This window comes from Rutilus rutilus, assembly GCF_951802725.1.
Source record: "Rutilus rutilus genome assembly, chromosome: 12".
Classification (NCBI taxonomy): Eukaryota; Metazoa; Chordata; class Actinopteri; order Cypriniformes; family Leuciscidae; genus Rutilus; species Rutilus rutilus.
Genome location: NC_140217.1, coordinates 29,121,442 through 29,180,259, shown reverse-complemented (window position 1 = coordinate 29,180,259; position 58,818 = coordinate 29,121,442). Strand labels below are relative to the sequence as shown.

General features: G+C 36.9%; 5 protein-coding genes across 13 annotated transcripts; all 5 read right to left on the bottom strand.

The window, feature by feature from the left end:
- Positions 1 to 369: 369 nt before the first annotated feature.
- traf3ip2l (TRAF3 interacting protein 2-like) lies at positions 370 to 7,509 on the bottom strand. Of its 8 annotated transcripts, none has more exons than XM_084426155.1 (10): positions 7,393 to 7,509; positions 6,379 to 6,468; positions 5,261 to 5,913; positions 3,947 to 3,989; positions 3,743 to 3,810; positions 2,986 to 3,083; positions 2,813 to 2,881; positions 1,525 to 1,638; positions 1,369 to 1,443; positions 370 to 786 (listed from the first exon to the last, which is right to left on the bottom strand). In XM_084426155.1, the coding sequence occupies exons 2-10, from the start codon at positions 6,408 to 6,410 to the stop codon at positions 640 to 642; spliced, it is 1,299 nt and encodes a 432-aa protein (XP_084282281.1). In that variant the 5' UTR covers positions 6,411 to 6,468; positions 7,393 to 7,509; the 3' UTR covers positions 370 to 639. The 8 variants fall into 8 exon arrangements, with proteins under 8 accessions (XP_084282281.1, XP_084282280.1, XP_084282277.1 ...); XM_084426154.1 differs by having other exon boundaries at positions 7,281 to 7,458; XM_084426151.1 differs by having other exon boundaries at positions 5,261 to 5,940; positions 7,281 to 7,457.
- Positions 7,510 to 7,947: 438 nt separating this feature from the next.
- Positions 7,948 to 28,341, bottom strand: chd1l (chromodomain helicase DNA binding protein 1-like). The gene is made up of 25 exons (XM_084426792.1): positions 28,102 to 28,341; positions 27,440 to 27,552; positions 27,223 to 27,329; positions 26,649 to 26,763; positions 26,509 to 26,540; positions 25,950 to 26,031; positions 25,641 to 25,803; positions 23,990 to 24,145; positions 23,807 to 23,899; positions 23,619 to 23,715; positions 18,954 to 19,027; positions 18,409 to 18,519; positions 17,231 to 17,345; positions 16,838 to 16,991; positions 16,514 to 16,685; positions 16,275 to 16,420; positions 15,502 to 15,665; positions 15,182 to 15,384; positions 14,994 to 15,092; positions 12,566 to 12,636; positions 12,356 to 12,470; positions 11,711 to 11,819; positions 11,243 to 11,509; positions 11,000 to 11,081; positions 7,948 to 8,740 (listed from the first exon to the last, which is right to left on the bottom strand). Exons 1-25 carry the CDS (start codon positions 28,193 to 28,195, stop codon positions 8,618 to 8,620), a joined length of 3,057 nt encoding a protein of 1,018 aa, XP_084282918.1. The 5' UTR covers positions 28,196 to 28,341; the 3' UTR covers positions 7,948 to 8,617.
- A 133-nt stretch (positions 28,342 to 28,474) lies between these two features.
- On the bottom strand, positions 28,475 to 30,997 carry sft2d2a (SFT2 domain containing 2a). The gene is made up of 8 exons (XM_084426844.1): positions 30,815 to 30,997; positions 30,533 to 30,622; positions 30,144 to 30,229; positions 29,948 to 30,029; positions 29,412 to 29,447; positions 29,255 to 29,313; positions 29,102 to 29,131; positions 28,475 to 28,871 (listed from the first exon to the last, which is right to left on the bottom strand). The coding sequence occupies exons 1-8, from the start codon at positions 30,878 to 30,880 to the stop codon at positions 28,820 to 28,822; spliced, it is 501 nt and encodes a 166-aa protein (XP_084282970.1). The 5' UTR covers positions 30,881 to 30,997; the 3' UTR covers positions 28,475 to 28,819.
- A 353-nt stretch (positions 30,998 to 31,350) lies between these two features.
- Positions 31,351 to 39,537, bottom strand: tmem45a (transmembrane protein 45a). The gene is made up of 6 exons (XM_084426708.1): positions 39,256 to 39,537; positions 36,029 to 36,230; positions 34,301 to 34,513; positions 33,957 to 34,141; positions 33,065 to 33,207; positions 31,351 to 32,394 (listed from the first exon to the last, which is right to left on the bottom strand). Exons 2-6 carry the CDS (start codon positions 36,222 to 36,224, stop codon positions 32,298 to 32,300), a joined length of 834 nt encoding a protein of 277 aa, XP_084282834.1. The 5' UTR covers positions 36,225 to 36,230; positions 39,256 to 39,537; the 3' UTR covers positions 31,351 to 32,297.
- A 626-nt stretch (positions 39,538 to 40,163) lies between these two features.
- lnp1 (leukemia NUP98 fusion partner 1) lies at positions 40,164 to 52,741 on the bottom strand. Of its 2 annotated transcripts, none has more exons than XM_084426547.1 (4): positions 52,257 to 52,741; positions 46,745 to 46,981; positions 42,290 to 42,388; positions 40,164 to 41,957 (listed from the first exon to the last, which is right to left on the bottom strand). In XM_084426547.1, exons 1-4 carry the CDS (start codon positions 52,404 to 52,406, stop codon positions 41,805 to 41,807), a joined length of 639 nt encoding a protein of 212 aa, XP_084282673.1. In that variant the 5' UTR covers positions 52,407 to 52,741; the 3' UTR covers positions 40,164 to 41,804. The 2 variants fall into 2 exon arrangements, with proteins under 2 accessions (XP_084282673.1, XP_084282674.1); XM_084426548.1 differs by having other exon boundaries at positions 46,757 to 46,981; positions 52,257 to 52,735.
- Between the last annotated feature and the right edge of the window lie 6,077 nt (positions 52,742 to 58,818).

Here is a 58,818-nt window from a genome sequence, read left to right as displayed (position 1 = left end):
CTTTAAAAGTTCCTGGTCTGCTACGGTGAGTCAAGGTTAAAAATGTTCTTACATAGCTATTATTACAGAAAAATGTTCACTGTTTAGGAATTTTCAAAATTCAGACATTTCAATAAGAATCCACAAGGTCAGGCACATTGTGTGAGGGCGAAAGATTTCCCTACGCAGATTTCGCAACGGATTTGCGGCATTGACCAATAGAAAGCTGCTTAGTTTGAAAGTAAATTCTGTGTGAGTTTTGCTTCATACATCTCTACACTGTTAACAATGGTAAAATTTTGGCAAAACATCACACAGTTTATAACAAATTTTTAAACTTAAAAGATGGATATATACAGACACACACACACACACACACACACACATATATATATAAACACACTTTTATTTTAGAATCGATTATTCACGATTAATCGATTTGACAACACTAGTAGGGATCTGATTTATTCAACAGTCATGAGTGGTGAAATATTAATTAAATGACAGGAGTTTCATTCAAATATTACAAACTATGACATAAGCTTCAGGGGTTTTAACATACTAAACAATCATCTAGCAGTTCAGAGGTGCAAATAAACTTAAAATGGATCACAGGCCTGCCCATAACTGACATATAATGGGTCTAGGAAACCTCATCAACTAAATGGGGATGGAGACAATAGTGGGCAGCTCTCCAATGGGCGGAGGGTTGTACTTCTCAACACGCATGAGTCGACGAAGAATGTCATCTCGGTCCCTGGGCCAGGTGAAGATTTGCGTGCTTTGAAGCCATGAAGGGACATGGCACTGAAAAGCAGACAAAAATGTTGTAAACTAACGCAGAGGCATCATTACATCTGAACTGGAATTAAGAGGAATATATTGGAGTAATCCTTTAGGTGTTACCAGAGCATTGTACAAACAACCACAGATGTCTATTGCTGTTATCATAGTTCATCACAAATGAGGATTTTGGCTCTTTGAGCGAGTACTTGTTTAAACAAAAATATCATTTTCATTTAAGGGATAGTTTAGTTTTCAATTCTGAAGTTGTTCCAAACCTGTATGAATTTATTTCTTCTGCTGAACACAAATCAAATATATTTTGAAGAACATGGTTAACCAAACAGTTGATGGGCCCTATTGACTAACATATTAGGAAAAAAATACCATAGTAAATACTAAAAATACCAAGTCAATGGGGTCCATCAACTGTTTGGTTACTGACATTCTTCAAAATATCTTCTTCTGTGTTCAGCAGAAGAAAGGTTCATTCATACAGGTATGGAAAACTTGAGGGAGAGTAAATGATGAATGTTTTTTTATTTTTGGGTGAACTATGGGTTTTAAATAAGTTTAATCAGTTGCTGAAAAGATAGACAGTTTTACCTTCTTGGCACCAGGAAACAAAATGGGGATGAATCTATAATTCCTGGCCCCATTCTGAATGAATTCGTTTTGTAACTAAAAGACAAAAAGTTTTTAAGTCAATTGACAAGAAAAATAAGGAAAAAGCTATTTCCACTAATTATTTGTAAGCTGTACCTGCTTGTGTATGTAGACAGTGTTGAGCGTTTCATCGTTTTCCATGTAAAACGAGGCATTGGTCACAATCTCGTGGTACTTTGGACTAATGACTATGATGATCAGATAGTCTTTCTGTGCAATTTAAAAAAACAAACACAAAATAAGACAACTTTATGGACAGAAAGTAGCAATTAGGCCTACTTCACATAATAATTAAAAAAGTTTGTTCGCTCTGTAAATGCTGAAACTAGAAAAGCAGGGTTTATCGTTCAGAAATATGTCCTCCCCCTCTTGAGGTCTGAATTAAATGAATTAGAACTACTTGTTTCAGGGTTACATGTTTTTTTATTAGATGGTCTAAAAATGCATAAAATTAAAAGTTTTGCTGGATTTGTTAGTGCTAAGTTTGTCCATGCCATTCAGATTAATGCAAAATAAGAATACCTGGGCATCATAAAACTACTTACTTGTAGACATTCATTTTAAAGGGAAAATTTAATTGTAAGGTCAACTATGTGTCAGGGATCAATCCTTGGCATTTGTACGGTTTATAAGGTTAAACAGTGACGTTTAATCAGACATATCACATCAATGATACCATTTTTTGAGATTTGTAAGAACTGAAGACATCCTCATCAAAGGAGAGCACCCACCAATAGGCTAAATGTGTTGACCATAAACAGCGATAGTTCTCCCACTGCTTGCAATTCAATAGTAAGCATTGCTTTATAAATGCAACCATTGAACAAGTTCTCCTAGCTTAAGAGGTTACATACGTCTCATGTCCTTGATGATGCATTAGAATTTGGTTATTTAAGAAGCCAAAATGTCATAGATAGACCTTCACAAATGACCTATGGCCTATTCAGAAATGAATAGATACAAAAGAATGATCACAGATGAAAATGTATGTATACAGAGTAGAAGCACTACAGTCATCCACAGATGATTTAGGCTAATGAGTGATAAAAACCATCTTGAGGTCATATTTAACACATCACTATGCAAAAATGTCTTATGGTGTCTTTTTCTCGTGTTTTATATACAAATTTATATTTAAACGTCAATTATTGTGAAATATGATGCTATTAATCTATATTGTGAAATATGATCTCTTTCCAATAAACCTGCTCCTGAATGGCCTGTAAAAACAAAAATGGTTTGGTTGCTTTACAGTTTTCGGTCTTACAATATGACCCTGTAGGTGATTCTTGGCCAAAATAAGCTGCAGTGTGGTCTAGAACTTATGCTGTGCAAGTCAAACTATAAAAAACACACTCTCTGAAATACTAGGGGGTCTACTTACTTCGCTGATGTATCTTTCCATGAAGTCAATCTTGCTTATGCTCTTGAACTGTTGTTCAAACATGTCAATCTGTGCAAAAAGAACAAATGGACTGAACAAGATCTCTGACAGACCCAGTATCAGGTGACAAGCATGGCTGCAAGGCAGTGTTTGGCACAGGTTGCATGTCTTACGTGAGTGTAGAAGCCATTGTGTCTCAGTAAGGCAACAAAGTTGATGATCTCTTTGACATGTTTTTCACTGTCTGCTTCATAAGTAACAAACACCTTCCCTGCAATAATGAAGAGTGAAAAATAACATTTAATAGATCCTTCCAGAATTATAATTCAAGATATTATATTATATTTAGTGCTGTCAAATTGATTAATCGTGATTAATTGCATGGAACCTAAAAGTTTTTGTTTATATAATATATATATATATATGTGTGTGTGTGTGTATATATATATATATATATATATATATATACACACACACACATACATACATACATACAAACATATTTGTGTATACACACACACATATATACACACATAATTACATATAAACAAAAAAATGTTTTGTTAGATGCAATTCATCGATTTATTAATTACACGTTAGGGCTGCACGATTATGACAAAAATCATAATTGTAGATTATTCCTTTGAAGATTGGTTTATTTTGCGATAACAGCCGGCTGGATGTACATTATCCTTTACATATTATTATATTATATTATTAGTCCTTTTGGGAAATTAATTTTTTTAATTAATTTGATTTAAAGTTCCATTAACTAAATGTAATTTACATATAGCATCTTTAACACAATCACCTTATAATCAGGTGACTCTGAAGAAGAACAGATATGATCAAGTTTAAACTACTGGCACACACATCTTATTTAAATTCCACATTCTTTCAGTGTTGCTCAACATCAGTGTGTACACTCACTTTGCTCCAGGGACAGAGGCGCTGTGCTTGGAGTTTGTTTAGCTCGAGGATGAGGAGAGGTGTGGCCACTGCGAGAGATCAAGAGAATTGCATAAAGACCTCAGAAAACTGAGCTGAATTCATCATTGAAAACCAGCAACCTGTAAAATCACCTACAATCAATACAAGACCCACATTAATTGTCCCACCACTATTATACATTACCTATGAGTGAACTCTGAGGCTGATTGTCTGCTGTTTTCAAGGCCTGTTGGAGATGAAATGACGAAGTGAGTGAGACATTAATCTGCATAGACTGTAAAAATGCTTTATCAGGTAACCTAACAAATAGGTTTTATTGAAACCAAAATATTATTTAATATGATTAGATCCGCCTGATAAATTGAGTTACTTGTCAGTCAGATCAAGTAAAAAAAAAACTTTTATTATGAATATTTGCCCATTTATAACATGCTTTTCCATCATTTGATGAATTTCTGCTGGCATGATCAATACAAATGTACACAAACATCTCATTTTATTAATAGTACGTTTACCACCTGCAGTAATAGCTCAGTGTTAACTGTGCCAGACAAATATTTAAAATGAAGCAATAAGTTTGAAACATAAAATAGAAATAATCACTTTTTTTTTTTAAATGGCCTAATCAACAGACTTTAAAATGTTTATTTTAATTAATATCTTAAAGTAGTTAAATAAAACTACTTTTACATGGAAAAAATAAATAAACTGACATTAATTTGTGATTAAAATGTGGTTAAATAAAACAATAAAATAGTAAATTAAAAGTAATTTTCAAATCCACATTGTAAACTACATTTCAAAAAGACATTTATCAGCTGCTTTTCTTTATCCATTTGTCAATTAAGATGAAAAAAAAAAAAGCCATTGTTCAGTTCACTCGTCTGTGCAACCAATCAGCTTTAGAAAAGTTAGACTTTCAGCTTTTAGGCATGTCAGATGGACTATCACTGAACAGTAGGATATATTATACATTTATTAAAGTGGGAAGTTTATATATGTGTCGACTGTAATGCAATGGAAGATGTTGCAAACACAGCCAGTCAGCCACTTCAGAAATTATGCATTTAAACAAAAAGGGCTACAATTACTTAATTTAAATATGGTTCAGCTACAGTATTTCAGTACATTCAACATTTGTCTAAACTATATTGATGATTGGTGCTCAGTGAATAAAATGTAGGTGTGAAATGACATACCATAGTCATATTTAACCTTCTGACAGTAAAGTAAGTTGGGTGAAATGGAAACTTGTTGCTCAACTAAATTGCATAAATTTGATTTGGCACAGACTGGATTTGCCGTAGGCTTGATAACGATCCCTGATAAAGATGGCGTATGATTAAGAAGTCATTTTAAAGACAATGGGCTTGTTTTAAAAGCTGGTATTATTCATCACTGTTTATGGTCTTGATTGACAATTTTCCAAGTTTCATGTAAAAAAAAAAACTAAACAAATCACTTATGACTCAATTTTTACAAAGAACTGAGACTTACGTGAAGGCCAACAGGGCATCTGGTAATGTGGTCTGTAATGACAGCCATGATCCATTTGATACACATCCACAGGGTGCTGACTACAGCAGGGCGGCCCACGGGACGCGCAGGGTTGCGCGGGCATGCAGTAGCTGTGAGGCGGGAACGCAGTTGGGATAGAGTGCAGTGAACGTGGCTGTTCTAGGCTCCCCTCTCCCAGACTGTGCCTGTCTGGAGAGCAAGAGTAGCAGGAATCACCAGGATAACTGGAGTAATTTCCAGACACCAAGCAAGAGGGAAGGTTGCCACTAGGGTATCCCACTGAACTTCTGCCCACTGAACTCGAGTGGAGCAGGTCTCCGTTGTGTGGCTCTAGGGTGCTCAGACATGCTTCCGTCTGACTGGGATAGGGCGTCTGGGGACTGTAGCCGGAGGGTAGACCTAGCGGGGGCTGGTAAGGTCTGTAGCTGGACTGTGTGGATCTGTAGTTGGTCTTTCTGTCTCGGCAGATATCCGTGAAGTCAGCCTGTGCGCTCAAAGACTCATTCTCAGACATGCAACAGTCAGCGTGGAAGAGCTGGGAATCGGTGGAGTCTGAGTCACAGATGCCGTCCTCAGTAATGATTTTATCCATAGTCTCGTCGTTCTCTTCTGGAAAGTTGAGGGATTGTAAACTGTAGTGGTCAAATGGAGAAAGATTCCTAGTTAATGAGAAAGAAAACGTAAGACCTGAAAAATTCCGATAAAGAGTAGGCCCTACTTGAAAAGAAATGGAAAATCAACATTTGAAGAGTGACAAGACACAATGACACTACAATAGATTGAGAATATTGCTGTAGCTTGCAGACTTTTTAATATTTATTCAAACAGCAATGTTTCAATCAAACAACCTTCTTCATGCATTTTGAAAACCTAACAACTGGTTCCCAGATGCCAGAAGGTGGCTGCCAGACAAGAATGTTTGAATAAACAGGTCACAAAAATAAAGACAGCCCAGTGCCAGTGTGAGCTGTCGGTTTATGTTAATATTGCACACCATATTTTATATTATGTTTATAAATTCTTAATCTACTAGCCATAAGTAAAAATAAGTAGGCTATCTTGATAAAGTTTGTGTCATTATGGGAGGTATATTTTACCTATATTGTAAGCAGTGCTGAGCAGGCATCATCCTTGTGCCTAATACAAAAGAGCTGCAGCCATTTCATATCCCCAGTCAGCACAAAAATCTGTAATGTGGTTAATAAGATATGAATACAGGAAGCCTTGACTGCAAGATCACCCTGTGAAATAAAGTTGTATTTGAGAAAATGAACAACCTTTGGCTACTGCAACACAGCAACCCACAATTATGCCAAGGGTTTCTCTCTCTCTCTCTCTCTCTGCTACTGTATGACATTTCAATGCACATTACATAAACAGCGGAAAACACCTCAATATGCAGTGGAAACCAACATGAGACATGGGAAATCACAAGTAAGACCATCAACCTCAAGCACAAATGGGGCAGAGAGGATACCAATACAATAACTTCCATTACCGCTACACTTAAATACACAAAATACTGTAGTTATTACCGAAAATATGTAGTACAGTATCAAAATACTGTAATTATCAAAATACATTAAACGGGATCTGCGAGCAGACGCTTATTTTATTTAAAAAAAATAATAAAAATTGTAACAATAAGAATTATGTTTAACTTACTGTAAAACAAAAAGAAAATTAAAAAAAAGTAGTAGGCTATTTTGGAAATTCTCGTTGTGTTCCGCTTTCCGTGTTCACGCTTTTAAACTGTCACTGCCGCGGGCTTCATAACATGCATTACTCAGGTGAACATTGTACAAGAAACGCATATTAAGTTTTTCATATTTCTAGCTTCGTAACGTAACGTTAGTAGGCTACTATAAAAGTAACACCTTCCAAAATGAAAACTTAGAAAAGATTAACAGCTTAAATACTTAAAAAACGTATAAAACTCAGACTCTGGTCTTATACGACTCTTTCAAGTTTACCTATTCGACATGAAACACGTCCATACCTGTAAACTGACCAGCAGATTTGGTGGCGTGAATGATTTAATTCCGATCAGTCTCTAATCGCTAGACATTACAGACCGCACGAGCTATAACACTCGAAGAAAAGATACATACTGCCTGCAAGTTTCTGAACAGTGAACACCTGCCTGCTTTCACACCACAAACTCCCCCCACTTCCCAGAAAGCACATCCTCCTCGTAGCTGCCTGGTAGCTGCTTATCTGCCATCATCAAAAATCGTTCTTATGAGCCGATTCTTTTTAAAGATTCTGACGAACCGATTCGCACAGTGTTTGTAAATCACTTGACCGTAAACTAAGGTTGACTTAGAGAGCAAAACTGTGAAATGGGAACTAAATTGCAAGGATACTGACAATAAGTAATATGATTAATAATAATTGAATAATATATTAGTTAATATTATTGGCTACATATTGTTAATTTTGAACAACAACACATCACAGCACATTTCTGAGTGACATCTTTGAACAAACAGTAAGGACTAAATGAACAAGAGTTCTACTAAAATAACTATAAGCATGGGCGTTTTTTTTATTATTATTATTATTTTTTTTTAATGAATAACTTTTTTAAATGATTTACTCTAGGACTATATTATTATATATTAGTGGTTTAAAACAAAAAGGATAAACAACTCACAGCAGTATTTTGGGGGTTACTTTTTATTGCTAAAAATGGCCAATGAGAATCACTTTCCAGAAACATAAGTACATTATCATAGACATCTGTGGTTTTTAGAGCTATACATTTCTGAGTAAAACCGACATCCGAGATCTGACTCTGAACTAACAGCTTTTACACCTTTATCTGTGACTTTGCTTTATAAACAGTATGTAAAGTAGATTTGCTGTATTGGTGTCTTTTTGCAATTTTATTAATTTGCTCAATTACATATTTAGTGCCATGAACATCTTTTTATAGGTATGTAACAGATATGAGCTTATTTATTAGGTTAACATAATTAAAAAATGGTGACGTTTTAAACCAAAGCACTGATTATCATGTGAAATGTAGGAAAATGTTAAATAATGTAAATGTTTTACATGCAATCAATCTAACACAGATAAGAGCATAGAGTAAATACATGAGTGTTTTTTACTGTAAAGTCTCTCCTGTGTGTTGTTTCTCTTTAAACAGAAAGCAATGCATCATTATTTAAATCATACTATGACAAACCTTCTGATGTAATTTAGGCGTAACTGGGTAAACAGCGACAGACCAGTTAATTTCAAACTGAACAGAAAATAGATGTGATTGTAGATTAGCCAAAGGCAAACTGATTTGATCAGTCACTTCTAAGGAATGCAGGAGGAGCTTTGTCAACTTAACCTAATAACATATGTGGACACATTGACTTTCCTTTGGTTAGCAAAGCAGGATTCCAGCCACCTTTTATTTACAAGGAGAGCCTGAGGGTACTGATGCAATAGATCTTGCAGTTCCTGAAAAAAAAAAAAAAAAAGAGAGAGAATAATGCAAAACATATTTATATTACTAAATCTAATACCAAAATATTAGTTTTAATAAATATTAATCTAATTAGCATAAGGCATATTGAAGGGGTCCTATTATGCATTTTTACATTTGTCAACTTTCTTTAGTGTGTGATGTTGCTATGGGAGTCACGAAGCACAATCACTACATAGGGAGTTATTCTCTATATCCGTAAGCACTGTTTCTGAACTCCCTGAAACAGAATGATTGTAGCCTTAAACTTTCTTACAGGAATGTACATGTTACAATATTGCTCACTTAAATAATTCCTGCCTAAGGCATATGCAAAAAAGGGACGAGGCCGAGCTGAGTTGTGTTAAAGTCCCCCTGTGGTGGAAATCAAGCTTTTAATGTTGTTTATACACTCACCTAAAGGATTATTAGGAACACCTGTTCAATTTCTCATTAATGCAATTATCTAACCAACCAATCACATGGCAGTTGCTTCGATGCATTTAGGGGTGTGGTCCTGGTCAAGACAATCTCCTGAACTCCAAACTGAATGTCAGAATGGGAAAGAAAGGTGATTTAAGCAATTTTGAGCGTGGCATGGTTGTTGGTGCCAGACGGGCCGGTCTGAGTATTTCACAATCTGCTCAGTTACTGGGATTTTCACGCACAACCATTTCTAGGGTTTACAAAGAATGGTGTGAAAAGGGAAAAACATCCAGTATGCGGCAGTCCTGTGGGCGAAAATGCCTTGTTGATGCTAGAGGTCAGAGGAGAATGGGCTGACTGATTCAAGCTGATAGAAGAGCAACTTTGACTGAAATAACCACTCGTTACAACCGAGGTATGCAGCAAAGCATTTGTGAAGCCACAACACGCACAACCTTGAGGCGGATGGGCTACAACAGCAGAAGACCCCACCGGGTACCACTCATCTTCACTACAAATAGGAAAAAGAGGCTACAATTTGCACGAGCTCAGCAAAATTGGACAGTTGAAGACTGAAAAAATGTTGCCTGGTCTGATGAGTCTCGATTTCTGATGGTAGAGTCAGAATTTGGCGTAAACAGAATGAGAACATGGATCCATCATGCCTTGTTACTACTGTGCAGGCTGGTGGTGGTGGTGTAATGGTGTGGGGGCTGTTTTCTTGGCACACTTTAGGCCCCTTAGTGCCAATTGGGCATCGTTTAAATGCCACGGCCTACCTGAGCATTGTTTCTGACCATGTCCATCCCTTTATGACCACCATGTACCCATCCTCTGATGGCTACTTCCAGCAGGATAATGCACCATGTCACAAAGCTCGAATCATTTCAAATTGGTTTCTTGAACATGACAATGAGTTCACTGTACTAAAATGGCCCCCACAGTCACCAGATCTCAACCCAATAGAGCATCTTTGGGATGTGGTGGAACGGGAGCTTCGTGCCCTGGATGTGCATCCCACAAATCTCCATCAACTGCAAGATGCTATCCTATCAATATGGGCCAACATTTCTAAAGAATGCTTTCAGCACCTTGTTGAATCAATGCCACGTAGAATTAAGGCAGTTCTGAAGGCGAAAGGGGGACAAACACAGTATTAGTATGGTGTTCCTAATAATCCTTTAGGTGAGTGTATGTCTATGTGGTGTTTTTAATATGTTGTGAGAAAAACCATGTACAAATTCACAAGTCAACACCATTGCAGAGTATTTTCTCCTTAAAACTGTAGTGAACGGTCTCAGTCTCAATGAAGACAGTCTCAAAAACACATTTTGAAATCGCTGGTGTTTCTGACGTCACAAACTTGTGACCAATTATGTCAACGTGTGATCGTCAACGAGTGGATCTCTGAGCTGGTGTAAGTGAGCGGAGGCGGGGCTAATTTGCATATTCACAGAACCGCGTATACTAAATGAGGCAAGGGTGTAGAGTTACATTCATGCCATTTTAAGGCATGAAGATTTTTTCAAGGGAAAAAAGTTTTAAGGGATAAAATTATTGACTACAGGGGGACTTTAATAGTGTGTTGAAACTCACTGTTAATTTAAAGGGGCGTGACATTTCCAAAAATGAATCACAAAACACTGGTCCAGCCGACTAATCATAGCAAACTGCACTTTTTAGAAGGAGGTGCTTCATAGAGCGTCATATAAATCAAGCATGAAACCCTATTCTAATAGACCGCAAAAACAAAATCAAGACTTTGAAAAAGGGCATAATAGGTCCTCTTTAATACCTCTTTAAAAAGTTAAGTGTTTTGATGGTACTACCTTTGCATGGACAGGACTTTCTACCTCTCCTATGATATGAGTGATGTGTGAGCTCATGAGATCCTCTTCATCACCATCATATGTACAGAAATGTTAAGGAGTAAACTATCAGCTCAACAAGATTTATCATCATAAATGTGATAAAGACAGACGTGTTGATGTAGTCTAATGGTTAAACGCCTTTGTTCACTATTGTATCATGCATAGGAAATGTGTGGGTAATGGAGGGACGTGAAAGGATATGTGATAAGGTAGCGGGTGAGCTTCTTTTTTTCTGTAGCAGCCATGTTGTAGAAGTAGACATGAACACCTCTCATGAAGTCAGCCAACCCAGGTGTGTCCTGACTTTCATGTGACACAGTGGAGATTTTTGTTTTGTTGTTACCAAGAGGCCTGGAGGAGTGTGGGGAACCTGCTGATGATGCTGCAGTGTCTGAGGTTGATGGAGTAGCTGTGCATGTGGTGGAAGAAACTGTAGAGGAGTGTGAAGCGGCTCGTCTATAATAGTAGCTGAAAAACAAGTCAAGGAATATTCCAGTTTCTAATGCTGATATCAAATCCATTACTTCTAAAGTACGTCTAAAGCAATAAGTGTATTCATTTAGGGGTCTTTCACACTTGCCACATTTGATGAGGTCCAAACTTAAGATTGATAGGTAATTGATAGATAAACCGTTTTTGTGAAAAAATAGGACTTCTGGAATAGGATACATAGATGTGGAGATGCCTTTGGTGGCCAGGTGCTTGCGAATGAGTCTTTCTGTACCGTACCAATTGAAGCCTTTAGTGGAGTGACCAATCCGAGGTAGATGGACACTTGCTATTGAAGATAACACAGAAAAGGTTTAATATCAGAGGTTAAAGACAACATTAACCAGGCATTCACACAGAATAGAACGGTCGGTGTGTCAATGGTCAAACACATTTTTAGAACGATGTGTCAATGGTCAAACACATCCATCTAGCGCAGGGGGTGGGCAGCTCTAGCTCTCGAGATTCACTTTCCTGCAGAGTTTAGCTCCAACCCTAATAAAACACATATGAACAAGCTAATCAAAGTCATTAGGATTACTAGAAAGCTACAGCTGAGTTTAAACAAGGTTGGAGCTAAACTCTTCAGGAAAGTGGATCTCGAGGGCCAGAGAAACAATCCCAATCAAAACTCTATAATACTAAAAGGTATGTGCACCATGCAGTAAACTTGGGTTTTAAGACAGGTTTGCAGCACAGATGGTTTAATTCAGCTGTAATAGCCGCATTAATAGATTATCGACCCAAGTCATTTGTTTAAAAGTGAATTTATGAAGCCATTTCATTGCAACTAGCTCAATAGTTTCACAAATGAGTGCCGAGTACCCTTCTTTTGTTTGGCATCTCTGTATATCTTCTTTAGGCCCTCATCCAAGGCAGTGAGCCGAATGCCTGACAACTTGTTGGCTTTATCCCTCTGCTGGGCAACTATGAGTGCCAGCTAGAGAGACAGGAGGTATACAATTATTAAATAAATTAATGATTTAAAATAATTAACAGCAGTAGATTAAAGACATAAACAGCTTGCTGACTTACGTAGTCTCTTCCACTGAGCCTTGACTGTTTATCATCAATAGGAAAAAGCAGAACATTCCCAAGTTCTAAGTCTGCAACACACAATTATCACTTTATTATTTATATATTTTGTTCATTGCCCTTCAATTTTGACCCAATCAGTTATGGAATGGAATCTATGTCTGTTGTGTAAGCTGTCATTTCTAATGATATTTATTTAATTTCATTTTTAATTTATTGGTATTGGTCAATATTCAATAAAATATACTGATATTGGATATTGAATTTTGTAAAGATTTATAATTCAAATAAATGTTATTCTTTTAAACTTTCCATTCATCAAATAATCCTAAAAAAACTAAACAAATCATGGAATATATATATATATATATATATATATATATACACCATGATTTGTTTAGTTTTTTTTGGATTATAATTTTCGGATTATATATATATATTTCAAAATATTACTGTTTTTACTGTTTTTTATCAAATAAATACTTCCTTGGTGAACTTACTAGGGCTGTCAAAATTGCTCAAAATTGACGTTCGAATATTCCCTCTAAAAAACACACGAATATTCGAACTATTCGAACATCTGGTTGCGCATTTTGTCAATGACGCGCATTACCTCAATAACGGGACAAATGAATACAAAGAGACATAACTACTTGTATAGGTAGTTTATATAAGTTTAAACATATTTGACAACGTATTACCTACACAAAAACAAGTAAATCACCTAATGGCCAAGACCGTAGACCTCACTCTCGCTCGCTCGCTCACTCGCACTCGCAGGCACTCTCTCTCTCGCCCTCACGCTCATGCTGCGCTCACACCAAACGCGAATAGAGCGTCTGGCGCGAGTGATTTCAATGTTAAAGCAGCACTCAGTAGCTTCGGGATTTCTACACTGTATTCTTGCTTTTTGCTCGCAGGTTTCTCTCTAGAGCTCCCCCCACAGCTTCGGAATAGATATTTGACAACACTGTTGTAAAAACTCGTTGGTGATTCTCAGACACCAGAGGCTAGTAGATCAACGACATCAAAGCAGATGGGACATTCTTTAAAACGTCTTCTTCATTCAGATTCGGACAGCGTGAGGGAGCGCAATAATGACAGCATTTTAGCAGATTTCTTTTGGCCGTAAAGCAGTTGTTTACATCGCGAGACCTGATATCACGCGAGACTTCCTGACGCGCCGGCCGGCGGCCCGCCGCCCCAAAGTTGCAAGTGCGTATTTTCCGCTCACGGGCACCAGGGGTGTGCGAAACGACCACCATTCAACCCGAAATAAGTATTATAACCATTCCAATGACTCCGAAGCTGTTCAGTTAAGGTAAAAAAGTTACTTAGTTCACCTTTAAGTCAATGTAAAGACGCGTTTATGCGCGTCTGGGGGTCTTGCGGCGTGAATGAGGCGTCACGCTCTCCGCGCGTCATTTTCGGTTCAAACTTTTGCTTTTGACGCGCGAATGGATTCAAAATGTTCAAGAGTCCAACTAGACGGTAGACGCGAATCCGACATTGAACGCTCCGAGCGAGCTGTGCTGTGGTAAACATAGAACTTTTCCTTGACATGAAACGGTAAATAATCAAACCAGTGGAAGCCTGCAGTGCATGAAACTGCTGTATCTAACCTACCTTATTCATGCAATATCTATTCAGTCAGTACAGTAGCCTACACTTTAGTAATGTTTCTGTTTAACGTTAACGCCTTCTTCCTGTGACCTGTCCCCACTCGCAAAGCAGACAGCCGCGCCTCTCCGCGGGCGTTTTTCCACATTCGAATATTAATTTTCACATTCGAAATTCTGGTTTTTTTAACTATTCGAATATATATTCGAATTTAGAATATTCGTTGACAGCCCTAGAACTTACATTTGAACAGTAGTGTAATCTTGATCAAATCTCATAATTAATATCTTTTTTATACTATGCATTATAATTTTGTGCTCTACTTGTATTTTAAAATTAGTAATTATAATTTGAGTTTTTTATATGTTATTTAATCAATGTAGAATTTATCATAATAACATGAAAATAATTATTGGCTTATTTGTACAAGAATTTCAATATGAGTGGATTACTTTTGTACGCTTAAACTGCTAAAATGTATAAGAAAACAGGCTTACAAATGTCTACAATCACCCCAGTGTAGAACAGAACTACAGAACAGAACTACATTATTATGTGCAAGTACACAGTAAACTCTTCTACCTAAAGTGTAAATACCAGTTTTATAGTTCTGATACCACAAACTTTATGAAAGCCACAACTTTCCCACATCACATTAATTATGGGTATTAAATCAGTTCTGACAGTTTAATGGAAAATCAGCTTGCAAGCAACATAGTGAACTGTGTGAACCCAACATCAGAATGGAATGTTTGTAATGACAGAGCATGAATTAGACCTGTCACAGCAAACAAAAAAGGTTTGTTACCTTTCATGTCACCAGCCAACTCATACTGTTTCCTCGGCTCATCTGATCTGAGCTCCAGTGCGGTGAACAATCCTCCTCTGCCCCAGTATCCAGAGTCATCTACATCAAATACAGTTAATCACACATAGGGGTACTTCTCCTATGGCAAAATGGGCCACAACTTTGAGAAGTTTTTAATAGTGACATACCAACACAGTGCACAATGATGGCATCTTCTCGATCGGTCTGAGGGCGAGTCACATCACCCAGCACATAGCGAATGGCTCTGTGTTCCGAATTAGTGGAGCTCCAGCTGACATCATCATCTTCATCAGACTCCATTTCCTCACCCTCACTGTCGACACTTTGCAAGCACAGCGATCTGTAGCCACACGAGTCCCACCATGCCATCCTGCCATTGAAAAACAAACAGAGATACACATACACACAGGCAAGTAAATAGACATACACAGGAACATAAAATAAATATACTATATACTGGTCAAAAATTAGATATTTTTTTTTTTACTTCTTCTTGTAATTTAGTTCTTCCTGTTGTTTTTTCCTTTCCTCCTGTAGCTTTGCCCTCTTTGCAGCACCTTCTTGTCTCTTCTGACGTCTCTGTTCTAACTCTGATTCTGTAAGAGGTCTCTTCTTCCTCCCTGGGTCAATCAAGGGTCCAGTCAGGGACACCTGATAGGCAGTGACAGATGTTTGTTTTGATTTTTGTTTGTTTGCTTTAGTTCAAATTAAGTACATGATTAAATATAATAAAAACAATCTTAAATCTTGATCATTAGCTATCATGAAAGAAAAAGAATGACAACAAATTAAACAGTTAAATTCACATTAAACACTACCGTTCAAAAGTTGGTAAGATGTTTTGAAGGAAGTCTCTATGCTCACCAAGGCTGCATTTATTTCATCAAAAATACAGCAAAAACAGCACTTTAGTGAAATATTATTACAACTTAAATACCTGTTTTCGATTTTAATATATCTTAACGTAATTTATTCTTGTGATGGCAAAGCTGAATTTGCAGCATCATTACTCTAGTCTTCAGTTTCACATGATCCTCCAGAAATGATTGTAATATGCTGATTTGTTGCTGATCATTTCAGGATTCTTTGATGAATGGCAAGTTCAAAATATTCAAATAATATTCAAATATATGCAGTATATATGTAACAGTGTAAAAGTCTTTACTGTCACTTTTGATCAATGTAACGTCGTTGCTGATGCTGAATAAAAATACAGACCCCAAATCTTATCTTTAAGATGTGTGTTAAGATGTAAGTTACCCCAGCTTTGTTACGAAGTGCACGGCCCTCCTTCCCAGCATCCTCTAGATCAACTAACTGCTTCTCAAGTAACAGTTCATAGGTCTTCTCATCCTCTGCACTGGGGTCTTTAGAGTAGTCCTTCCCCTCGAAGTAGTACATGTGGTCTGGAAGTCAGGAAACACATTAATAGTTCATTTCATTCTCATTTTCAAGTGCGAGTTATTACAAGATTTCTGGAAAGAAGCTAAGTGTTGTACTTTGACCCTCCATGTCCTCATAATCACTCTCATTAAGCTTGACATGCTCTTCATCCGTTAGCCATTGCCCATCTCGAGACTGCCCTAGGATCAGCCTGAGGTCCACATCTTGAATAGAGCTCTCCTCTGACGACAGCAGTTTATCCACACCAAACTTCAGGATCTCACTCAACTAGATATAAAAAACAGCATACTGAGAAACTGTAAACGTGTGCAGTTTCACAATGAGCGAAACCACAAGTGCACAAAGATATGAACCAGGAAACAGTGCACAGAAATGAGCTTAAGAGATAAGACGAAGAGAGTCAAGAGGACACTTTCTACCTGAAGGCCAGAAGCTGCGGATTGAGCCTGGTCCAGCAGAGAAAAACGTCCCTCCTCAATCACTGTGTCTGTGAGACGTAGTTTAGACACAGCGCGGGAATAGATGATCTCTTCTACAGTGTCTCTACCGAGGAGCCGGATCACTTTAACAGGCCTGCACACAAATAAAAGATGAGAATTTATCTACATGGTCAAGTAAAGTGCCCTTAACAGGGAACATTTAATTAAAGCGTGTTTAAACAGGACAAAAAACACTAATGTCCACATTACATTTTGGTCTGGTCCTCGCACAAAACCATCACATGAACCACTTTTGTGGCACTTCCTTTTTTATTCTTGACACTTCAAAACTACCTTAAACAACATAGAATATGCATTTTGCCAGTGGAGTACCTTGTTTGGCCAATCCTGTGGGCTCTGGCTGCTGCTTGTAGGTCATTCTGTGGGTTGAAATCACTGTCCACAAATATCACAGTATCTGCTGCTGTTAGGTTCATTCCTACCCCTCCTAAAAACAAAGACTCTGTTGTAAGCCAAGGTGCCGCACAGTCAGCAAAAACAGGTACACTACCATTCAAAAGGGCACAGAAAGATTTTTTTAGTTTTTGAAAGAAGTCTCTTATGCTCACATTTATTTAATCCAAAATACAGTTAAACAGTAATATTGTGAAATATTAAAATTTTAATGGATTTAAAAAATGCAGTTTATTTCGGTAATGGCAAAGCCATATTTCCAACAGCCTCAAGTCTTCAGTGTCACATGATCCTTCAGAAATCATTCTAATGTGCTGATTTGTTCTCAACAGTATTATTTTAGTAATTTTGTATAGACAATATTTGTCTATATAGTTATTTCAGTTTTAGTTTTATTTATTTCTGTACATAGCAACTAGCTGAAATAAAATAAGCTTAAGTTTTTTATATTTTATTTTATTTCAGCTAACGTTTATTTTATTTCAAGCTTAACAAAAAATGTTTTATAGTTTTAGTTTCAGTAAACTATCATTATTATTATTATTTTCACAGTTGAAAACAGTTTTGCTGCTTAATATTTTTGTGGAAACCTTTATACCTTAAAAAAAAAAAAAAAGCATTTATTTAAATATAAATCTTTTTGTAACATTATAAATGTCTTCACTGTCGCTTTTAATAAAAAAAAATAATAATTGAATGAAAGTGTGTAAAGAGTTTAAATAAAATGTTAGAGTGAAAGTGAGGCTGTAATTATAATGTGAGCAGCTCTGGAAAAAAAAGGCACAAGATGAACTGAATCTCTTTCTACATCAAACAGGTTTTGCACCACCATCTCATACAGAGACTGTGCATGTTCTTAATATTTATGCATTATCTTGTCACGACTTACGGCTTTCAATTAATTGTGTCTGTCTAAAAGATGCAAATAAGATTCGCATCAAACACATAAGGCCAATATTGCAACCCTGAACGGTATTTAAATATAACACTCTAAATATTACATAAAGTAACTAATAAAAAAATGGATTTGCACTGCTGTTGATTATAGAGTGTGATAGTGTGAATTTCAGATTGGCTTTCCCAGACTTTGAACTCACCAGCTTTGGTGCTGAGGAGGAATATAAAAACATCTTTGGTGCTGAAGTTTTTAATAGCTAGGTTACGTTCCTCTCCCCGGACTGAACCATCCAGACGTTCATAACTGTAACCTGCGGAGAAGTGGGAGGGCTGGCAGTTACACGGCCAGTAGCACATTAACACACAAAGCAGCAAACACAGGATGTGATACTAAACCCACATGAACTGCTCTAGATCAGAGGGCTAGATTACTAGAAGAATATGTAGGGTACGGTTACATAAATGTTCCAAATTGAAAAGAAACGTACACTGTTTTACAAACACAAAGCTAATACACATTCATTTTAAAATGAAAAAGCCTGAGGAAGCACATTGTGGTAACATTACGTGGTTTGTGATTTCACTTTAATTTCATCATTTAAAGTCTGTTTAGGCCTTTTTTTTTCTGCCTTGAGTCTATAAAAACAAAAAAACAAGCAGTAAGCACTTCTTACTGTCATGCATATAGTCACAGGTAAATAAGTAAAGGTGAAGGCTCTGACAAAGTCAAAGTGTGTCTTAGTACCTCTGTGCTCCAAGTAATCTTGCAGAATATCCAGCATCCTGGTCATTTGAGAGAACAGAAGAACACGATGGCCCCTGAAAACAGTGACAAAAACATATATTTTATATCACCAAATCAATAAAACACATTTAAAGCTACACAACTGTAACTTTTGGCATTCTGGCAGCTTAAACAATAAAACTGCATGCATCTTTAGTTGTGCTTTAGCTATGGTCCTCTGCTTAGATGAATGTGGTTCAAGGCACTGGTGTACACATGGATACAAGACAACTTTGTTTTTACAACCTGAGGTTTGCCGTTTTGAATGAACCATAATTTTTTCTTGCTTGTTGTGACATCAAACTTTCAGCTTGAAACTGCCCACAGTCTGAGCTACTTTTCTCAGTGTACGGATATGGTGACACACATGGTGGCATATGGTGATGTGGATAATCTGGATATGGTGGCAAATTACATATAACCATTCCGACAGTGTATTTTGGTAAAGACATGATTTGGAAGATTTTTTTTTTTTGTGCCATTTTATCATTAATTACATTTTGTAATTTTGTAATAATTTTTATATATATATATATATATATATATATATATATATATATATATATATATATATATATATACAGTGCCCTCCACAATTATTGAACCCCCTGGTAAATATGATCAAAATTGGCTGTAAAAAATAAATCTGCATCGATTATCCTTGTGATCTTTCATTCAAAAAATGTGCAAAATTCTAACCTTTCATTGAAGTAAAAGAATTGAAAGTGGGGGGAAATCACATTATGAAATAAATGTTTTTCTCCAAAACATGTTGGCCACAATTATTGAAACCCCTAGAATTTTTTACGAGTAAAATATCTCTGAAGTATATTCCCATTAATATTTACCTTTTTTAGTACACCAGGGTGACTAGGAACATGAAACTGTCCAGCTATGACTTCGTGTTTCACAGAAGTTTAAATATGAGGAAACACAAAGGCCAAATCCCCTTAATCATCCATCACAATGAGTAAAACCACAGAATATAGTTCTGATGCGTAGCAAAAGATTGTTGAGCATCACAAACTAGAAAGTGGCTGTAAGACAATAGCTAAAGAATTGAAAATCCCCATTTTGACCATCAGGGCAATAATTAAGAAGTTATAACCAACTAAAGATGTTATGAATCTGCCAGGAAAAGGACGTGTGTCTATACTGTCTTAATGCACGGCGAGTATGAAAGTTTGACTGGCCAAAGACTCTCCAAGGATCACAGATGGAGAATTGCAGAGATTAGTTGAGTCTTAGGGTCAGAAAGCCTAAAAAAAAAAAATTATCAAACAACCCCTACATCCCCACATGTTGTTTGGGAGGGTTTAAAAAAAAACCTCCTCGCTCCTCCAAAAACAAATTCCAGCAAATTTAATTGTCAGACACGACTGGATCTTCAAACAACACAGGGTTCTGTGGTCAGATGAGACTAAAACAGAGCTTTTTGGCAGCAAACACACTAGATGGGTTTGGTGAACACAAGGATAAAAAGTACCCCATGTGTACAATTTAATATACCATTGGATCTTTAATGTTGTGGGCATATTTTTCTGCTGGGGGTCCTGGACTTCTTGTTCAGATACATGGCATCGTGGATTCTATCAAATATCAACAGATAAAAAATCAAAACCTGACGCCTTCTGCTAGAAATCTTATAATATGCCGTGGTTGGATCTTCCATCAGGACAACGATCCAAAACAAACATCAAAATCAAAACAAAAATTTGTTGTGGAGCACAAAATGAAGCTTCTGCCATGACCTTCCCAGTCCCCTGACCTGATGAGTGGGCTGAACTGAAGAGAAGAAGCACCAACATGGATCTGGGAATCTGAAGGATCTGGAGAGATTATGTATGGAGGAATGATCTCTGATCTCTTGTCAGTTATTCTCCAAACTCATCAGGCATTATAGGAGAAGACTCAGAGCTGTTATCTTGGCAAAAGGAGATTGCAAAAAGTATTTAATAAAAGGGTTTCAATAATTGTGGCCAACGTGTTTTGGAGAAAAACATTTATTTCATAATGTGATTTTCCCCCACTTTCAATTCTTTTACTTCAATGAAAGGTTAGAATTTTTCACATTTTTTGAATGAAAGATCACAAGGATAATCTATGCAGATTTATTTTTTACAGCCAATTTTGATCATATTTACCAGGGGGTTCAATAATTGTGGAGGGCACTGTATATATATATAAAAAAAATTGATATGATGCTAAAACAGTTTGGAAGGTATTTTACATTGCTGCAGGCCAAATATGACTAAAAAAGTTCAGAAAGTTCTATTTCACCATCAATTGATTATGATAACAAAATCTCAATATATCTACAAGACCTGGGGCCTCATTTATAAAGCTTGCGTACGCACAAAACGGGGCTGAAAACATGCGTACGCCAGTTCCTGCGCAAAAGGTGGGATTTATGAAGAAAAACTTGACGTGAAAATATGCGCACCTGCACGCAAACTCTGACCCATGCGTACGCACATTTTGGAGATGGAACAGTTTGGCGACACCGATGGTGAGTTGGAGTTAAATGTCTTTTTGGTCACTTTTAGAATTTAGAATTAAAATTAAAAATAATACAGAAAGATAATACAAATATAATTTCCCTCACCAAGCCTGTCACTTGAAGCAAATATCCATTCCTTCTTATGTCCGCGCCAGCGAGCGCGTTGGGCCGTTTAGTGAAACTGACGCAGTTTAAATAAATAAAATAATGATGTAAACTATGTTTTACTTCTGATATAAACATTTAGATTAAATATGCCATTCAAATTATGGAGTTAAACAATTAAACATGAAATCATACTGAAAAGTTACAACATTTTTTTATATTCAATTCAATCAATAGAAATATTTGTTGTGGATGCGATTGTTTTTGAACACTTTTCCTGTGGCGTGCTGCGTTTTAATGTTTTAACCACAGAGATAATTGCTTATCATGATAAAACCAGATTGTCTGAGAAAATAGTTTCGTGCAAATAATGCCCAAGGCCTATCTGTTTCCATTAAAAATATAAATCAATTAAAAATACAATTCGGCAAGTGGAAAAGATTGAGAAAAACTTTCTCTGAAATGTTTTTTACACTATTTGATTTATGTAGGCTATTCAAAAACAAGGCAAGGATAACTACTTGATTTGTATTAATGTAATGTTTCTTGTACCGTTTATATCATTTGCATATGATTATTCATCCACGTGATAACGTTTAAGTTATCACGTGGATGAATAATCATATGCAAATGATATTCAGATGAGGATCTGCATAGTAAAACTAGGCGTTGTAAGCTCCATATATGGTTATTTCGGGTGGAGACGCATGTACGCACAATCTTCCGCTGACTGGGATTTATAAAGTGAATTCTGCGCAGGTTCTGGCGTACGCACGGTTTTATAAGTCTGAATATTTTTTTGCGTACGCCATTTGTGCGTACGTACACTTTTAGTAAGGTTCCTACGCACAGTTTTATAAATGAGGCCCCAGATGTCTCATTTATAAAACTGTACGTAGGAACCTTACTAAAAGTGTACGTGCGCCCGAAAGCCAAAAATGGCGTACGCAAAAAAATATTCAGACTTATAAAACCGTTCGTACGCCAGAACCTGCACAGAATTCACTTTATAAATCCCAGTCAGCGGAAGATTTGTACATGCGTCTCCACCCGAAATAACCATATATGGAGCTTATGACGCCTAGTTTTACTATGCAGATCCTCATCTGCATATCATTTGCATATGATTATTCATCCACGTGATACCGTTTAACGGTACACATTACATTAATAAAAATCATGTAGTTGCCTATTCCTTGCCTTGTTTTTGAATGCATAAATCAAATAGTGTAAAATACATTTCAGAGAAAGTTTTTCTCAATCTTTTCCACTGGCCGAATTGTATTTTTAATTGATTTATATTTTTAATGGAAACAGATAGGCCTTGGGCATTATTTGCACAAAACTATTTTCTCAGACAATCTGGTATTATCATGATAAGCAATTATCTCTGTGGTTAAAACATTAAAACACAGCATGCCAGAGGAAAAGTGTTCAAAAACACCGCATCCACAACAAATATTTCTATTGATTGAATAGGCTATAAAAACAAAAATGTTGTAACTTCTCAGTAATGATTTCATGTTTAAGTGTTTAACTCCATTAATTTGAATGGCATATTTAATCTAAATGTTTATATCAGAAATAAAACATAGTTTAAATCGTTAATTTATTTATTTAAACTGTTATTTGCGTCAGTTTCACTAAACGGCCCAACGCGCTCGCTGGCGCGGACATTTAAGAAGGGATGGATATTTTGCTTCAAGTGATAGGCTTGGTGAGTGAAATAATATTTTGTATTATCTTTCTGTATATGTCTTTAGATTTTCTGTCTAAAAGTGACCAAAAATTGGTGTCGCCAAACTGCTCCATCTCCAAAACGTTCGTACGCATGGGTCAGAATTTGCGTGCAGGTGTGCAAATTTTCCCGTCAAGTTTGTTTTTATAAATCACAACTTGTGCGTCAGAAGTGGCGTACGCCTCTTTCAGGGCCTGTTTTGTGCGTACGTAACAGTTATAAATGAGGCCCCAGATCAGTTTGCTTTTGGAAGGAAGCTAGACTTTAGGTCAACAAGACAAACCCCTCCTGAAGATACGCCAGCATTGTGTCCAACAAAGAGAGCTTTCCACTGGCCTCCACTAAATGCTCCCCCATCTCAAACGGTTCTGGTTCCACACCTTACATGGAAATGGTGTGGAATAAAGACAGTTAGTTGGATAAATAAATGTGTTTCCCATAGAAAATCACAGAAAGTGATAAAGTGATTACCATCAAACAAGTAGGGATGATCCACACATTTCCTGAGCTGCATTAAAATGTTCAAAAGTCGTGTCTTAGTGCTTTGTTCTGTCCTGAAGGCATCTGAAATTATTAAATACTAGAATGAACACTCATCCTTTTGTTGCTAGTATTAAATTATGCCTGTTGTGACATGATTCAGGGCAGTCTTACCGAGGTCTCTCGTGAGAATGGCTTTATAGTATTTCTTCTGAAGAGCAGACAGCCCATGAAAAACAACAAGTTCTGTCTTCTTGGGCAGTTCAGCTGCCACCTCTGCTTTAACTCTGCGTAGCAAAAAAGGCTGGAGCACTCGATGAAGCTCATCAGCTGCAGACAAGAACAACAATGTTACAAACTTCCACACAAGGTCACCAGAGTACAAAAAAATTTGAATTTATGATCTATATCCTCTAATAGCCACTGGCAAATCTGACTGGTGAGTCAAGGAGAGATGATCTATTCTGACATCTTTTTTGTGCTCTGCCAAGTTGTGAGTTATCTGATGTGTTCGGTTTGGCACCAGATCTGTCCAATTTTTCTGTCTCCCAGAACAGTTATATCCGTGCTCTTTTGATGAGCAGAACAAATTGGTTTTGGGAGGGTCATGGCACAGTAATTATCACCACAAACAGCAATTAAATCTCTACCAGTGAAAGAAAAGAGATATTAAAAACATGATTGCTTAAAGTCCAACTGAAATCAAAATGGACCCTATTTACTTTGTTAGCGCATATTACTAGTCTTGTGGTGAACAATTAATCCGTGCAAGTTAAAACACAGAAACATTTTTTTTGGCTTCGTAATCTTTAATCAAAATCTGAAAATGCCCCTCCCCTCTGCATTGGAGGACCTTCCCTGATGACGTAGGTTTGACGGCTTGGTTTGGGAAACGCTTAACCACTCCCCTCAAATCGTTAGTCTGTAATGAGCGAGAGATGGAGAGGAGGAGCGCTAGAGTAAAACCCTGCCCTCTGTTCAATATTCCTTTTCACTGGGAAATACGTCACAGCACTGGAGAAAAGTCGTTTGCAACTTCCGGTTCACGCAGACTTTAACTAAAGCCCTCAAGGTCAATGATGCCAGTCATTTTGGATATTTAACATTTGGATATTCCAACAACCTTAAAGTCGTCATGAAACAGAAGTTGCGATAGTCTTTTCTTCCCTATTGTGATGTGTATCCGAATCAAACGGCTTCTTAAATAAAACAAAAAGGAGGTTGGGACTTGATTTTGTCCATTGGGAATTGATAGGATCATTGTGGTTTGCTAATGCTGTGATCTCATATGGCCCTGTTTACACCTGGTATTAAGATGCATTTTGGTCGATCGGATCACAAGTGGATGAAGCTAAATACAGGTGTAAACGGGGTCTAAAACGTTTTGAGCTTGTTCACTTTGGACCAGTTCCAGAGGTAGTTCCTTCTCTCTGCCTACTAACTTAACGCGTAAACATTATGGGAAGCGCACTAGCCAGACAGGATTTAAACTTTGTCGGCTGAAGACCCAAGTTTGGTATGAAGGCGAAAAGCGTACAGTGAATGACAGGTTGTCCTGCCCTTGCAGCTAAAAACACGAGAAAAGAAGAGATGCTAGTGTAAGAGAGAGGGTATATGAGGGTATATGAATTTTGAAAAAAATATGATGTGCACGGATAAATCATTTATAATAAATACTACAGTATTCTATTAAAAAACAAGAATTGTCAGTTTTGATTTCATGGTGACTTTAAGTGCTAATAAGGGTGGTGGAAGAGATAAGTTGTCTTTCGGCGCAAACAGTTTGGTTTTCAAACTGAAATAGCAAAGGTTGGTGATGCCATACCAAGGGCAGGTTCAGTCTGTACGTCTGCATAGGCCCTAACAAAGTCCTCAACATCTTCAGGGATAAACAGACTGGGCTGGATGAAGGTGAGGAGGGAATAGACTTCTTGCAAGTTATTCTGAATGGGAGTGCCTGTCAACAGCACTCGAAAACCCACTGTAAACTGAGAAAAAACAGACATCAGATGGCAGTTAATATCAGGGGAAAGCTGAAAAATTGACAGGCAGCGCTCGGTTTATTATCAGGGGTTTTAAACACTGACAGTGACATTAAAAACAGCATGCCTATATTAAAATGCAATCGTGTAACCTGTTTGAGGGTTTGGTGCAGCAATGATTCCTGGTTCTTCAGCCTGTGAGCCTCATCAACAACTAAAATCTTCCATTTCCAGCTGTGAGAAGAGAGTGGAGTGGTATAGTTGAATTTGAATCAAAATTTGATACTGTCACTGATACCGATAAGCTGATAATTATTTTTATGTTATTGTCAATAACTGATAAATGTCACAAAAAAAAAATTCTACACTGTTATGCAAAAAAAAAACATTAAAAACACTACAAAAACAATTATTACCAATTAGGTTTCAAAAAGATTAACTTTAAGTGTTAGAAGACAGGAAAGATAATTTTTTAAATAAAATTAAGTCAAATGAGCATGAACAATTAAACATTTAATATCCAAAATCGACCAATATATCTCCAATTATGGCAGATAATGAAAAATAAAAAAGCTTTAATATCACCCAATAATCGATATGGTATTATGGTCATTTAATTACACGTACAATGTCTGTGTAGCAGAATTGTGTAAATATACTGTATTTTTTTTATAAAGTTTCATAATATATCTGTTCACCAACATAGATCACCTTTTCAGGAATCTGGCATCCTTGAGGCACATCTATTAAATACGAGAAAGATTTCACATTAAAAACAGTGCAAAAACTTTGAAAGCAACCTTTTGAATGTAGTAATCGTGCATTTATCCTCTGAAAATAGGTGCACTAACCTCATAGGTGGTGAGAAGAACATGGAAGTTTTTGCCATTCTTGAGCTCTTCCTGGAACTCTGCCCTTCTCTCTTTATCCCCAGTGTAATAGAGCACAGAAAGACTGGGACAGAAGCTGAATGAAAAAGGAAAGTAAGAGAGCCTTAACAAACCTTATATGTGAAGCTCATATAGCATTCAAGGTAGATACTAATCCAGAGTTTATATGCTACTGTCTCCATCTAGTGACAGTGGCAACATATTGTCTTTCAGGTCAAATCAGTTCATGCTGGATTATTTACGCATTCATTGGGTGGCATTTAGTTTCATAGTCCCAATAAAGTAACAAATCAAAATGTTTAAAGTCATCATGAAACGGAAGTTGCGATAGTCTTTTCTTCTCTATTGTGATGCATATCCAAGAGGTTTCTCTAACATGGAAAAAATTATTTTGTCTATAGGGAATTGATTGGATGGTTGTAGTTTGCTATTGCTGTGATCTCATGTGAGTGACAGTTTGTCACATATTTTTATTTCATGCAGTGACTTTAATCCACCAACCACACAAGTCTGATCATACATTAGTATCCCTTACCGTTCCAACTCTTGTCTCCAGTTCTCCAAAACTGATAAGGGACAAAGCACAAGGAATGGTCCGTTCATCTTAAGACATCCTCGAGCATATGCCAGCAAAGAGATGGTCTACAGCAGAGGATGACATCTCACTTATCTGATATCTGACATCTTGGAATCAATCTTTGGCTTAAAAGCAAGCAATATAAACACGATTTTCATTCCATAACATTACTAACCTGACAAGTCTTGCCCAGACCCATCTCATCACCAAGGATGCAGCCCTCCTGGATCTCCATGCACTGTGACAGCCATCTAACTCCATCCACCTGATAAGACCTCAGATTAATAGCTGTTAGGAAGAAGATAAAGTATTGTAGTGTTGTTTGTAAGAAAACTTCCAAAGTTCCAAAGAAAATTTTCAAACCATAAAATGGACATTCAAAGCCTTTTTTTCCTCACTGGTCAAATTAATGAGACACATGAAAAGCTAATCACGCCTAAATATGTTGTGCGATGAAATGGATTCCATTGTAATTGCCATTGGTGTAATTTCAGTATCATTATAAAAGACAAGATGAGGAAACATGGCGTCATGATTAACTGCATAAATGTATTAAATTAAATTTGAGTAATAAAAAGTATAATTTACTGGACTCAAGTCATGTGCTGGAAATATACAAGTATTCAGCACTCAGTTGTGCTCAAGAACTTAGGCTATATTAGGGATCTACCTTATTAGGTTGAGACACTGCAGCTATATATAAATATATGGATTTTACTCCATAAAAATGTCTTTATTTATTTATATTACACGTCGTTTGTGAAATATTTTTATGTATTGAATCTTATATTCGCAAATTCTTTTCCGTGTTTACATAATAGCTTTTCATTCCCTCACCTCCTAATCCCCATTTTTTCAGGTCACTCTCAGTTAGTTCCGATTTGTCCTTTTCTGGAATGTTGCTTCTGACTGCTTGAAGAAATATTGACATTGTTGTGGTTTAATTACGTTTTTCTTAAGCTCTCTAACTTTCGACACTTCAGTCGAATATTAAAGTTATGTTAGGTTGCGCGCGCCAGAGGAGTTTGACGTGAGCTACTTCCTGCAACAGCGAGTGGGCGTGTACAAGACAGACGTAGTCCAATGAATAGTCTGCAATGCAATTACGTATAGTCTACTTTAAAGGCGCCAGTGTTGAAAGACAAATAAAAAATTATAAAACACATTATTTTAGATATACTGCATAAAAGGAAACAAAATAACAAAAATTATATGATAAAACTTTTTTTTATTTACAGGATGATATCATTATACAATATAAGGCAGAGAAAAATAGAAAGTGCAACTTTCAGAAGCCACCCCCAAAATATTTGCTTTTATAAATATCCCTTTTCAGGTATCTTACAATCTTTCCTAACTGTTCAACAACATATTTGAAATAAAACACCTTCAGTAAAAATGAGTCTTATTATTTATGTTCAGAGTTAAGAAATTGCCATTAAAACTAGCAGTGTCCCATTGTGCCATTCTGTCAATGATGTTTTGATGATCCCGGAATCACAGAATACTTGACCAGAAAGTATCTGGAGTGGTGAAAGGCCAAGCCTCAGCCTTGTCATTTCACACATGTGGTGAACAGCATGGAGAAAAACTTCAGGATGGCATCTCTGGTTAAGGAAAAGAGAATGTAAGGCCTTTTAAAAGATGTCTAACAGACTCAATATTCTAAAGCAGCCAGGTCCAAAAAAAGCCTGTGCATCATTACTGCTGTCATTTACCAGATCTACCCATTGCAAAATAATTCATTTATAATAGAATAAAAATAAATAAATAAAAAAACTACACATGTGTCAATGTCAATCTGTTAATATCTAATGCTGTGCAATTCCAGACTAACCTTGCGAAAGGAATGTAAGACAGGCTATACCTATAGAGAAGAAAAATGTTAATTGATAAAAAAGTATTTTAGTACAATAATAAACACTGGATGATGTGCTACTGGTTTAAAAATATACTTAAAATATTTAATGCTGTGTCAATGGAAACTTACCATGCAAATGCAAGGATTTGCAGAATCACAAACAGCAGAGTGAGTGCAAAGATCTTCCACTGTGGTACAGAGATTAATGTTAATAAAATGTTAAAATAATACTGTATTTGATTCAGAGTTGGTTTGAAATATACAATATAGATGGATTAGAACTCACCCAAAAAGCTGCACAGAGTGTGAGAACCAGACATGTCTATAGACCAAAAAATAAAAAGTGGAACTCTTAATACTTAATAAAAAATCAAAATCTGTATATGCTGTAAATGGCAGATATCTAAAGGCTGCACATAAACTAAAATAATATTTTTTTTCTCCTAGTGTATCTGATTTGTTTTTGAGATATGGCAATAAAAAAAAAAAACTTTCAAAATGAGATGTAGCCTATATCCAAATTAAACAGGATATTTAATGAGAAAACAGAATGCAGCATGACAATTATTAACATTATAATTATCACCATACTCCCCTCTTGGTGACATCGTCTAAAAAAGTTAGTTGTTTCAGGTGGAACAACTTTTTTAGCTAAAAGATTACAAGGATAAACAAATTTTTCAGACGAACTGTTTACAATAACACCAAGAACATGCATTAAAAAGTAAAAAATATATATGTATTTGTATACAAAAACAGTATATATTTTCACAATTAGATTCTCATTTTTAGTTTTATATGAGGAAAAAAGGAATAACTCACTATCATAACAACAGTAGCAAAGGCTCTGGTCTTGTCACACATGCGTTTCAGCTGTTTTAATGGTCCCATCAAAAACATTGTGCTGTGGGGGTGGATTCAAATTAAACAGAGAAGTCAGTATTGTCTCAAAGAGAAAATTTTAATAAAATAATACAAAGTTAGTACATTTAACTTGCTATATAGCTTGTTGACCGACCTTATTAAGGAGCATATGTTGCCCAATGTGTAAAACACAATGAAGAGAATCAGTCCTATTTTGGGAATAAATAGGCAACATACTCCCTGATAAAAAGAAAGAAAGAAAAAGCTAGTTAAATGATACTTAATAGTCACAAAGTTATACCAAATAAAACCAGTTTCTTTCCTAAACTTCTCACTCAAAATACTTGGATGTAGCCTACACAGCGAAATGGCATTTCAACGCAATACGCATTCCTGAGAGCAGGTCAAACCGGTGACACAGCCCTGCTTCTAAACATATTTCTCCAACTCATCGCCTATCCCTTCTCAATATAAAGGAAGTTACCTGTGTGTAAAATCTCGTTGATAATAAAAATAAGGTTGATTAAAGTTTAAGTCACTGACCAGGATCGTGAACACTACTCCGATGATCATACAGGCGATGAATCCTTTCAGGCGCGTCCCCCATCCCAGCGTGGACGCTTCATTCGCCGCCTTGAGTCAATGGAACAGACAACTGAGATTTAGGCTACATGTTTTTTTCACCCTTCAAAATAGAAACTTTAAAAATGTGAAGTTGGAATTCAATGTCAATATGTGCAAATCAGCGTCATATTTTAACGTTTATATTTTAGTTTAAATATAAAATATCTTAATGGAGATTTATATCAGAGCACAGTTCCTCACCTGCAGTATATTTGTGTTGTCATTGTTTCCATCACGACCACCCAGAACCGCTCTGAGTTTGTCCATGACTGAACATTCAATTCTCTGTATTAAATGAATCAATTCACAATAAATCCCAGAGAATGTGTCGTAACATCGTCCAGCTGGCACTAACTTGACATCACCCGTGCTCACCTTTGCCTTCTGGGCTCCCTTCAATGAACATTATCACATTCTGCTCAAGCACGCCACCTACCTTCTCAAGTGCACTAAAAGTAGCTTAGTATATAGAGTATGGATGATGATAGTCAGTGGTTTTTCGTGTTACTGGAACACGTATTGAGAGACACATTTTTTCATTCGTCTATCTATCTATCTATCTATCTATCTATCTATCTATCTATCTATCTATCTATCTATCTATCTATCTATCTATCTATCTATCTATCTTTAGTTGGGTCTTTGAACTATTCAGAAAGAGAAATATATGGAAAAATATGTGAATACCAGCACATGCCAAATACATAGCAATTCATATAAATACAGTCACACATTGTAATAGACTAATAAAATATTTTATTGGAAAAAGTTTTGTTTTTAGAAAATGTATTTATCAAGTCAAATTAAATTAATCAATAAATGCAATACTATAATGTCAAGATTCCACATACAATGGTCATTCCTGTTTTTTTTTCTTCTTCGCCCTTGAAAAGAATACCATGGAACAAACACAAAAGACTAACTGAGGAATAAACGAACACAAAAGACTAACAGAGGAATTGTAATGGCTGTCAAGAATTGTCAAGAAAATACAAAAGTATCATTATTTGATGACTGAAAAGTGACTTAAAACCCCCCAAATCCTAGGGGCATTAAAACATAATTATTTCAGCATGTAGATCATATAGTACCATTAAAAACAATATGATTAAAATATGATATTCCCTTGAGTGACAACATAAAATACTGACAAGGCACACAAAGAAAATACTCAAATTTACACAGTAATGTGTCAAAGAGAAAATTATGTAATGCCAACAAATAGTCTACGTAATGACCCAAGAATAATCAATACATCATATTTGATTGACTTAATCCAAACTTGTATAGAAAAGAATCAAGTTTTAACTAACTTCTCAGGGGTTGGTCCTGAGGTGCAAATCAGAGAAATGAAGTGGAAGTGAGATAATGAAATAAAAAGGAATGATAAGACTGTTGTAACTGGAGTGATCGTACTGGGAACATGCCAGAGATTTAACACTATGGCTCTTGTGATTTACTCAGAGTCACTTGTTCCAATTTGATGAAAAAAATCTTGGGAGGCAAGACTGCCACTGTTTGTCATCTCTCATCTGCTCTTCAGGAAATTAAGACAAAGCTAATATTTAGTGACAATGCCTCGACTGTTACTATCTATCTCTCACTCTCTGTCTCCATATTTATCTTTGGTCTGACGCCCAAATGAATTGGGATGCAGGGTTGAACACGTAAAGATGATAAAGACTCATAAAATCTCGTCTTCAGACTCTACTTCCTTGTCCCTTGGTTTCAAAAGCCCCATTTCCATGGGTGGCATCCTCCTCAGTCTGGAACGCACAGCACTGGAGGGAGAACAATGAAGGTAAATGAAAAGGAATTCAATAAATCTAACATACAGAAAGGAAATTCCATAAAAAATATGATTTCATATGCAATATACATACACTACAAAAGTTTGGGGTCGGTATGTTTTTTTATGCTCACCAAGGCAACATTTATTCAATCAAAAAAACAGAAAAAACAGTAATGTTGTGAAAAATTATTACAATTTAAAATAACTGTTTTCTATTTTAATACATTTAAAAAAGTAATTAATTCCTATAATGGCAAAGATGAATTTTTAGCAGCCATTAATCCAGTCTTCAGTCTAATATGCTGATTTGGTGCTCAAGAAACATTTCTTATTATTGTCAGTGTTGAAAAAGCAGTTGTGCTGCTTAATGTTGTTGTGGAAATGCACATGATATTTTTTTTTTCATCTTTGATGAATAGAAAGATCAAAAGAACAGCATTTATTTAAAAATATAAATCTTTTGTAACATGATACTGTAGATGTATTTATTTGTCACTTTTGATCAGTTTAATGCATCCTTGTTGAATAAAAGTATAAAACTTTTTAAAAAACATTTACAATACTGACCCTAATCTTTTAAAAAGGCATTTTATGTTCCTTTAGATCTAATTTAGGTTTGTGTATTTCATGTTAGAGTAGATAGAATATGTTGTGCTCACCATAGAACAGACCAGTACTGTACAGCTACAGTGAACAATGCAAACGCGAGGTGCCAGCAGTAGCATAATGTGACAAACATAACATTGCCATGGTCTGTCAGATCCCATTTCACTTGACTGGGCGGGTACAGCACGAAGCCAATCTAGAAAAATACAAGAAAAAATAGTTAAACAGTGTTGAGTCAAAGGGGCTGTTTACACCTGGCCACTTCATGCGTTTTCTGTGATCGGATAGCTATCTGATCGTGAAAAGACCTGGTGTCCGATCGCTCAAACCACTTCAGGAGGAGGTCTGGGCCGCATTCCAGACGAAACTGGACAAGTGTAAATGCATCTGGTTGTTGAAACCACATATGTAAATTGTACTCCTCCCAAAAATGCTAATAAAATAAACGTGTGAGAGCGTTATAGGCTATATATAACATTATAGCCAGATATGACGATGCTACTGCAGTCATATCACCGCAGATGAGAAGCTGAGCATCTATTCATCAAGCCAACGCGCAAACTACCGCAAATCAAAGTGAAAGTAAGTCCCAGACGCTTAACACACAATCATCATCATTAATAGTAAAGAAACGAAATGATCTTACCAGGGCTGTTGCCGCTCTCTCTTATTGCGGTGTTTGATTTTGACATTTTAGCTGATGATCAATAAAATGCAGCTCATATCTGTTGCTTTCAGTGACGTGCACTCAATTAAATCTGCATATAGCGCGGGAATTGAAGATCGGATTTAAATCCGTTTTGCAAAAACACATTTATGTGACCAGGTGTAAATGGAATCGTTTTGATAAATCAGATTTAAACAGTGTAAACAGCCCCAAAATGACTTAAATACCCACACATTATGTATGCACTTACGCACGTACACATAGGCACACACACTGACCTGCCAAAACCAGCTGCCCTGCAGTATGGTGAGAGTGGCTCTGAACAGTTCTAGTAGAATATTCCCCCTGTGGAAAACCTCCAGAAGGCAGATGAAAGCTTGTCCAAAGATGGCGTAAAGGAGAAGAGTGTGCACATGGACATCAAGCAGGTCTCTACCATGGAGATGATAAAGGAACAGAAATCCTGCAAGAGGCAGACGTGTACTTTCAATTTTATGTGTTGAATTATCACAAAAACTGAAAATTAGGAATTTCAAGAGTAACAGAGAGTGCTCAATTTAGGTAAAAAATTGCACATTCTCTAACATTAAAAATGCATGAAATCAATTTGAAATCAATATACCCTCATTAAAGAAAGCAAGACCCAACAGCATTCGGTCTAAAGCCAAAGGGGCGATGTCTGTGCTGTGGACAGTGAGAGATATGGCCCCAGCGATGGCAAAGAACAGGTACATGGTGGTGTGCTGCCAGTTCATCAGCTGCTCCCAGTGCTGAGTGGAAGAATCATACAGTTGAAACTTCGGCCCACCTGCTAGAAGCTGCTCTGCTAACATACCTGTGTAAATGGCAGAAGAAAAATAAATATAATAAGCAGCAATTACGGGGCCAAGCACCACAGAGGCAGAATGATGAGCTAGAAATCAAGGCAGAAAATGAGTAAAGACATTTGGAGACAATTTTAAGCAAAATGGTTGAAAGCCCATAAATACAATCACTTGTAATGTGACCTAATTACTTTTGACCAATAGGTGGCACTGACACCAAATTGATCTGGTGTGGTCAATGTTGGGTGACATTTTTTGTGTGAGATTTTTGGTCAAACTGTTCAGAAGTTACAATAAATTTTTTCTTTTTTCATATTTCGTGACCACTAGGTGTCACTGTGCCAAAACTGTACAGGTACCCTGAGGTCATGTTTGTCACAACCATAACTGACACCAAGTCAGAATATGCTAAAGCGTTGCAGAGATATAGTCTCTCGTCCATTTTGGCATGCTCTTTGTTAAATTCGCTTGCACACTATTCAAGAACAGTTTGACAAATCAACTTGATTTCCGCGTTTTTTGTCGCCGTGGTCCGAAGAGTATGAAGTGATGAAGATGAAAAGATATTAGCATCAACGTAAGTGAAATTTTGGGAAGTTGGTGGTGCTAGAGGGATTGGGTTAGAGACTCCAAAATTGCTGTGGTTAATATTCAGACTGTCCACTATCTATGTGCCAAATTTCACAACTTTTTACCATACGGTTCTATGGGCTGCCATAGACTTCAAGAGCGAAAGGAAGAAGAAGAAGAAGAAGAAGAAGAAGAAGAAGAAGAAGAAGAAGAACCAGAACAACAACAACAACAACAACAACAACAACAACAAAAACAACGGATACAATAGGTGCCTTCGCACCTTCGGTGCTTGGCCCCTAATAAACATGCTTTCATAAGATTGCTCATGGGGGAGCAAGTTAAGTAAAATAAGACAAAACAAGCATTAAAATAAGCTAACACAAACTAAAAATCAAGATATTTCTTTTTTTGTATTTTGTCTTTGAAGAATCAGGGTTCCCACTGCTTGAAAACCCTGAATATATGAGGAAGCCATTTTATAAAAGTGTGATATTTAGACCTGGAGAAAAATTATTAATATAAATTAATAACTCCATGGACAGTTTTATTAATTTTATGAATATAAATTTTTCCAGTAAGCCAAGCTGTAAAATATTTGACTGGCTAGAAGTAGTAGAAAATATTTGTACAAATCTTTATCCTTCATCCTTATCTAGTACACATACAACTGGAAAAGTCATGGAGCCTTCAAATATTGTTGCTGACAGTGCTTGGAGTCAAAAAGGTTGAGAATCACTGGGTTTATTGTAAAACCTATAATTTAACAGATTTTTTTATTTATTTTTTACACCATTCAGTCAAGTTAATAACCCTATATAGCAAAAAAGAAAGGTTCTTAAAACCAAATTTATTTCTTTGCTGAACTTAAGGTGATTTAAATACACATTTGACAACATTTATTTGTCTACATCTATAATGAAACCACACATTATATGTGCATGGCGGCAACTCACCAATAATAGAAAATGATAAAATGACAGCTCCTTCTATGATTTCTATGCGGCGTTGTGTAGCTCGAGATGCAAGTCTGCCCGCACCAGCACTTTTGTTCCTGCGGGTGGCGTACAAAAAGGTCTGCTTCGCGGCCCACCACAGACCAGTGATCAGGAAGAAACTTCCAGGCAATGCATGGCCTTTAAAACTTCCCATGATTTCCTGGAAATAAGAATAACAATTTTATTTATTAATAATAAAGAAATAAAACCCTACAAAACCAAAATAGCTCATAATGATAATAAGTATATATATATATATTAAGACAAAATGAGAGACTTCGTATTGATATGCCACACTTTTTCATCCTCAGGACTGGCATATCAATACAAGATCTCACATTTTTACAGGTGTGAAAACAGTTTCTTTCTGGCACTGATTTTGTGGTAACATTTTGCATTTACAATAATGTCTCATTAGTTAATGTATTAACTAACATTAACTAACATTGAACAAAACATTTGTTACAGTATTTATTAATCTTTGTTAATGTTAGTCAAAAATACAGCAGTGCATTGTTCATGTTAGTTCACAGTGCATTAACTAATGTTAACAAACAAAACTTTTGTTTTTTTAATAATGCATTAGTAAATGTTCAAATTAACATTAATTTAGATGAATTAATGCTGTAAAAGTCTTGTTCATTCTTAATTCATCTTAACTAAAGTAGTTATGTAGTTATACTAATGTTAACTAAACCTTATTGTAAAGTAAAAACAGATTTTGTTACGCCAGGATGTCATATAAATGTATTGCCTTCATGAACAAACAATTCCACACACTATATATTTAGCAATGAGTTCTATTAAACAGCAATGTGAGGATAGATCATTTTTTTAAAGCCCAAAACCAAGCCAAATCACAAAGTCTACACTGTTAATCTTGGAAGTATAAAACTACAAAAAGCAGGGTAAATGGCAAGTTGATTTGTACTTGACTGAAAGTTAATTTTGTGTTTAACATTTAACTTTAACGATCAATAACGTCAACTATTTTAGTTTTTATCAGTGAAAATAATCAAAGCAGTACATAAGGAAATTATAGAAATGGCATGTTCCTCCTTTTCTCTCGTAGAGGATGATTTCTGAGTAATATTTAATCAACAGGCTGATCAGTACTTTGCCTCAATATCATTCAGGTCCCATGACAATCAAAAGGAAGGTGGTCATCACTGCCATTATCAGATGTGTGAGTGTCTAATCAGAGTGTGTCCATGAGACCAAGACCATTTATTAGATAAAAGACTATGGCAAGCCGTTTTAGCTTAAATTGTTCCAGCGTTACTCGTCGTAATTGCATTTTTACTAGTAAGAATTCAATTAGAGAGCTCTACAATTCAATTCTTACTAGTAGCAATTACAATTAGAGAGCTCTCTAATTCAGTTATAACTAGTAAGAATTACATTTACAGAGCTCTCTAATTCAATTCTTACTAGTAAAAATTCCAATTAGAGAGCTCTACAAATGAATTTTTACTAGTCATATGTCTCCATTGACTTCCATTCATTTTTAATTACGGAGCTCTACAATTCAATTGTTACTAGTAAAAAAACGAATTAAAGATATGTATAATTGCAAAGCTCTGTAATTAAATTAAAGAGCTCTGCAATTGCATTCTTACTAGTAACAACTGAATTAGAGAGCTCTCTAATTGGAATTGTTATAGTAATAATTGAATTAAAGAGCTCTGCAATTGCATTCTTACTAGTAACAATTCAATTGTAGAGCTCCGTAATTAAAAATGAATGGAAGTCAATGGAGACATTATTAGCCTGGTTCTACCATACTCTCGTACATTTCATTTGTACAGAGAGTCTGGCCTCTCTCCATTGACAAGCGTTAACTTCCTGAAGTTTAAAACTATTGGATCTGACCAGAGTCACTCTGGATCTGCCATAACCAATTGCTAAAGTTTGGTCGTGACGTATGTCAACTCAAACTAGCGCACGATCTCAACGTCATCGTTCTCAGCCACTCCCTCTGTTCGCTGATTGGACCGGTTAAAAATTGATCGGAGAAAACCAAAGAATACACCACAATTCCAGACGGAGTTACTGAAGGAAAATGAAATTGAGCGGAAGTACGTAGGAGGGCGGAGCCAGGCTATGGAGACATATGACTAGTAAAAATTCATTTGTAGAGCTCTCTAATTGGAATTGTTACTAGTAAGAATTGAATTAGAGAGCTCTGTAATTGTAATTCTTACTAGTAATAATTGAATTAGAGAGCTCTCTAATTGTAATTGCTACTAGTAAGAATTGAATTGTAGAGCTCTCTAATTGATTTCTTACTAGTAAAAATGCAATTACGACGAGTAACGCTGGAACAATTTAAGCTAAAACGGCTTGCCATAAAAGTCTCCTGTTTACAACTGCTTTCAGAAAGAAATCTGAATTCAAACACGTGAAAAGGAGACTATGCAATTATACTGCATAGACTTTATGCATCCGCAATACATATTTCAACAGAGGGTCTCAAATGTTGTTCTTAAAATTACATTTCTGTCATCATTTTCTCACCCTCATGTTGTTCCAAACCAACTATCCTTTTGAGAGTAAGGAAATAAATTCATACAGACATGAGGGTGAGAACATTTTTATTTTATTATGCACTATATGACAATAAAAAACAAGGCAATGAGTAGAATCTCTGCAGCTTTGATCTAAACACTGTTTTTCAGGATGCTCTGCTGTTACCATAGAGACAAACTAAAGCTTTGAGAGTCTCTCCAGTGAAGAGGCCGATCCTTTCATGTATTTATGACAACATAAGAACGGCATTATTTGGAATTGTACATAAAAACAAAGTCTAGCAAAAATAGAAAACAAAATAGAAGCCGCAGTGCACTTTTAGGCTACACACACACACACACACACACACACAAAATAGGATCTAAAAATACATGGCATAATAGCTTATCCAGCAGGTTTCACGAAAAGATGACAAAAACAAATAGGCTTTTTAAAATAGTTTAAAACCTTACCTGAAAATCGATTCAGTACACCGTAATGGCTTTAACAACTTTACCTATAATGTTTATTGGATAAAGGTCTCTGTGATTTCACTTTTTAATGGGCTTAAGAGAAAAAGCCTTCTGGGTCCGTTATTTCATTAAGAAACAAAAGTGGAAATAATAACTTCATTTAGGCACAGTAAGTGGTCTGAAATATGATTTAAGAGGTCTTACCTTATCGATTGACCAAATAATTAGGATAGTCTTGAAAAAAATAAGAAGGAACCTCACAGTCGACGTTTTTCTCGAGTGTCTGCATTTGATGCTGTAACAGTTCACTAAAAATCTTCAAACATCCTCACACGGTAAATTTTAGTCCCTCTTGACCATCATTACTTTTTTTCCATCAGAAATTCACGTATCGACTTCTTTTCCACTTTTCCAGCTGTTTCGCAACCAGATTTGTGGGGTTTATCTTTTACAGAGCGTCTTCCTAAGGGAACCTCCCATTCCATCAACGATTCGTTCATGAAACCACTAAACGTCATTGTTTTCGGATTTGATTGGTTAGTTCACCTGTCAATCAACACTTGGTCTCTTTTCCACGTGTGCATTTTTTCTCAGACCGAAATTTGAGTCCAGTGGTTTAAGAAACTAAAAGTAGGCTAGTTATTAAAAATGTATAAGTGTATTATTATTATTTTGCTATGTTTTTACGGTTTTTACATATTTTGAAACCCTTGACAAATCAAATATTGTGAATAGACAGACCACAATTCTCGGTAAAATGTGGTAGCCTACTTTGCAAGAAAATATAATAGGCTACGCTTGCTAAACACTAACGTTTTACTAATGCTTTGGTACAAAAGTTGAATAATATTTTGCTGACATACTGTTTTATAAGAACAGTATTCACAGAGTTTAATTGGGTTTTTACAGTTATTGTTTCTTTTATAATTGTACAGTAGGGCGGGACATATAGCCTACGTGCACAAAGCCACGGCCCTCGGGGAAACGGAGAGAAGAACATCATCTCATCTGTATATTCATTATTTATTTCACAGTTTATAACGTGGCACTCACTTACATAGAAATTGAATGCATATAAACTAAATAACATCCTACCAAATCTATAAATTCAATCTGTTTTGTAAAAACAAAGTAATGACACATACGAAACAATAATGTCAAAATAACAGCACTATATAAAAACTTTGCAACAATATAGGCTAGGTATTTCTTAATTTGTGTTAATTCTTAAATTTTAAATATTTAATTAAAAGTATGGTTGTACAAACAACATATTCTACATCTTTGGAGCTTATATTTACATTTCTGATCATCAGAAACATCACAATACATTGGACAGAGTCTGCCTTTGAATTTGGCGTGTACGTTAATGGGTAATGCAGATGTGCATTTTGTGCAAAACACAAAAGTGGAGAGATGGAAAAAGTGAAAACAAAAAGGTCATACATTTAGCATCCACAGTTTTCAGCCTAGTCAAATATGTCCTCATGACACCACAGAGGAAAATAAGCAAGAAAGACAGAAAAGGAGGGTAAGGAATGTAGAGCTGAGGCTTGAGAGTCATATAAAGATGCACATCCAATACTCATATATCTTAGACAGCGTGTGCAAGTAACAGACCATATAATCATGCAGGATTGCTACACACTGCACTCGCCTGTACTTAATTTAAGTCTTAAACCCATGCCTCCACCCAGAGATGATGGTCTTGTTTTGTTTTTATTTACATATAAACACACTAAATCAGTGGACCAGCAGGCAGACATGGAAAGTGAAGAAATATGGACATGGTCAGGGAAACTGGACAGGAGCAGAGGACCAGTAGGGGCTCAAACATGGTCACATGAACTCGACAGGTGGGACATGACTGTCTCTGCCAAAGCCAACGGTTCTTTATTGTGGAAAAAGGTTCTCCAGAATATTAAAATATTCTTCACACTGAACAAATAAAAAGGTTCTTCCATGGCATCACTGAAGAAACCCATTGAAACCTTTAGTTTTAATTAAATGCTTAGAATATTTTGTTGTTGTTGATTTTTTGACAAATATACAGTACATTACTAAAACAAATAGACTGGTAGTGTGTGACATAAATGCTAAAGAAAACAATGTTAAATGAAATGTTTATTCTCTGTTTATAAGTTTATTCTCCACCAAAGAAAATACTTTTTTTATATATAAATCTTTACCCATAACATTTTCTATGACTGAGCAGTTTACAAGAGCCATAACGGAGGCATGATGGAACCTGCATGACAACTGCATGCATGAAAAACTGATCTGTTGACCCTTGAGGGGCAAAACCGTGGCCCGCCATTGATTTCCATTACAGTGGTGAGATTAGCCACCAGCTTATTTCCAGCATGTGCATTTAACAAGCTACTGTATCTTCACAACTGCAACTCCTGACCTGCAAATTCAGGATACCAGTTTCAGCATCCACAATTCATCCAGTCTAGCACCAAAATAACCCTAATCGTTTATATTCACAGCTTAGTTTTCAAAACAGCTGTATATTATTCACTGAAAAACATTGTAATATTTGAATGTAAATGACTTGGAATTTGAAAAAAAAAAAAGGTATCTAATTCTTTGCTTTGTCCTCCAAACGAGAGATCACAAGGTTAATTTTTAAGCAAAAGTACTGTGGAGATAAACACAAACAAAAATTGACAATTTCAAATGAACATGATTTTTGATAATACACTGAGTTGAACTACTGTTGGTACCATGGTATATTTCACTGGAAACAATCAACGCTGTCTGCGTAAAGACAGTTGACGACGGGGCAAGCGATATTCCTCTTGTCCAGGGCAGAACGGTGTCTCCTTCCCTCGTTCACACGCAGGTGCAGAACTCCCACTACGTGGACGTGGATGCTGCTCTGGCCATTTTGCCTGCCCAGTCTACAACCAGAGACAGAATATTCAGTGTCACAGCTGATACAAGAGCAGCAAGTAACAAGATAAACATGCATGCAAGGAGGAATTTTGAAAACGTTCATTTGGTGTCACGCGTAAACCTCTATATCCATTAACCCACCGCTTCAATTAACATGGGGTGTCTGGACTCCACACACTAATGAGGTTACACTTTGAACCTCACCTGTATGTTGAGGAGGAGGGAATAATGCGAGATAATGATCAAGCGCTATGGGTGTGCTGTACAAATGTTGATGGGATGGATTTGGCGCTGTTAGCAGGCAACAGAGGAGAGAATTGATGCAGGATGTGTTTACCTTTTTATGAGAATGATGGCTGCAGTGAAGCTCTTGGATGCCACCCCTTCCTTTCCGTAGTTCTTCATGGCAAACAAGAGATATGCTATCTGCATTACCCTACAAATAAAGCAGCCAAAATCATCTTAAAATATAATTATTATAGGGCATTGATGCACTTTGTCTAATACATGTATATAACTGTACTGTATTGCAGAATACACTAACACTATACCGTTAAAAAAAATTGATGCTGGTAAGATTTTTGATCAAAAACAGTAAAAAGAGTTATAATGTACAATCTAAAATAACTATTTTGTATCTGAATATATTTTTAAAATGTAATTTATTTCTGGCAAAGCTGAATTTTGAATAGCCATTACTCCAGTCTTCAGTCTCACATGATCCTTCAGAAATCTTTATAATATGCTGAATATGAGAAACATCTCTTCTTATGTTCAAAATATTTTGCTGCTTAATATGTTTGTGGAAACCGTGATACTTTCTTTTTCAGGATTCTTTGATGAATAGAAAGTTCAAAAGAACAGGATTTATTTGAGATAGAAATATTTTGTAACACTATAAATGTGTGTCTGTCACTTTTGATGAATTAAATGCACAAAAATCTTACTGACTCCAAACTTTTAAACAGTACAGTTAAGTATATTAGGCTATATAAGCCAAAGAATAAAGACATTCGCTTTTACAAACAGGGGAACTGGGTGTTATAGGGATAACTTACTTTAATAAATAAATGAAAGCTGCACTGAAAAAATGTTGCTGCAATTATTTATATATCAACAAAAAATTTAACTAAAATATCCAACTTCACTAAACTAATGTTAACTTAATATTTTAAGTCAAGCACAAACACATACTTTTTTAAGTTGAAACAACATCCAGCAGTATTATTTTTTTTACAATGTGTATGTCATTGTTGTGTTGTCACCCAGATCCTTTTCCTATTTAGCACCAAAACTTTGGAACAATCTTCCTAAATTGTCCGGGAAGCAGACACACTCTGTCAGTTCAAAGCTAGACTAAAAACACATCTCTTTGACCTAGCATACACATAACACATTACAGACTTCTATTCAATGTTAGGCTGCATAGATTAGGTCAGCCGGAACCGGGAACACGTCCCATAAATCCTGATGTACTCGTTACATCATAAGAAGAATGGCGTCTACGCTAATATTAGTCTCTCTGTTTATCCCGAGGTTTACCGCAGTCCGCCGGATCCAGGCCGTATCCAGATCTGATGAAAACGCAGTCCTGATGTGTCAACTAGTCTCCCCTGTGAAGACCTCCCTTCCCTCCCTTCCCTCCCTTTACCTCTCTACAGATAAAGCGTTGTCGGGGATACTTCCGGTTCGCATGGCAACGCAGAAGCAATAAAAATTCTGTATTATAAATTTTAAGGCCAGACAAGTAGTTTGTTGAGGGTTGGGTTTGTAGGGAAGGACTGCGTACATATATTCAAACGCGCATACCTAAAGACTAAACTCGTAATATGCATGTGCACACCATCAGCGTTCTCACAGGTTCACGTTTTTAAAGTTTGCGCAGAGAGAACTTAAGAGTTTTCTGTTAAACCGGTGTTGTGTTAGCGGCCCCTAAGTTAATAACTAATGATTGTTGCGATGGAAGTGAATCAATCAAAACTAACTTTAGCTGGACAATAATTTTATTCTAGAGCTGCTAAAAAACCAAAACAATCTCTCTTACTTTAATTTCCTATTACCACTGTAAAAAGTGCTATATAAATGAATATGACTTGACTTGACTTGACAGCCAGAGCAGAGTCTGCAAAGCGTCATGAGAGACAGCGTTAAATTGCCTCATGTCTCAAACACATAACTTTACAATAATAATGAACATAAACAACTTAGAGCTCTGACTTGTACCACCTGAATGCTGCAGATTCATTTTGGTGCTGATAGTGTCGCCATAGAAACGCATGAATGCGTGAAAATCTCCTGGTAGGAATTGTAAAAGGGGGCTGCTGTCTGTGGTCTCAGTGACCTGTAGACTGTTTGTCTACAGGTTTGTCTACAGACTGTTTGTCTCAGACATAAGGCTGCATCCCAGTGAGGCTGTGTCCTAGTCCAGTCCTTCGGAGTCCACCTCACTATTAAAGGCTAGAATGAAATGCTACAGTAAGTGCGCATGGCTTCATCACATACGTTCCCGCCCCCACGGTCACGGCATGAAAATACTATTAAAACTTCATTTTAGAAAGATACTTTGTATTAAAACATCTTTATATCAACTGGCCTTCTATTAATGTAATACAGTGAATGACTCGTCTGTGGTTTCCCAGTGGCTTCATTTAATTAATTTACAACAAAACAAAAGAGGACATTCATCACAGATAAAATGTATGTTACCTGTATAAAACATTATTTTTGTCTTACATTTCATAATGAACTCAGAAAAGCTCAGTGTCGACTCATTTTCCATCAGTTATTTTTTTTGTGAATTGGAATGTGTACAAAGGATTGTGGGTGATTGAAGGCTGCAAAGGATACACTTGATGCATCCTTCAAAATGAGCCGAATGAAGGATGCAAAATGAAGATTGCCTTCCTAGGATCCTTTAAATTGAAACATCCTTTGACAGAGTTTGATGACGTGGCATGAGATATGCAGCCTTCAGAGGATGAATTGAGATGAATTCAATCTTCTGATTGAGAAGATTGACAGGCAGGTATGGACTGAATGCAAATTTTGGATGTATGTACATTTTTTTATATTTAGACCACTTCTATTAATGATTGCTATCGGGATGTGAAGAGAGTTTCAATCTGCCTTAATGTCACGTTTCTTTTTGTGTGTGGACTTTCTGTTTATATTTTTGATCAGTTCCTGTGTTCATTTGTTCTGTTTCCCGCCACTCCTTTGTTTCTATGGTTACTGTCATTATGAGTTCATTTGTCCCAGCTATGTCTGATTAATTATCTTGTTTCTGTTTACTATTTAAGATGCACCCTTGCTTTCAGTATTTGTTGGGTCTCTGTTGTGTTAGTGTGTGTTTTCTCTGCCTGTCAGCGTGTTCCAGAGAGTTATTATTAAAGTTTGAGTTTGCAGCTTTAATTGGTGTCTTCAGTCTGTTCCTGAGATAACCACACTGTGACAGAAGACTGGACCATTAAAATGGATATAGCAGTGCAGTTCGCTGCTTTGGCACGAAAGGGTCTCAACTTTGTAGATTACTCCGTGGAGTTCTGCTGTCTTGCCATCCTCTATCCCAATGATGACGAGACCCTCAGAACTCTATTGGATCCGGGCCAACTACTACCACCCAGTTGAACTCCCAGACAACTGAGGACTTCCCTGGAGGAACGCCATTCCAAGTGTCTGGAAGACATGTACCCCTGATCCAGAAAACAGCAGACTCCAGAGCCTCATTCTGTTATGGCCGCCATTCCGAGTCTTGCCCCGTCATGGCCACCATGGAACCCTCTGCCAAGATGGCGGCCGTGCCAGAGTCTCCAGTCTCCAGTCCCCGTCCAGGGCCCAGAGTGGCCTTCAGTCTCGAGCTCAGCCCAGAGGTGGCTCCAGTCCCTGAGTCCTCTCAAGCCCAGAAACCCATAGCTCTCCCCAGGAAAATTTTAGGGAGGGGACTATACGTCCCTGGCCATAGTGGCCGAGCCTGGCTACATTGGCAAGGCCAATCCGCCCTGGTCTCCCGAGCTGCCGGCTCCACCCTGAGCTGCCGGCTCCACCCTGAGCTGCCGGCTCCACCCTGAGCTGCCGGCTCCACCCTGGTCTCCCGAGCTGCCGGCTCCACCCTGAGCTGCCGGCTCCACCCTGAGCTGCCGGCTCCACCCTGAGCTGCCGGCTCCACCCTGAGCTGCCGGCTCCACCCTGAGCTGCTGGCTCCACCCTGAGCTGCCGGCTCCACCCTGGTCTCCCGAGCTGCCGGCTCCACCCTGGTGCCCTGAACTGCCGGTGCTAATCCTAGGGTCGGTTAACCCTAAGCTGCCCCTGGACAGCCTCCAGGGCTCCCACCCAAGTCTGTGGCGTGAGGATGCACCTTTTGGGGAGTAATGTCACGATTCAGTTTGGGTGTGGACTTTCTGTTTGTATTTTTGATCAGTTCCAGTGTTCATTTGTTTCCAACCACTCCTTTGTTTCTATGGTCACTGTCATTAGTTCATTTGTCCCAGCTGTGTCTGATTAATTTTCTTGTTTCTGATTGCTATTTAAGATGCACCCTTGCTTTCAGTCTTTGGTCTCTGTTGCGTTAATGTGTGTTTTCCCTGCCTGTCAGCTTGTTCCAGAGAGTTATTAAAGTTTAAGTAAACATTGCATCTTTAATCTCAGTCTTCAGTCTGTTCCTGAGATAACCACACTGTGACACTTAGTGGTTTGGACCTTGTTTTGGTGGGTATGCTGTTTTAACATTAAGTATGACATTTTCAAAACCTTTTTGGTCCATTGTATGTGACATATGATCTGGCCTCTTACCCACCATTGATATCACCTTCTGGTTGTGGAAACGCAGCCTCTTCTCTAAGCACTCGGAGAGCTCTGGAATGGTGGTGATGTGACATTCAGGTCCCCCTACTTTGGTCCGGCTGTTTTCGTCTGAAGACACACGGCGGGCACGAGGGTGAGAGCGCACCTCCTTCTCCTCACGGCTCTTTAGGTGGGCAGGGGCCATGTTGTTAGCATGGAGATGGTTCAACTGCATGGCTTCTAGCTGAGACTTTTCAGTACAGAAACCAAGACAGAAAGAAAGGGAGAAAAACCATGACATATGAATGGGATAGGAAGTGATAAGCTACATATTCAAATAATCAGAAACTTTAAAAGCTAATTTAGTAATGCTTTCATTAATGATTTTTGTTTGCACATTTTGAAGTGGTATGTGTGTGTGTATATTATTAGACAATGTGCAGAAGGTTAACATATATTGCATGAACATGGGCTTAAATGTAATAAATATTGCAAGCACACAGGCTGCCTTAAATTTAGTACAATCAACTTGTATGTTAAGGTCATTTTAACTTATAAAAAACTTATTTTGAGTTACAGCAATGTACAACATTGTTATAACTTATTGATAATATATTTTTTTTACAGTGATTACATTTAAATTCAGAACAAAATTTAGATGCAAATCCAGATGTAAATGATGTCCACTCTTAGTTTTTATAAAAGTTAGCGGGAATAAATTACATTTATGAAATGACAAACCACGCTGCACAAAGTGCCATATCAAGTACAAGTCGGCCTCAAATTTATTTTCTTTATGTAACATTTATTTGACTGTTTACGTAAATTAGGATATTTAAATCTAACTACATGCAGGAAAAAGTGAAGTATATTCCACTCACTGTAAAAAAAAATTACATCCCCAAGTCAAAAATTTCAAGTGACCGATAACATCGACATTTTTCAATTAGTCTGACGTATTATTTCTCATTGAGCCAATGTTAACAGACTATTGCAACAAGAATTTCACTTGGGCCAATTGAAAATTTTTGATGTTATCGGTCACTTGAAATTTTTGATTCGGGAGGGTTAGAATTTTTTTACAGTGACTTAAATAATAGGTTCTGGTTTAAATCTATCTGGCTCACCTGCAAAACATGTGTTCTTTTTAGAATACTTTGCTGTCATTGCAGATCATTAATTTTCATCTGTTTTTATTTTAAATTAGCAGTAATCCAGGCAGCCATCACACATTTTCTTTTAACATTCTTCTCTCCCGACTTTTTGGTATAAACACAGTCTTGATGTACATTGTTAAGGAGGCTGTGAGGCATGAGAAAGAGCGTGTGATCCACTGATTTGCAGTGTTGGGCAAGTTACTTCGAAACTGTAATGCGTTATTTATTACTTATTACTGTCATTTCAAAGTAATTCGTTACATTACAATATTACTGTATTTAAAATGTAAGGCATTACACTACTATTGCATTACTTTTAAGTTACTCTCAAATAACTGCAAATATGGATTTGGAAATCTAAATGTAGCTTATGATGCTCAATTAGCTCATTACACATCCAGTAGAAGGTGATGTGGTATCCGACTGAGCTTGGACCCATAAGAAATTTTACTATGATGTACTATAGTACATACCATGGTATACCATAGTAGTACCATGGTATTCCATAGTAGTACTATGGTAGTACCATGGTACCTTACATATAACCATGGTACTATATAGTACTTCAGATATTATCATGGTACCATGGTACATTGCATGGTACTGTAGATGTTACTATGGTACATAGTATGGTACCTCAGATTTACCGTGGTACCTACCATGGTACATACCATAGTACCTATAGATATAACTATGGTACATACTTTATAGTACTTCAGATATTATCATGGTACCATGATAATATCTGAAGAACTATACTGTACAGTATGTTACTATGGTACATAGTATGGTACCTCAGATTTACCATGGTACATGCCCTAGTACCTCAGATATAACCATGGTACATTCTGCCGTACATATTACCATGGTACATACTTCCTCAGATATAACCTTGGTACCTCAAATATTACCATGGTACTTTGCATGGACGCATGGTACAGAAATCTTTTTACTTTAAGCCCGGGGTAAACTTTAGGGTTAAACTTTAGCAAAAATAAAAATAACTAAGCCAAATATTTTTATTTTATTTTAATTATTATTGTGAGTGACTGCAGTAGTGTGGGCATAGGCCATTTGGTCTATGAACGAGTCATAGATCTCCAAAATCAGTTTTAAATGTATAATGTAATATTAATGAGATTTTTATTTAAGTAATGTTCTAATTCTAGATGTTTGTAAATGCTGCATGATTTTGACGTGGTTTAATCAATGGCCGTGCGCGTGAACTTTGAACATTCATGTCGCTTTCAAACCCATACTGTCTATTTTTCAAACACTGGAGCGGCCGCGGCGCAGAGTTGCCATGGAAACGGAGTGAAACATTTTGCGCGGACGTTTCTCCTCTGCTGATCTCGCGGTGATTTTGGCGAATTTGCATGAAGGAAAAAAAAACGACCACTTTATTCCAGGTTAACTGCTTGTAACGCGCGTTACTGACATTTGTACCGAGTAAAATATTACATTTTTCCCCCCTGTAATGCCTTACATTACCGCGTTACAGCAAAAAGCAATGCATTACAGTAATTAATTACTTTTGTAACGCGTTACTCCCAACACTGCTGATTTGTGGGGGAAGAGAACAAATTTCTGCTGGGTCCCCACCTCTAATCAGAGCACACTTTCCTGTTTTCACAGAGGTTCTCTTCCAAAACCAATTATGCAATATTTTGTCCAGCTTTGTTTTCAAGATCGACTGCATGTCAAAACACAGTGAAAATCCTGCCATAAGCCATAATCACACAAAAATAGTCCCCAATTGGACTTCTAGACTGGACTTTGTCAATGGATTCCCTTGCTCCCAGAAGCATTAAAGAAATAAGGTGTGAGGCTGCATTACAGTGATTTTACCATGATTAGGGTTGCTCTTATTTTATTCATTGTAAAATCACTAGCTTACCGGTACTCCTTTTAAAAAATGGCACCAACAACACTATGATAAAATACACCAGTATAATGATTCTAAACAATAGAATTTTTATAATTATGTATAAAAAAAATCATTAGTATAAAAATAAAGTTAATCATTATAAATAATATTACATTTGTGTGTTTTGTATTATTTTTATACTATACATTTATAATTATAAAATATGTATAGTTTATGTTAATTATATTATATTATATTATATTATATTATATTATATTATATTATATTATATTATATTATATTATATTATATTATATTATATTATATTATATTATATTATATACCTTATTTTTAATGTAAGAGCGGGCACGGCCATACTGTATGTAAATTGAATGTGTTCGGCTTCCGGTCTCATTCATTTCCAGTTCCTTTTAGCTGTACAAAACAGCTGCTTAATATTGGAAATTATTATTTTTCATCATATTATTCTAATGTATTGTTGTAATTACAAACACACTGGTTATATATATATATATAACCATTGTGTTTGTAATTACGACAATACATTATATATAATATTATATAATATATAATATATAATATATATATATATATATATATATATATATATATATATATATATATATATATATATATATATTAATTGATCAGCGAGCGGCGCTCAAGCAGTTTCAGTATTCTGAGCCTATAGCATCTGGGCAGACAATACTGATTTTTTAGACCGAAAGCAGCTTAGCCTGCAAGGCGGGAACCTCTAGGTTATAAAACCTTATAAATGTAGACGGGGAGGCCCAGCCTGCCGCCATACAGATATCTTGCAAGGCAATCCCACTAGACCAAGCCCACGACGAGGCCATGCCTCTTGTGGAGTGCGCTCTGACACCTAACGGGCACTGCAGGCCCTTAGAAGTGTAAGCCAGCGCTATAGCATCAACTATCCACCTGGATAGACTCTGTTTCGACACAGCTAGTCCCTTAGAACGTCTGTTGAACGAAACAAAGAGCTGCTCCGTCTGTCTGAAGACAGACGAGCGAGACACATAAGCCCTTAATGCCCTGACCGGGCAAAGGAAGCTGGCGTCCTTCTCCTCGTTAGAGACCGGCAGGGCCGACAGGGAAATCACCTGAGCCCTAAACGGTGTGTTGAGGGATTTAGGAACGTACCAGTGCCTTGGTTTGAGTATGACTTTCAAGTCATTTGGCCCAAATTCCATACATGTCGTGCTCACTGAGAGCGCTTGCAAGTCCCCTATATGCTTTACTGAAGCGAGAGCCAGAAGAAACACTGTCTTGAAAGACAAGTGTTTGATGTCTATTGATTGGATTGGCTCGAATGGGGCACCTTTCATGGCTTCCAAAACCGTAGAAAGGTCCCACATGGGAACTGAGGGAGGTTTGGGAGGATTCAGCCTCTTAGCTCCTCTAAGGACGCGAATGACCAGATCGTTCCTTCCAAGTGACTGGCCGAGCGCCGGTTTAGTAAACGCTGCTATGGCCGCCACGTAAACCTTGAACGTGGAAGGGGTTCTGCCCTCATCCAGTAGCTCTTGCAGGAAGGAGAGAACCTCCGTCACCCCACAGTCTGGGGGTGATATGCCACGAGCTGTGCACCAGCTAGAGAACACAGACCATTTCGAGGGCCCTAGCCTGCATGATCGTGTTTAACACTCCCACCGGGAGGTTAGCGGGTACCCGTTGATGGCCCACGCATGTAGGGACCAAAGCTCTGGGCGAGGATGCCAGATCGAGCCCTTGGCCTGAGAGAGGAGGTCCCTCCTCACTGGTATCGGCCATGGGGCAGTGCTTGTCAGCTGCATCAGAACCGGGAACCAAGCCTGGTTCTTCCAGAACGGAGCCACAAGTAGCACTGAGCATCCGGTTTCCCTGATTCGCTCTAATACCTGGGGGTATATACATGTATATATGCATATATTTATATATAATATTATTATTATTATATATATATATATATATATTTTTTTTTTATTGTAGTAACATGCACAATTAGATTTGTTATTCTGTGTTGACTGTAGTTACTGTGTTTGTCCAATGTATTTGAATTGACAAAATAAAAATAAAAATATCTCAAAATTTGGAAGTAAAACCCCCCAAAAAGCCAATGCAAAAAGAAACAAAATATAATGAGCTGAGAATTTATACAGTGGCTAATGGATCATGAGTCTTGCACGTTCACATAAAGTACCTTATTGCAAAATAACATGGATGTTGTATTATAAAAATAAGTTAAATTAAATAACATTCAATAATATTCAACAATATTCCCACCAAGAGATATAGTTCATAATCCTAACAGTTGGCTCATTTTACAATGACTTTGAACATTTCAAATCAGAATTTAAAGTTAAAACTATCCATTTTATACCAAAAATCCAATGTGGGAATTGTTTAGTAACATAGGCTTCATTCATGAGCAATCCCATTCCCTTAACATGATTCCACATGTGTGATCACTACCTTACCACGCAGGGCAAAGAGGCACGGCGGTCAACTCTGTTTCGGGAGGGCCTCCTGAAGCTCCTCTTTCTTTCTTTGTCGTGCTCCTCCCCGTGCCCCCAGTAACTGCTCATCCACTTGGTGAAGTTCCCATCATCGTCCTCCTCATTGTCCATAAGAATGGCGGGAAGCAGCCGAAGAGACAGCGTGAGAGCTGGTGTGTGGAGCTCTCTGTGAGGCTCCTGTCTCCTGGAAAGAAAAAACGGAGCAGGGTGCAGCCGGCGTAATAAGATGATCCAGCTGTGTCAGACGTGGCTGCTTTTCCTGCTGCTGCTGATGTTGTCCTGGAGCTTCTCAGGAACTCTTTCGTTGAAGGCAATGTGCGGTCCAGACTCCAGACTGTAGACGATAGGCTGGGCTTGGCTTTGTGGTTGGTTGAAATTAGATTCCTCCAGTTAGGTGCTCACAGTGTGTGGGTGTAATTGCTCTGAGCCGACCCCAAAATATGCATGCACAGCTTTTTGTCGAAGTCTTTAAATAAGTGAATCCTCTGTAATCTATTTAACATGAGAGAGGGAGGGGACTATAGTATAAGGGCGGGAGAGAGGTAAAGCTAGGGAGAGAGTGAGATGGACAGAAACAGAGAAAGAGAGAGAGAGAGAGAGAGAGAGAGAGAGAGAGAGAGAGAGGATGGTGTTTTTTGGGTTGGTGCTCTGCTTTTAATCTTTCCATTACAGAGCAATGGGCCTGAGGGTGGGATGGTGGGAGTTAGTCCCACACACTCTGCAACTCCAATTCTCCCATACTTTCCACTCAATGAGCACATCAAACCTGTCAATAATTATGGACTGCAGCAGGCGAGAACCAACATGTGTTACGAGAGTCGGTGTGATCATGTATTTATACTTATACTGTCTGACAATGAGTAAAGTAAGATTACCAATCAATGCAGAATGGCATCTATCGAGTGCGATGGCTAGACTTTGTTCTGATCATGACAAATGCTTTGTGGTATAACCATTGGGGAAGTAATGTGGGTTGTATTGCAGCAATTAAATCAACAAACCAAAAGATGATATGACACTTCACTTGAAGCCTTTATGTACAATAAATAGATATTCATAATGTACATTGTTATGCATTATATCTTTGTTCCATCCATCCATCCATCCAAAATATGTTATGAATCATTTCGACAGATTATGTCTGCCTATACAGTCCGAAAGCTCCACTATATATTTGCAAAAAAGCACAACATTTAGCCAAATTATTCTCTGCACGTTCAGTAGCACATGTATTTTCAGCTGACCCCATTTTCGAATATGATAAACCCCCTCCCTTTCAGGAAGAAGCAATCTGGGGCACACAACAACCACCCCCAAGCCTCGCCTACTGTCCTGCTCCAGTTGTTCCCACCGCTGGACTCTGGGGCAGCAGAGCGTACAGTATGAGTGGCCAGAGACACTGAAAACACACAACACCTGTGGACATGTCTGTTTGATCCTTGTCCTTAATTGTTATGTGAATTCTAGGTCACTATACGCCTATTTATTTATTTTATTCCTTGTGTTCGGCAAAGAAATATTGCCTGCATTATAGTCATTCCAGAAACAGATTTGCACAATGCGCATATGCGTGTTTCCTCAACTACGGGCACTAACTAATTATGATTTTTTTACTGTAAAAAGGGAAATTCCCACTATGAATTTTCTACCACATTTCAAATAATGTGCTGTGCTTAATAGCATTTTGATGTAGAAACTGTTTTGCCATGCAAAGGTAAATTTCATTTCTAGCATTTCATGTAATGTTTATATATTTAAATACACATAAAACGATGCTTAATAAATTCATAAATTCATGCTTTTTGAATAATTTAACAGCTTGATTGGAAATAAGGCTGAATAAAAATATTATGTTTTTGTGATATTTTATGATATTATGTATTGTTTCAATTTAAGACTGTTATATATAACAGTTTTTGAAGGAAGTCTCTTATCCTCAAAGCTGCATTTATTTGATCAAAATACAGTAAAACAACAGTAATATTGTGAAATATTATTGCAATTTTTTATATTAATATTCTAAATGTAATTCAACCATGTTATGATAATTTATTTTTAACAATGTAGAAGCCTTTATTGTCACTTTAATGCACTGCCAGTTTATAAAAAGGCATGATAAAAAGTTTTCAGGGCAGTTATAATGTGACGTACAGTATAAAAATTCTTAATGAATGAATGAAAGAATTTATTTTTGAATGAAGATAATCTTATAATTTAAGATCAGCCAAAAACTTATATAAATATTAATTCTCTCTTCAGATTTGTTTTAAAACAAAAGTACTACACAAATGTGTGAAAAAAATAGCTCTTTATCCAAGCGAAAGGTAATGCTCTAAAAAATGCAATATGTGATATTTCAGATATTACAAGCATTGGGATTGTGTTAAGCACTGACAGAAAGACCTGTCCTCAACTTAAATGGTTTTGGACTAAAACCCAAACCCGATTTATGTCCTTACACTAACACAAGGTACTTCTAATCACAGAAATCTAAATGACCATCTCTTTTGCTATTCAATGATCTTACTCTTATTATCCTCCTATCCCATCTAGGTTTTCACATTTAGATTATAACACTAAGGAGTTTAAAGTTGATGAATCATGTTGTTATGGATAACAAGTAGAAGAGGTCATTCAGGGGGTTGAGTGTGACCAAATCCAACTACTTCCTGACAGAAGGAGCAGTTGAACGAGAATAAACACGGACTATAAAAATAAATCAGTACTTTCCCTCTCAGATTCAGTGCAAACTTCTGTGCAAGCGACAACTGATTTATTTAACCATATAAAGGTTGCTTTGTTTGTGGTTCTATTTCAGGTGTTTCCTTACACTAAAATAGTCCCCAAGTTCTATATTATCCCATCTAAAAACAGCAGGGAATGACAATATTTGTTCTTGATTTCTAAACAGACCTCTGAAAACTTAGAGTCCTTGTAAAATTGGAGCCAATCGTGGAGTATAATTATCTCAAGAGGAGGTCACATACACACACCAAGGTCTTGATGACGACAACCTTTAAATGTGGCAGTTAACAAAAAAATATTTTGAACACTGTTTGTACAGAATACAGGAGTCGTCCTGAAATTGCAATTTAAAATATTAGTTCAAACCAGTAATTTAAACTCTGTCTGAACAGAACATGATTAATCACATTTAGCTGCAGTGTGTACTTGACCAGAAAGTAGGCCTCAGAAGATCTCATGACGCAGTTTACAACACTGAGGGGAAAGTGAGAGTATCTTTTGAGGATAACCTATCCTTAAGGCATCTATAGAATCAACATATATTTTCAGTGTGTTAATCATATTCTGAGTTTTGAATGGCCTTAACATAAATTCACTGACTGAATGATGAGTGAAAAGACCCAGGCTGAACTTATGGCTATACAGGGAGACTACAGCTTTGTTCCTGTCTCATAACTGTGTTATAGCACAAATACAAATTGATCTTGTCTCGTGTTTTAGCTAAGAGCTATGATTGATCTAAACTTGCTATGGCAGTGTGCATTCAATTGACACTTTACATCATGTGTCAACCAAAAAGCCTAGATACAGTATAGCAGCCTTTTAAACTGCTGAAACCCGTCTTTAAACATTAAAGACAAGTAAAATGTCAGTAATAAAATAAGAACAAAAAATCTAATTACAAGCATAGCACAAACAAATGGAACAAAGATGCAAATGAAATAAACTGTGTTTTTCAGGTCTAACAGTAGCCTAGTTTTCAGAGACAGAAATTCAATAAAGTAATCAAATGTAAAATAACACTGAATGGTCTTCACTGTATAAATTAAATATAGATTAATTCTCAAAGTTACAAATGTTATTCAGACAAGAGCATGGGAGTGCTTTTATCTTTGTCTTTTGTTGTTGTATTAACATAAATGACACAGACAGCGGCATGAATATTAGGCTGCTGTCACTTTAAGACCGGCACGGATCTAATATACTAATACAAATGCGTTTTCTTTGTCATCTGTTTATGTTCAGTTAAGACATAACCAACTATGTTTACAAGGATACCCGCCGAGACGAGCATTTTGTCCATTCAAATGCATGAAGAGGTTGTTGTGTACTGTCTGGGTGCACACTTCGGATTTTTGCGCACAGAAATGTCCAAGTGTGGGTATGTATGGAAGCTTGTTTCCATAGCAGAATAAAACAGTTTGACATATAACTGCAACTTTTTATCTCAAAATTGTGAATTTACAACTTTATAACTCGCAATTGCAAGTTTGTAGGCTATATATCGCAATTGCAATTTATAAAGTCCGAATTGCGGGATAACTGCGGTATATAAATGGTGAGAAATAAAGTCATAATTGTGAGATATAAACTAGCAATTCTGACTTCTTTTCTCAGAATTGTGAGATATAAACTTGCGATTGCGAGTTATAAAGTCCCATTCTGAGGGGGAAAAAACTATTTTTGAGTTATAAACTTGCAATTCTGAGAAAAAAATATAAACTTGAAAAAATATAAGCTCGCAATTCTGAAAAGTAATCTACACTTGCAAAAATATGAATTCCATGGCTCAAATTTTTCATGACTAAAATGTTTTTTTTTTTCTGTGTGGATTAACTTGCATGGTTTAACTGTTGACCACAATACTAATAATGTGCACTAACAAAGTAAATACGACTTTTAAAAATAAAGGTTCCAAAAGAGTTTTTTTTTGCAGTGATGCCATGGAAGAACCATTTTTGGTTCCCCAAAGAAACTTTTAGTGAAACGCACTCAAAAGAACCATGTTTTTCTTATTGTAAAGAACATTTTAAAACCACTATAAAGAAACTTTTGTGGAATGGAAAGGTTTCATGGTATTACAGGTTCTTCATGAAACCATTAATGCCAATAAAGACTTTTTTTTTTTTGAAGAAAGTAGGCCTGTCTCCAGAGCCGGATTAGTACCCCCAGGGGCCCGTGGGCACTGAAGCTCATGGGCCCCCCTCCCCTACCTGACAACCACACTCTCAAAAAGACACACACACACACACACACACACACACACACACACACACACACACACACACACACACACACACACACACACACACACACACACACACACACACACACACACACACACACACACACACACACACACACACACACACAAATACTAAGGCCCAGCAGGTGTAGGATTTGTGGAAAATGTCATATTGCGATTATTGAGCTCAATATTGCGATTGCGATATAATAAATAAATGGTTTCATGAGTCAGCTTGCTTGGTTCTCAAGTATAATGCACACACAGATTAGTGATAATGCTGAAATGTGTATTTCTCGACTCAAACTAGCAACAACAACTAAATGCACTGTTTTCAAATTAAAATAATATTTTTTACAAAATTAAATATTGACATCTTTGCAAACTTGTTATTTGACTCAATAATATAATAGTAAAAAATAAATGTCATATTTACCAGTGCCCAGTTATCAAACAGTCTGCACTGCATACATTATCAATTAAATATAGACTAATCCTTATTAAAGCTAAAAATGTTCTTTAGTCAAGAGCAGTGAGTAATTTTCTCAGTTCTTTTTGTTCTTTGATTAACTTTACTGACAGAAAGCTTTATTGGCTGCTGTCTCTTTAAGACCAGCCGCTGCTGACAGAGACGCTGATCTCACATGTGCCTCGTTCTCTCACACCTCTTCACGTTCATCATAAGACTGCTCTTACGTTATGAGGATACTCGACAAAAAACTGACATTTTGGCATAATTGTGTGTGTTATTGTAAGTTCAAGCACGAAAGAGAACTGTATTCTGGCGTGCTGTCTGTCGCGTCTTTCTCTGTGTGTGTGTGTGTGTGTTTGTGTGTGTGTGTGTGTCACAGTCACACTTGTCGCACATTCATTTTTTTAAAGCATTTGCATGAATAAGAGTGGGATCATATAATGTAATGTACATTTTTTTTTCTGATTGGATAATTATCAAGATCGAGGCCAAGCCTTGTGTATACTATTTTTATGTAGCGCACAAAAAAAAAAAACCCCTCAGATCACGGAGGGCCCCTCTCTGCGCAAGGGCCCCTGGGCACGTGCCCAGATTGCCCGTATGGTAGATCCGGCCCTGCCTGTCTCAATTGCGAGTTATATCAAGCAATTCTGAGAAAAAAAGCCAGAATTGCGAGATTTAAACTCGCAATCGCGGAAAAAAGTGGTGGAACCTTTTTATTCAGTGATGGAACATTCCCATAGGTCTCTGCAGTTTGGAGTAATGGGCGTGGCGAAAGATTGGGGCGTGGCGAAAGATCTTTATTTGGTCGCAAAATCTGTCTGTCAGGATGAGGGGTGTAGGGTTAGGGGCTAGTTTCTGTTGTTGCACCTTTCGGCACGCTCATTACTCCGACCTGTAGCTACCCCAGTCTCGAAAACTTCCCACACAGTAAGCGGGTAATTGAGTTCCCTTTTGCGTCTTATTGCGCTTTAATATTTAAATTGGCTATGCCTATTTTTACTTGCATTTGGCACTTCGTGTTAATTTTAGGCCATATATATATATATATATAATTGTTA

Coding starts and splice junctions, on each gene's coding strand:
- tmem45a (XM_084426708.1), bottom strand. CDS start 36,224: ATGGGAAGTTTTAAAGGCCATGCATTGCCTGGAAGTTTCTTCCTGATC. Junction 34,514..36,028: donor TTTATCATTTTCTATTATTG/GTGAGTTGCCGC, acceptor CCATTTACACAG/GTATGTTAGCAGAGCAGCTT. Junction 34,142..34,300: donor TCTTGCTTTCTTTAATGAGG/GTATATTGATTT, acceptor TGCCTCTTGCAG/GATTTCTGTTCCTTTATCAT.
- lnp1 (XM_084426547.1), bottom strand. CDS start 52,406: ATGGACAATGAGGAGGACGATGATGGGAACTTCACCAAGTGGATGAGC. Junction 42,389..46,744: donor ACCAGAAGGTGATATCAATG/GTGGGTAAGAGG, acceptor CTTTATTTGTAG/GGTAATGCAGATAGCATATC. Junction 41,958..42,289: donor GCCATCATTCTCATAAAAAG/GTAAACACATCC, acceptor CTCTGGTTGTAG/ACTGGGCAGGCAAAATGGCC.
- traf3ip2l (XM_084426151.1), bottom strand. CDS start 6,410: ATGATGCCTGCTCAGCACTGCTTACAATATAG. Junction 5,941..6,378: donor CAGCACTGCTTACAATATAG/GTAAAATATACC, acceptor CTCATTAACTAG/GAATCTTTCTCCATTTGACC. Junction 1,639..2,812: donor TGGAAAGATACATCAGCGAA/GTAAGTAGACCC, acceptor TAAATTGCACAG/AAAGACTATCTGATCATCAT.
- sft2d2a (XM_084426844.1), bottom strand. CDS start 30,880: ATGGACAAACTCAGAGCGGTTCTGGGTGGTCGTGATGGAAACAATGAC. Junction 30,230..30,532: donor GAGTAGTGTTCACGATCCTG/GTCAGTGACTTA, acceptor TCTTTTTATCAG/GGAGTATGTTGCCTATTTAT. Junction 29,132..29,254: donor CAAATCCTTGCATTTGCATG/GTAAGTTTCCAT, acceptor TCTTCTCTATAG/GTATAGCCTGTCTTACATTC.
- chd1l (XM_084426792.1), bottom strand. CDS start 28,195: ATGTCAATATTTCTTCAAGCAGTCAGAAGCAACATTCCAGAAAAGGAC. Junction 16,686..16,837: donor CCGCAGCTTCTGGCCTTCAG/GTAGAAAGTGTC, acceptor TTTTATATCTAG/TTGAGTGAGATCCTGAAGTT. Junction 15,093..15,181: donor CATCATTGTGCACTGTGTTG/GTATGTCACTAT, acceptor TATTTGATGTAG/ATGACTCTGGATACTGGGGC.